General features: G+C 39.8%; 3 long non-coding RNA genes across 13 annotated transcripts; 1 reads left to right on the top strand and 2 right to left on the bottom strand.

The window, feature by feature from the left end:
- Window positions 1-2,941: 2,941 nt before the first annotated feature.
- Window positions 2,942-5,644, bottom strand: LOC129447159 (uncharacterized). Its single transcript, XR_012369479.1, has 2 exons — window positions 5,572-5,644; window positions 2,942-3,951 (listed from the first exon to the last, which is right to left on the bottom strand). It is a non-coding gene; the product is annotated as an uncharacterized lncRNA (long non-coding RNA).
- On the top strand, window positions 4,578-14,497 carry LOC141363881 (uncharacterized). Of its 10 annotated transcripts, XR_012369473.1 has the most exons (11): window positions 4,578-4,998; window positions 5,107-5,203; window positions 9,739-9,809; window positions 9,935-10,100; window positions 11,905-11,964; window positions 12,061-12,105; window positions 12,856-12,933; window positions 13,041-13,094; window positions 13,331-13,499; window positions 13,610-13,711; window positions 14,358-14,496. It is a non-coding gene; the product is annotated as an uncharacterized lncRNA (long non-coding RNA). The 10 variants fall into 10 exon arrangements; XR_012369478.1 differs by lacking the exon at window positions 9,739-9,809; XR_012369471.1 differs by having other exon boundaries at window positions 4,579-5,203; window positions 13,610-13,707; window positions 14,358-14,497.
- LOC141363882 (uncharacterized) lies at window positions 9,951-14,364 on the bottom strand. 2 transcript variants are annotated; one of them, XR_012369481.1, is made up of 7 exons: window positions 14,085-14,364; window positions 13,358-13,460; window positions 13,021-13,103; window positions 12,838-12,916; window positions 11,887-11,952; window positions 10,924-11,012; window positions 9,951-10,087 (listed from the first exon to the last, which is right to left on the bottom strand). It is a non-coding gene; the product is annotated as an uncharacterized lncRNA (long non-coding RNA). The 2 variants fall into 2 exon arrangements; XR_012369480.1 differs by lacking the exon at window positions 14,085-14,364 and having other exon boundaries at window positions 13,358-13,497.
- Window positions 14,498-60,948: the final 46,451 nt, after the last annotated feature.

Below are 60,948 nucleotides of genomic sequence, written 5' to 3'. Positions count from 1 at the left end.
CTGGCAAATTGCAGCAGAAATCCATCTTAGACCTGGTGGAGGAGGTGAAGGCTCTCCGGATCCAGAACGCTGAGAAAGATCGGCGCTTAAACCTCGGTCATATGCCAGAGCAGTGACCGCTGATAATGCGGGGGAGCCCCATGAGCAGGATGTCAGCTCCGTGGAGCAACAGGTGGTTACTTTTCTTCAATCCAAAGGGATTGAAATGGATCCTAATAACATCGAGGCATGCCACCCTCTTTCCCGGAGCAAAGACAGCGACAAATCAGCTATCATCATGAGATTGAATAACCGAAAGCACAAAACAGCATTGCTAAAACAAGGAAGGAAGCTAAAGGGATCCAACCAGGGGTGGAGCTATATTGACAGCTGCCCAGCTAACAGAAAAAAGTTCTAAGAACGTTCCCTGAAAGTTTTTAACGTTCCCAAAAACGTTCTGCCAACGTTAAAAGTGTCCAGTTTTCTTGACGTTCTAAGAACGTTTTTGTGTTGTCTTAACGTTAGAGGAATGTTACATTTTACCATTTTTAAACGTTATGACAATGTCATGTTTTAATGTTCACAGTCACACAATGTTTACAGTTTTTCTCAGTCGCTTTGGTACAATTCTCAGATCAGAATTGAAATTCTCAAAACTACTTGTTCATTTCTCACATCATTGTGTCACTTGTGCACATCAAAAAAGCAGTTTCTCATTTCTCTGAACAAGTTGCAAATGCTTTGGTACATCCATGCAAATGATTATGTACAATTCTCTGCTTTTTCCTACATTATCAGTTGCTTATGTCATGTTGATCAAAATGTATTATAATGGGTCTCTGTTGAATAGTCTCACTCCACACAACATTTAGGCATTAGTTCATAGTATAAGTCTTTACATGCAAAATGGTTGAACATGTTGTCAAAATACAGGGTATCATCAAACATATTTCTATACATTTCCATTAGACATTTTTTCTAAATATGTCCTGAATTGGTAAATTGCTCCCAGGTGAATCTTGACTTTCTCTAACAGACAGAAACATCCCCAGCCAGGGCCAGATTAACACTTTGTTATACCCTGGGCAACAATATTCAAGGGCCCCATCATCACGACCCCAGGATCACCATAATATGGTCATATACAGAATATATTACTGTATTATACAGTACATATACTCAATACTTAAAATTCTAACTGTCATCAGGTGTATTTTGATTTACAAATATTTAAATGCTCATACAAATGCACTACTATGTCCCCTATCAAAGACATTCACTCACATATGATGCTATGAAAACAAAACACATCAGCATCTGTATAATCTCTGGGCTGTGAACATAAACTGGCGGTGTAGAAAAGTCCAGGCTCATTTAGCTGAGTTGTCCTCGTCGTTGACGGAATCTGACTTAACAGAACTTTTTAATTAATACACATTTAAGATGACCATGGATTAACTCTAATTTGCATAGTCATTGATAGGGGTGGGACAAAAAATCGATTCTTAGATGAATCGCGATTCGGACGTGGGCCGATTCTGAATCGATTCACAAATGTCAAGAATCGATTCTTATATGTTATTTTACAAATAATAACGTGACGTTATCAGAACCAAAAGGCGGAACTCAACTGGCGGAGTGGTGATGCACACGGACGGATAACGTAAGAGAGCGCGCACTGTCTGCACGAGCACATAGCTGAGCTTACAAGAGCAGAAGAGAAAGAACACTTTAAATGCTTGTATGACTATACTGCATATATCTCTATTCTTTTTGAGGAGTTTTTAAAAAATCCTTGAGTACATGTCGAGTACTCCTTAAAATAGCGGAGATGCGGTTTATTGAAACAAACTCGAGAAAATTACAACAGTATCAGAAGCATACAAATCAGCGCTACGCTGCCTCTCTCCCTCTCTCGTTTGCTCGCTCACACACAGACACCGTGCGCGTCTCTCCTGCGTGAGACAAGAATGCGCATCCTTGTTAATTGTGGAAGTTAAAAACGACTGATCTGCAGTGGCCTGGCAAAACACATTTGAGACATAAGGCGCAGCAACTCAAAAAGACCTGCGTGTTTCACAATTACTCTAAAAGACCATAATGACAATTTCGCGCGTGGAGCAGCAGTTATGTGTGATCTACCGGCATTGCCTTTGCAATCGACGTATTGGACACCCCTGCCCAAAACCATCCGCTGACTGTTTAGATATAACATGAATATACCCAGATAGCACACGTACGTCTCAGATACGTCTTGTAAAGATCTTTACATCTGCTGACGATCGTCTTTAAATAATGCGTCTTCCATATCTCTACAAGACGTATTTAAGATCTTAAAAAAATTCTAAATCCTACCTGCCTGCAGTGCATCTCCGTTTGGTCTTGAATCCGATCAAACGCAGACGAATCAGCAAAGACCTCCAACTCATTTCATTTTTTAAATAAATGTCTTGTTTAATTGTTTTAAAAATATAGTTAACGGGTTTTTAAGGGTTGGCATTAATTTTGAAGCAAAAATATAATTAAATATAAAAGCCCATATCACGTATAACAAAAAAGCAATATAGACATTTTGCGTTTAGTCCAAAACGTTAAAAAGGCACTTAGATAAAGCACCATGCACAAGAAAAGGTGATCTCATACTCTTTCTGACTACAAAATATTAACAAATACAAAACACACAGGAACATCATTGCCAACAGCCACTGCCCCTCTGACTGTTGTATCAGTCTGAAATGAAAAAAGTTATACATTTAAATAAATAAAACAATTGCCAACAAGCTGATTATCTTAAGGTGACCCTGCTTTAATGCTTTCTGCAATTCCTGCTTAGTATAATTACTGGGTGTGACTCATATTAAGTGTGTTTGTCAACAGTTATATATCTAAGGTTGAAACTTTTAACTTTAATGTTTATATATAGATGAAGAAACCTCATAAAAAATTGAAAACACAATACACATTCATTTGACCAGGTTTAATCCAGCATCACAGCATGAATTATATTGACTAGATTGTTTACCAAATTTGAATAAAATGTTTAACCAAAAATACTGCAAAGCTATTGATCACATTCTCATTACATTACTTCACAAGACCCAAAGCTGATCAGGACACTTTAAGAGCATTGTAACGTAGAAACTGCTGAAAGAACCATGTAATACTGTGAATATAATGACAAACTGCTCCATAACACTTAGATGTGACTTTAATTACAATACAACATACTCTTACTCATACTCAGGGTTTTTAAGCTGTGGGTGAAGACCCACTTGTGGGTCGCACCGTAAGATAGCGAGTGTTGCATTGTAGTGATGGTTTGTCCAATTAATTATTAGCAATGGTTTTGATATACTATAAGATTACACATGTCTAAAGCCCATAATACACGGCACGATTTTTGGCTGTCCCAGATGAAAGATTACCAATCGTGAAACAATCGTGGAGATTTCTGTGATCGTGGCTCTTAATTGGTGGTCCTATCTCATACAGTGTGAGAGGTTTAAAGACGTCTGTTTTCCCAGTCCTGGGACCAAAGACACCTACGATAGTTTTATGACAGTGTAAGAAGTTCAGCATGATCAACGCACATCAACAACGTGTTTGCTTCTACGACCTGCATACCTGTATTTGTTTACCACTAGCGCATGCTGATGACGGATGTCGCAGCCTCAGATGCAATAGGTGTCTTCATCGACAGTCTACTGCTAAAGTTTAAACAATTCTTGTCACACAGTGTGATAAGGTCTATTGGATTGCAAAAATCCTGCTGTGTATCCTGGGCTTAATATGTTGTGAAATTAAAAGTTTGGAAACCCCTGCTTAACACAAAGTCTCATTTAAAGTTTATAAGAACTTTTGCAATAGATCGACACTAAACGAAACTGATGGCAGATAAGGTGTTGGGATGACAATGGGCCAGAGTTGAATCTGTGCATCTTAGCAGATCACAGGCAGGTTTCTCCTGAAGTGCTGCATTAAGAAAAGAAAGGAAAAAGATGTTAGAACATTTTTAAGGAAATTGAAATAATTCTCACAATCAATATTGGACTATAAACAATAAATTATTACCAATACAATAACATGCAAACAGACCTGTCAACCACCTAAATAATAGATACCATGCGGTAGGTTACCGGTTTTAAGGTATACCGAGGTTTTAAACAGTCAAGGTTACAAAACCACTAAAATGGTCTGTGATACCGTCTCCAAGGTATGAACTGTATTTATACAAAATTCATTTAATCATTAAGTCATGTGATTGATTTGATGTTTACATGTTATATACATTTTGAAAATATTATATATAATATAATTTAAAGGCTTTATTTTTACCTGGCATTTAAAAATAACAAATTTTAGTGTAGCAATGGCAATACAGCAAAACTGTAAAACCGTGGTATTTTTGCTAAAGGTAATCATACCGCCAGAATCTTATACCGGCCCATGCCTACTAAGCGGTTGTACCAAGTGTTAGAAACATCAAGATTCTCAAATTTTTAGGGCTAGCGCAATACCACAGTTTTGGCTATTCTTCATGTTCTCTAGGGCAGTTATTTTGCACCAGTGACGGAAACAGTGACCAAATAATTCATTACCTTATCTACATGTGAAGGAAGATTTTTGGCCTGCACTTTCACAGCTGATATTATAAAAATCAGCTTATGACATTAACATGTTTCAAGCGTTTTAATTTACTTTTATTTGTGAAGTTTATCTATCACATGTGGAGACATACGCACATACGAAACGGCAAAAAGACGCTAAAATCTGGGTTAAGAGCAAAAAACTACCTGCGCCAATCAGTTTTTGCCATTTATGGGCTTTACCCTATAAAAGAAAACCGTTTTATGCATTTAAATGACCTTACACGTTATCAGTTTATTAAGCGTTTAGACTATGTAGACACAATGTGCACTAAGATAAAAAAATTGGTTAACACGACCACTCGTGGTGGCTTCACTCAGAGGTTGGAGAAGACAACCGGTGGACTAAACATCAAGCCTCTGCACGATTCAGGTAAGTGGAATAAAATACATTGTAAATAAACATTATTAAAACAGATTGTAAAGTCATTCATTCAAAACTTGCTATGACCTAAGCCTAAATGACTTAATTTCTTTTTAGAATTAAGACAACCTTAGCAGGAGAGCCCCAGCAGTAACTTTCTCTCAAGCAGATGAACAATAAGTTGCTTTGTATGAACACCACCCTAACAATCAAGGTAAAAGAGCATTAAACATTAAAGGTATTGCAGAGAATTGAGGTTTTCCGGGTGGATCATCAAGACTATTGGTCCTCCTTGTTGTCAATCTGGAGTGTTGCGCAAAAAAAAGCGGAGACGGCGTTTCTTTTCTAAAATTCGAGAAAATCCTCCGCTAAACCTTTAAGTGGAACATTTATATAGCATGCTGCTTATAGCTAGTGAGAGAGATAATCTAATTGATCTACCATGCATATCCTTCAAATAACTTAACATAACAACTGAACATGTCATTTAATATGTACATCATTAATAATAATTGTAAATAATATTTAATATTTGTGAAGTTATATAATTGTGAATTCATATTTGCAATGTTTATACATTACCTGTTTTTAGGTAAACAGATTATCCATCAGTGGATGTCATGCAAAAAAATAGCCTCAAGGTCGGCTCTGTAATCTGCATGTTTCCAAGCACACGTTTACCAGGACACACTAATATTAAACAGAAAAAAACATAAATCAGTGTTAAACACAAACAAATTTTAGGTAAATTAAATAAGGTTTTAATTTTCAATCAATATAAAAGAAATAAACGCAATAAAAAACAATGTCAGTGACGTAATAAATGTGTAAATTTACACGCATCATTTATTAAGCATTATAAAAAACCCAGCAATATTATTAAACTTTGGTTATTTGTTATTATCCCTGCATTCAAATTGCAGGTTGGAGCAGGAAGTTAACCCTTCTGTCGCGCAAGCGCGAGCTGGTCACGAGCATAGACAGTGGTCGCGAGGCCATTCCTACGTCATGTGAGCGCCATTTTCATCATTTTACCGTTATTTCCTCAGGCACACTTCAACATTTTCTTCGCATTTAACATCATTATTAGCATGTAAATAATATAATTCGTAAACATAACGTTTATTTTCATTTATAATATGTTTTTTTTTTTTTTTGTAATTGTTGGCTTTAAGTTAATTTGTCTGTCAGTTTGTTCGTGTTGGTAAGTAACTTAACGTTATTAACGTTACGTCAGCCTTTTGTCATGTATGTGTTGTTAGAAACTGATAAAAATACGAATTAATTCACAGATATAAATAACTTTATAGCTAATACAACTGATAAAATATTAACTCAATTATCAAACCACTTCGCTATAAAACTTTAAGGCTTCTTGTGATTACAGGTCGTTTACATAACGTTAACTTACTCCAAGCAAGTCGGGCGGAAAGATTGATACATTTTATAACTCAAGTAACTTTAAGTTAAACAGGGGCTGGTCTAGGCTAACTTAGCTAATGTTTACCCCACAACCGCTGAGAAAAGCGGTTAACGTTACATGTTCAACGTGCCTTGCCTTTAGGATTTGCAGCTCGATTTTGGCTTGCATTGATAAACGTTACAAACAAACAAACAAACCAAAAAAATAATGATCATATACGACAATCAATCTGTAGATCCACTAACGTTACATGCATAACATAAAGTTGGTTACTTACCTCTAACGTTACTGATTAAACTCCTTCGTCAGCGTTGTAACTTCACATGTTGGTTTTGTTAAATCACAAGAGGCCAAAGATCGAGGTGAAAAAGAGAAATAAATCGTTCTGCGACGAGACACGTAAGCCACAGCCCAGCAAACACAGAACGTTCCCCTAACGTTAGTTTTTGGTTATATTTTGGTTATTTTTTTGGGAACCAAAAACTAACGTTCTGGGAACGTTATTTTTAGGTTTTATTTTTTGCAACCATAAACTAACGTTCCCATAACGTTGTAGGGTGGTTATTTTTAAATAACCTAAAAATAACTTATACAGAACGTTATTTTTTGGTTATTTTTTGGTTATTTTTTTGGAACCATAAAATAACGTTCCCATAACGTTGCAGGGTGGTTATTTTTAAAATAACCTAAAAATAACTTATACAGAACGTTATTTTTTGGTTATTTTTTGGTTCTTTTTTTGGAACCATAAAATAACGTTCCCATAACGTTGCAGGGTGGTTATTTTTAAAATAACCTAAAAATAACTTATACAGAACGTTATTTTTTGGTTCTTTTTTGGTTCTTTTTTTTTTGGAACCATAAAATAACGTTCCCATAACGTTGCAGGGTGGTTATTTTTAAAATAACCTAAAAATAACTTATACAGAACGTTATTTTTTGGTTCTTTTTTGGTTCTTTTTTTGGAACCATAAAATAACGTTCCCATAACGTTGCAGGGTGGTTATTTTTAAAATAACCTAAAAATAACTTATACAGAACGTTATTTTTTGGTTATTTTTTGGTTCTTTTTTTGGAACCATAAAATAACGTTCCCATAACGTTGCAGGGTGGTTATTTTTAAATAACCTAAAAATAACTTATACAGAACGTTATTTTTTGGTTATTTTTTGGTTTTCTGGAACCATAAAATAACCTAAAAATAACTTATACATAACGTTCTCTAATGGTTATATTTTGGTTATGTTTTTTTTTAGGAAATGAAGTGAATGCATAATTAAACCCATTATTCCTTTAGTGTGCACGTCTAATATGCGCGTGCTTGTCTGCACGAGCTTACCGCCTTCTTCACGAGTACCCGCTTTATCTTGTGCTCAGGAAAAGTCGTTAATTTAAAAAATAACGGTCCTTTCGTTTTTACCTCAGAGACTAACATTATTTTAGCGGTTCTTTTGTCTCTTTCTTGATTTAGTAACTTAAATATGTGAGAAGAAATATATATACGAGTGATTTCCAATCGATTTGAGGAGAATTTGAGGAGAATATAATGTTAGAAACTTTTTATTGTTGTAAAAACGGATAGCCGACTAACTGTGGTAAGATCTTTTAACCTAAAGTGACTGATTTATTTCTCATTGCGTTTTAACTTCAGAGTATATCATTCTAGCGATTTCTTTTTTGTTTCTTCATTAGTAGCTTAAATATGTGAAAACGAAAATATATTTTAATTATTTCCATGAAGAGAATATGAAGTTAGAAGCTTTTGATTATTGTAAAAACTGAGAGAGAGATGCTGATTGTTGTTACTTAATAATGGAGAGGCGGCTGCTGTAAAGTCTGTTAAACTAAAGAGAATTACATGTTTATATATTTTCAATAAATATCTGTTTTAACTCTTCTTTATTGTGTTGAAGTCACTATTATATATTTGATAAAATATAATGTTATCTAAATACATAATATGTGATGTGTTGAGGTATTTTTATATAAAATAACCTGTGTTATATAATGGTATAATATTTTAATAGACATTTTTTCCAGTAATAGCATAATTTAATTATTATAGATTTTGTATTAAATAAATTATTTTATTCCTCCTTATACGGAAATGTGTTTTACTTATTTTAGATAGATATGATAGATAAAAACCAACCAAAACACAGCATGGGATGTACTAATAGACGTGCCGTACTTTGGTAAGCCTTCACTTCTTCACTGAGGCTGGAGTCTTGCGCGCTCTGTCAGTGCGTGCACGGAGCCGCGGCAACGCGCCCTCGCGCCCTGGTGAGATCATTTTCACTCCATGTCAGCTGTGCATTTTCCGGGGTTTGTTTTTGGTTAGCCAGGAAAGTTTTCTTTACAGAAATAGAACGTTGTTTTTAGGTTATTTTAACGTTTTCCTAACGTTAGGAGAACGTTCTCCTAACGTTATTCTAACGTTCTCCTAACGTTATTCTAACGTTCTCCTAACGTTAGTTTTTGGTTCTCAAAACGTTCCCCTAACGTTAGTTTTTGGTTCCCATAACGTTATTTTCCAAGGTTTGTTTTTGGTTAGCACGGAAAGTTTTCTTTACAGAAATAGAACGTTATTTTTAGGTTTTTTTAACGTTCTCCTAACGTTATTCTAACGTTCTCCTAGCGTTATTCTAACGTTCTCCTAACGTTGGGAGAACGTTCTCCTAACGTTAGGAAAACGTTAAAATAACCTAAAAATAACGTTCTATTTCTGTAAAGAAAACTTTCCTGGCTAACCAAAAACAAACCTTGGAAAATAACGTTATGGGAACCAAAAACTAACGTTAGGGGAACGTTTTGAGAACCAAAAACTAACGTTAGGGGAACGTTTTGGGAACCAAAAATTGTTAGCTGGGAGGCTACTCCAGCCCAAAGATTAGTGCAGCCCTTGTGTCCGGGCGCTTCACGTGGCTTAGCGTTAACCAGCATGACGTCACAGTACCGCGTGATTACACTGTTTCGTGGGCTTTTGAATCACTCTCGCGGTACTTCGATGTCTGCGCATGTCTGCATGAAGTCAACCATCCATGCTTGTAACTGGGGTAGCGTTTGTGCGCTCAGTGATTTAGGGTGTAACAAAACAAGATTATTACATTAATTTAATATTATCAATTAGTATTGTAATAAACCTTTTTAAATGTTTGTAAATGATTAAGTGTCATTAACAAACTCTGAATTAAAACATCCATACGTAAATTTTCCTTAAATCATCAAAACATCCAAATTCAATGAAAAAAACAACAACAATGTATTTAAGATGAGACACATTCAGCATTTATAATTTTTTCTCTTTTTTTTTACTTTATTCAAAGTTTTCTACAGTAGTCTGTTAACAGTAGACCAAAGGTATGATGATCAATTTTAAATGCAATATGGTTGAAAGGTCAGTAAACAAACAACAAAAAGGAAATTTCTTAAAAGAATGTCTGTACATTTTTTGCTTTTGTTACATATTTCATACATCAAAATCCTTAAACGTTAATAATTATGTATTCCAACTTGTTGCAGCTTGACAAAAATGTAGCTTGAAGGAGAAGGGACAGCTGAGAAACAAAGTCCTGGTACGCAGACGACAATACTATAACACTGACAAGAGTATAATGATGATGGAGACGGAGACACAAGCCAGAGAAAGGGTGGACCAAACACCAGGCCAGAATTCTGCATGAGTCAGGTAAGCATAATGAGTTACAGCAGTGGTTCTCAACTCTGTTCATGGAGTCCCACTGCTCTATGAATTCTGTATGTCTCTTTGATCTGACAGACTGAGGCTGCGTCCAAATATCACTTTGTGCATCCCATCGTGCATCATGTTCTGGATGTAAAGCATGAGACTTTTAATTGTATGTTAACATTTCTACATTTCTGCATTATTGTTATGTATTTTGTGAAACATCTGCAACTGCAACATTGTGTTGTTTATTTAGGGACTACTGAATAAATAATACACTTTAATAAAGCTACATACTCAAAACCAAGAGCTTTTTTACAGGAGCAAAGAATTCTGCATCTAAAAGTTTGATATAAGCAAATGTTCATTTCAGAGTGTTCATTTTATTTACAGAAAAACTTAAAAATGGTAAATATAAATTTAAAGTAGTTAATAAAACACAAATACGTTTTGGTGCAAATTGCTGGCACTATCTGGATTTAAATTTTTACGCATGCTAAGTGTGTCCCATCGGATGTTAATTCTACATGCACGCTTGGGATCTTCACGCCCACTAAAATACTTAGGCCAAATACAAAAAAAACGTCATAGTAGTCTAGTGCAAAGACAACAAGTGTGAACATTTGGACACAGCCTCAGTTCAGTTCATGAAGATCTCTACTAATGAGCTGATGATTTGAATAAGGTGTGTTAAATAAGGAAGACATACAAAATGTGAATAGCAGAGGACCTCGAGGAACAATGTTTAGGAACAGTTACACTGTATAAAACATTAACTAAACAGACAAATTATTTGTCATAGCTTCAATAAACAAAAGAATGTCACCTGCATTTTAGTTTCCAGCATTTTTCCACAATGAAGCCAAACTGGAAGAAAATAAACTTCTGCTTTGCATCTGACATCAATTCAGAAACCTGCAAAAATAATCACAAGAGAATGAAGAATGTTTTAAATATACATAGAAGTAAGCTCTAAAGAGCGGCATGGTTTACAGTAAAATTATGGGGTACTCACACTATGCATACTGTATCATACCAAAGTATGTTTTACCTCCAAAGTTTGGTGTGACTAGTGTGAGCGCTCCGTACCTTACTACACTTGGTCTCTGCGACAGTCCAGTTTAGTTCATGGTAGGGGGGCAATATTTTGAAACATAAATATTTTCAAATTATTTGCGACCCTTACAAAGACACTAATTTCCCACAGCCAGCAACAGCACAATGTTTGTCTGACATCACAATCTTACTGTTTTTACAACTTTATGATTGTCAACAACTACTACTTTAGACTGAACACCAGTGGGCGGAGCCAACGATATAATGATGTGCTGTGTCTTTCTGTGGGGGAGGTCAAATGAAAATTAATCTAGCTAGTGACATCACTACTCCAGCCATTTTACATTCGTAAAACAAGAATGCCGTCTGCAATTCACTTATGTTTCCATGATTGCAAAAACTTTTATCGATGTACATATACAATTGTTTAAGTGTCATAATTAAAACATGCCTAAATTGGCAGTGGCCCTGTCGATACAAAACTCAAGTGCAAATCATGACACTAATATAAACTGTAGTTTTGGCAATTATTGTAACAGTTATCAGATATGAATTGTGTCTTATGTAAATATAAAAAGAGCAGGAAAAAAAAATGAATATAGTAAAAAAAATCTGATCTGTGCATTAAGATTTGCAATGTAAATGCAGTCTTATTGTGAGAAGAAAACTTGGTTATTGCTGGAATCATGAATGGTCTGAATAGGATTTGAGTTTGTTTACTTGTGAAACTTACCTGCTCCACCATTTACAGATCCAGTGGGTGCAGATCATCATACAGATGGTTCAAGTGTGGATCCACCTAATATTCAAGGTAAAAGAGCATTTGTTCACAGCATTATCTAAGAAAACATATCACTAGATATTACATATTAGATGTTAATGTCTGACTCTGATCCATACGAAACAGGTTTTCTGTCCTGGGACACTCGGCTAACCATCAAGAAAGAACACAGTAGGTTAACAAGAATCTGACCTCACGTTTTGATCAAAATTATGGCATTACATTACACATTTAAGGACTGTTATTCCTCTGTCTGATTTAAAAATACCCAAAAGTTCTTAAAAAGAAGCAGCCCTGGTTATTTTGGCTTGTTAAACATAAACTATATAGACATAACTATTGCGACGCCTCCTTCTAATAAACAGGTTTAAATACTTTACTTATTTCCATGAGCACAAATCTTAATGCTACAGCATATGATATTCTAGAAAAACCGTTTGATGCTAAATTTATAGCAAAGGGTTTTGGCAGGGCCCTTTTCAATACCAACTTAAGAATGACCCTACAAACAAAGTAAGGTTCAAACAGAAAATGAGTGATTCAGTCTGGTGTGGAAGAACTTTGACTGGTCTGAATAAAGCCCAGACCTTAACTTAACTTTAAGGTTTTTAGCCCAAAACTCATCACCTAAACCTATCAATGACTTGTACAAGAAGCTGTAGTCATTTCGGAACAGAAAAAGGCACTTACAAAACTGTTGCAACAAAAATGAAAAAACAAAACTCTTTGTAGTGGTATTATATGGTATAGCATTTATATTTGTTTTGATTGGAAACACTGGAATAAATAAACATGTTTATTAGAATGAGGCCTCCCAATACTTTTGTCTAGTGTATTTGCCACAGACAGGGTAATGCAAGCCATAGAGTGTGCTTCTTTGTAAATGTGACAAATGAAAATGACCTGATCCATCATTTCCAGCTCCAGTGGGCATCCTTTATCCATCCAGACCCTCATACAGATGGTTGGAGTTTTGATTCTCCTAAAGTACCATGCAAGGTAAAAGAGCATTTGTTGACATAATTAGGAAGAAAACATAAACGCATTGTTCATGGCATTTAAATATATAACACTGTTTAATACTACCTTTTCTGTTCAATCCATAGAGCACTCTTTTTCCCTCTTGAGACCATGGTGTGACCTGCAAGGTCGAATGGAGAGTAAGTTGCCTAAAAAAAATAAAAATAAATGTATTTAAAATCGTCATTAGCTAAACATCAACATGTCTGAGGCAGATGCAGGTCTGATAATCTGTCCAACATTCAAAACCTCACAGTAAATCTACAGTCTTGAGTACTGTTTTAAATCAATGTATACATATGCTCATTATGAATTTTAATAAAAAATACTAAATGTATATAAAAAGCCTCAATTCAATTATTTTTTGATATTGCAGCTGTAAACGAGACAATCTTGGAGTCACCTGCATTCACTGGTCCAGTTAGTCCAATTACAGATGGAGATTATAGAAGAGGATGATGTCTTTTCTCCAACATCTTTCTAGACTGATAAAAGATCTAGACAGGCTTGAACAAAAGTTAACAGAGGGGCTTATATAGAGAATGGTAAGAACCATTTTATCCATCAAACTTTTTACCAATTATTGTAAACATAAACAATATTATAGGGCTTAATTTGTTTTAAACATTACTTCAATGTACTGTATCTGTTTAAGGTGAGCAGCTACACATAAAAGAAGAACATGGAGAATCTGCCCAGAGGTGTTAACCAGCAATGCAGCTATACAACTAAATTGATGCAGGCGGAAACAATGTGTGTATGTTATGTCCAAATGTTGTTATGTTCAAATGTTTCACAATTTACTTAAACAGGTGGACCTTTCATTATTGCATTAGTCAAGTACAACTGAGTAGGTTAAGTTTACATATCAACGTCAATAAATATATATAAATAAATATCAGTCTTGACAGCAAACATAATAATGTTAAATAAAATAATAATTACAGCTTTACACGGGCTCAAACTATCAGTGAAATTAACTATCAAAAACCTAAAATAACCACAGACACGTGAATAAAATATCTAACGTGAACTAGCTAGTTACTGTATATACATTGCTTATTATCAACGAAATTTCTAGTTAACTGATCCCACACTCAGCATTATTAAAATGTATTATTACTACATACCTTAAACAGATGTTCCCTTAAATCGCCAGACCAGGACAGGTTTCTTTCTTGCCCTTCTTCTTTTGCATTGCGACGTCGATATAAGTGCATGGTGAAGCACGAATGTAACGCAAAGACGCTCATATTAATAATATACACGATACTGACGATTAATACGGATGATTTTATCTTTGTTTGACATTCTAATCAGAGTTATATTGAGGAAACAAAGAAAACATATGACATAGTTTGTAAAATTAATTTTTCCTTATTTTTTGTAATGGTTTCTTTTAGAATGCAGCTGCTGCAGAAGAAGAATCCGTCCGTCTACCACTGAAGGAGACGCGGAAATTCCTTCCAAGATGTTCTTTGCCCGAGGAAGCATTTGATTAATTTAAAGATATTGTGTTTCTTTGTATGTTATAGAAAAACGTTGTTTTTTTTTGCATACACTCGTGTAAATATGCATGTTATGAATGTTTTTCTTTTGTCTAATTTAAATAAATTTTACGCAATCAACTGCCTGTTTTATTGAAAATACTGTTTTAATTGTTGTTAATGATATATTGTAATAATATGTGTGTATAACTGTGTAGAAGATGTAGTTTAGAGCAATTTATTTTTAATGATCTTTAATCGTCTTTTAAAGCTCTCAGAAACATCTTAGAAAGAGCTTGATTAAAGCTCTTATAAAGATCTTTTAAAGATCTAAGAAACATCTTGGAAATATCTTAGAAACATCTGCTAACATCATTCTAAATATCAAGCGTCTTGAAAAGATCTTAAAAGCGTCTTCAAAACGGCTGGGCTCATACGTCTCAGATACGTAATTCATATGGGCAAACGACCTTTATAATACGTTTTCCAGACGGAATGGAAATCTGAGTGATTACCTCGCAGATACGTATCTGAGACGTACGTGTGCTATCTGGGTACTTCTGTAAAAATATGCACATAGTTTGTTATTCAGTCACTGGGTCCGCTGCATTATATAAATACAGTAATACTGCCAATCACTGTGTACTGTATAATGATGATGCTAGACGCTTAACGTTAGTCAGTTCGTGGAAGTTAATTCCGATTAACATATTTTTACTGGTTTTAATGTCTTACAACAGAAACAGGACATATATGTATATAATAATGACATTATTTATCTCATAGTTGCATTAAAGTACAGTATATAACAGTTCAGAGATTAGTAGCAAAAGCGCAAACATTAACCTGGCTTTGAGAGCAAATGTGACGTAATGACGTCACAGATATGCAAATTAGTACGTCAAGAATCGATTCTGAATCGAATCGGGACCCCAAGAATCGATTCTGAATCGATTCATGAGGGTCCAAGCGATTCCCACCCCTAGTCATTGATATAAAAAGCTTATTTTTTGCATATACAAGCATTGTCTAAAAATGAAAATAGGCTTTTACTTAGTTATTATTACAAGACCAGCATATAGCCTAATATTAGACACCCAAACCAAAGTGAAGAAAATGATCTTTAATTTGAAGTCTGAACTAAACATAAACGCAGACATGATTTCTCTCACAGAAGTTTAAGATCATATAGGCTACATCTTGAACGTAGATATACAAATGAACACAGGGAAAGTAAGTTTAACACTGTGAAGCACAAGCAAACATGCTGGAAGGCAGCTAAAACCATCAGGACATAAACACCGGCTTATTTTATTTTATTGGAGCCTTACCTCCAGATAAAGTAATAAACTGGATTGATGATTTAAATGTTGTTTACTTACGTGCGTTGTTAACTCTCCGGATTTTATGTTGTGCACTGCTTCACTCGTTCACTTTTCCACATGGTTGGTTTGTTTACAGTGTCGCGTGAGCAGCTACACTGCAGGTTCGACTTCATGTGGCGCTAAGCAGACCTCTTGATGATGTCAAAGTACCGCGAGAGCGATTCAAAGCAGATTTCTCCATGTGATAACTGGAATCGCTCTCGCGCTACTTTGCTGTCACTCGCCTGTGGGTTCTCTGCTCCCCAGTCACTTTCGCGCCGCTATAGTAATTTGATTTCATACGCCGATCAGATCGCGCAGATACCTGCGTATCACATAGACTACACCGCTGTTTATACTTTACATTTTCTGCGTTTCTGATGTCCTTTTCCTTTTTTAATTTCCGCTTCGCGCTCCCACTTAGCTTTTCCGTGTCTCGGTTTTTTCTGTTGAACCAACGCCTTGCGTCACGTAATGCTATGCGAACCTTTGACCCACCTCATGCGGACTGACCAATGAGGAGAGGGTCTTAACCTGAGGCCCTCTCTTCATTGGTCAGTCCGCATGAGACTCACCCGCTCTCAACTCACGTTCAAAGTAATAAGCGCAGCGTCTCTCTTTGCAGCGCAAAAGCCCATGTTTGTTTAATATAAAGCGGCGTGCGGGAGATTACCAGATACAGTATTTTGCTCGTACCCTTGCTGCCCTGGGCCCTTTCAAAGTCTTGGGCCCCTGGGCAATTGCCCAGTTGCCCGTATGGTTAATCCGGCCCTGTCCCCAGCAAGCAAAAACCGAGACGTTGAAATGACTGCTAACTATAGATCCAATATAGTCCGGCTATGAGTAACCCACTTCTACCCTAAATAACCTTGAATTTGGTTACATGCCATTTTTGCCAAAATAACTTGAAGATGTATGATATTCCAACATGTAAGCAAAGTGTGTTCAAGGTGTTTGCTTTTATTTCTTTTACATGTTCTAAAAGTATATGCATCATCTATTCTTGGGCTATATGGTTAGACATATTTTAGACATCTATCATGTTCACATTTCTACTTTTGTTTTTTTTCCCCTTTTTATGTTATGCAGTGCTTGCAGTGCTGTCTTTATCTTTCTTTATGGCAATGACATGGTCTTTCAACGAATTACAGTACAAACAGTAAAAGCGTAAATGTAAATTTTGTCAAGTCTCTTGCAATCAAACTCACACATAACTTAGACTAAGGTGTAACTTACCATTTACAATACTTGTCTTCAAAACTTTAGCCATAGTTTACATCAGAACATCACTTCAGAGTAAACTGTTATATTGACAACATGACTAAACAATTTGACTGTCTTATCCGTACACAATGAAACAAGGACTTGTCATTCTGATGGCACTGACATGTTCATTGACACAGATATTTACTTTTGAGAGATGAACTAAGTATTTTGAGTAAAAGAGTGGCTTTTGCAGGTTATCCATGATGTTTTGCTATTTGTACAAATTGTTTTGAGAAATACACTTACTGTTTTGCAAATTGTGAGTATGATTCGAGAAATGTACCAAAGCGACTGAGAAAAACTGTAAAACAACAACTGTTTATTATATTGACTTCTTTGATTGTTATGTAAATGATAGAGAAACATTGCATTTTATTATATTTATTTTTTATATTTATATTATTTTATTATATTTATTATATATTATATATTTATTATATATTATATATCTATTATATGTAAGTTTAGATGTTGATGTTTCGTTTCATTTTAAGTCACCATTATTGTGATTAGTGTTCGTTTTAGTTGGGCTCTTGAGCCTTGTCTTTTGCTTGCTAGTTTTATCCCTGGTTGTGTTAACTTTTTGTTAATACACCACATTTGTTATGAACATGTTAAGTTAGTAGTGTATTTCTGCGGTGTGGTGGTTGGTACATAATGGTAAAAAATCATTCCTAATTAATTTACTAATCAAAAGTTTATTTTCTGTCAATGATGTAAATGAGATCCAGCACTTTCACAGCAGTTTGTCATTAAGGAGTTTAAGAAACTTTGGACAAAAAATATCTGCTGTATAATTGGGACGCACAAACATCAAGAATCAGACTATGAATCTCAACCATGGTGACAAAGAAAATTGGAAAAAAAATCTTTATTTATCCATGCTGCAGTGCATGCTGGGAGTCTTGGATGAGATTTGTAATTTGTTGTTACCCAGCATGCATTGCAGCATGAAGTTTTTCATTTATTTGTCACCATTGTTCAGATTCGTGCTCTGATTCTTGTTGTTTGTACGTCCCAATTAAATAGCGGATATTTTTTGTCCAAAGTTTCTAAAACTCTTTAATGACAAACTGCTGTGAAAGTGCTGGATCTCATTTACATTATTGACAGAAAATAAACTTTTGATTAGTAAATTAATTAGGAATGATTTTTACCATTATGTACCAACCACCACACCACAGAATTACACTACTAACTTAACATGTTCATAACAAATGTGGTGTATTAACAAAAAGTCAACACAACCAGGGAAAAACCAGCAAGCAAAGGACAAGGCTCAAGAGCCCAACCAAAACGAACACCAATCACAACAATGGTGACTCAAAATGAAACAAAACATCAACATCCAAACCCACATACAATAGATATACAACATACAACAAACATATAATATACAATAAATACAACAAAACAACATAAATACAAAAAACAAACACAACAAAATGCAATGTTTCTCCATCACCCACACAACAATCAAAGAAGTCAATATAATAAACAGCTGTTGTTTTAAACATTGTGTGACTGTGAACATTAAAACATGACACTGTCATAACGTCCAAAAATGGCAAAATGCAACACTCCTCCAACGCTGAGACAACAAAAAAAACGCCCCCAGAACGTCAAGAAAACTGGACACCCCCAACGCTGGCAGAACGTTCCTGGGAACGCCAAAAACTCTCAGGGAACGTTCTTAGAACTTTTTTCTGTTAGCTGGGTGGCACGCCCAATCAGAAAAAAAATACTACTCTGTATAGTTAGACATGGATACTACTTTATGTGGTGTATTTTATATAGCATGTTATGTTATAAACAGTAAAATTATAAGTAAGCCTGATGATATATTCAAAAACTATTATAAAGTAGTTGATTGTTGCGTTACATTATGGTTCTAATGAGAAAAATATTCCCTAACAGCTTTTAGCCATGATCACTTGAGAACTTTTCTTGCAAGCAAGTGGAAAACGTATTTTGAATAACAACACGTTATAAATATGTACTGCGCGCTTTCCTCTCAATAACATAAAATGTAAACAGTGATGTGAGAAATGCACCAAAGCGACTGAGAAAAAGTGTAATAAGGAGCACTCCCCGTCTCATGTGTACTGAAGCTCATGCACTGATACTACAGTTTTTCTGTCGCTTTGGTGCATTTCTCACATCACTATTTACATTTGCACAACAGTTAGTTCAACCTCCACAACATTTAGTCATTTGTGCATATCATAGTAGCAGTTTCTCATTCCTTCGAACAAATTGCAAATGCTTTTGGACATGCATCAATTGCTTTCATACAATTCTCTGTTGTTTTATAATATTATTATTTGTTTATGTCATGTCAGTCAAAATTAACTGTACTTGTAATTGCTGAATAGTCATTACATATAAAACTAATAGTCTTAATTTCATTGTTTGAGTCAATACATACAAAAATGTTGAACTAGTTGTCAAAATAATTTTTTAAAATCTTCTTTCCCCCGAAATTGTCTCCTAAATTGAACAATTTTTGAAATTATGTGGCCAGACAGAGGAATGTCTGGATGTTGAAGAATGATTACAGTACTATGTGTGTTGTATGTTAGTTCCAATATGTACTGCAATATTGTTTACAGTTGTGCACAGCTCTACCCAAAGGGAGTTTATGTTTGTTGTAAATAAGGGTGTATTTTTTCTTTTGCACAATGCTGTGAACAAATACGAATTGCAAAGAGCAAATGCAGTAAAAATGTGAAACATACATACATATTCAGTGTCTTGTACTCAGTTACCTCACTAAATACAGTAATGTATTTACTGTATTTTTCAAATAGCTGTGCAAATAGAATATAGCGCTGTCTTGAGCATTTTCAGGTAATGTCACCAAGATCTGATTTTTTTTGCATTGGAAAACATTTATAAAGTAAACTGTCATAATGAAAACATGACTTTTGACTATCTTGTTCATAAACAATGCTGTCAGGACTTTTTATTTTGATGAAACTGACACTTTCATTGACTTGAATACTTGCTTTTGAGTAATGAACTATCCATTTTGAGCAAGTGACACGCTTTTGCAGGTTATCAACTAGGTTTTGCAATTTGTACTAATTGTTTTGAGAATTGCATTAACTGTTGTGATGTGAGAAATGCACCACAGCGACTTAGAAAAACTGTAACACACTGCTTCTATGAGCCTCATTGAGTGATTCAGTCATGTGTCTGTGAGAGCGCCCCCTGCTGACAGGCCTGAGTTCAGCAACAACAACTACATTTAGAACAGTGCAAAATCACAATACAGCATGTCACAAACCTTAAATTGTTCACACATAGAGATTATTACGAACACCCAAACAAAGTAATGAACAACATGTACCATGACATATTCATTTACATCTGGAGACAATAATGGTATAAATGAAAATATTGATAAACTGGAACTGAGAACATTTCAATACACTGACCATAATTTATTGGACTTGGAAAATGATATAGTTCCGGAAAATAATTTCTTCTCCAACATCAACAACTACTGCTGTTACTATACAGAAGATCAATTTGACCAGTCCATTAAAATGGATAATAAAATTTCAATAATCCAGTTTAATAGCAGAAGCCTGTATGCTAATTTCAATAACATCAAGGAATATTTGAAACAATTTACTAAACCATTCACAATAATAGGCATATCTGAAACGTGGATAAATGTTGATAAAGGTATGAATTTTGATTTGGAAGGGTATGAAGTCAATTACATAAATAGAAAGAATAAAAGTGGAGGATCAGTGGCTATATATGTGGATAAAACTTTGAATTATAAGGTGGCAGAAAGTATGACAACCATGAATTATAAGGTGGTAGAAAGTATGACAATAGATAGATAGATAGATAGATAGATAGATAGATAGATAGATAGATAGATAGATAGATAGATAGATCGGAAATGAAGCGATTCTGGGATAAACCATTCTCACACAGGGTCCCTGTTAAAGGGTTTTCAAGGTTGAATGTCAGGATATTGGAGGAGTTAGGATTATCAAACCCCCCTCCCGTGGAGCCGTCAGTGGCGAATCATTTAAATCCCAGCCGCAGAGCGGCTCTGTCCTCGGCTTCAACCTCTCTACCTGGTCGTACTGAGCGTTTAACAGCCTCAGTTTTTCAGAAGATCTACCATTCCTCAGCCCTGGCGGTGCGGGCTCTTAATGCCACTATCCTCATCACTGCTTATCAGGCAGAACTCATGGAGGAGTTAGGAAAGCAGATGGACGCCGGCACTGTTAACCCGAGTCTCTGGGAGGAGGTTTGTGTTATTTCAGATCTTAATCTGAGAACGTCTTGGGGTGCAGTCCAGAGCTGTGGCCGTAAGATGGGCCTGGCGGTGGCAGGGGAGCGAGATCTTTGGCTGGGACTGTCGGGACTGTCAGATAGAGAAAAGCTGGACTTCCTGGACGCCCCAGTTGAGCCCAAAGCCCTCTTCGGAGCTTCGGTTGCGGCTATGAGGCAACAGTGTGACTTAAAGAAACCTGAGGGGGAAGCTTTTCAAGCATGCCTTCCCCGGGGGCATACTGCTAGGGCCCCTCCGCCTGCTAGACCCAGTTTTGACGCCCCTTAGCGGGGTGACCAGGTAGCGTTTAGAGGTCACAGTCATAGACCTGCACAGCCTCAACAGGCAGAACCGCAGTCAAAGCCCGCTCCGCCGAGAGGAAAACCATCTTATGCGCGGCTGCGGCTAGACACCGGTCGGCTAACCCTCAGGGTGGCAAGAAACGACGGGCAACTTTCCCTCACAGGACGACGGGATGAACGGCAGCACTCACGGAGTCTCTGTCACGTTCCTCCCTTCAGAAAGGTTATTTTCTCCCCCTCCCACCAAGAGAAGGTGTGGGAATCGGGAATGGTTAAACGGAAAAAGTTTGTGTTCAACCAGTTCAAGCGTGAGTTCGGCACCAGTTCCAGCAGTGCCCCGCTTAAGAAATTCCCTTCCTCCACCCACGGGGTTGAAATGGAGGACAGAGGACAGGTTGCACAAACACAAGTGTGTTGAAGTTTAATAAAATCACTCCCTGTGCATCCAAGCAATGCGCCGAGGGCACAGCAATGTTCAAAAATAAAAATAAAAAGTCATATAAAAATAAAGACACAAATGAAAATAAATCTGTCTGTTTTGGAGCTGCAATCCCCAGCTCTCCCACATGCTTATGTGAAAGTAAGCATGACGGTACCGTTCGGGCTCTCTTTAGCACCGAGGGTGTTCAGCAAATGTGTCGAGGCAGCGCTCACGCCGCTAAGAGTAGCGGGTTTCAGAGTGACAGCTTATTTAGACGATTTACTCCTTTGTGCCCCGTCACGAGTACAGGCGGAGAGAGATATGGAAAAGCTTGTGTCTCATTTAGTGAAATTAGGCTTCAAAATAAACGAGGCAAAGAGCTGCTTAGTACCCACACAAGAGATAATTTACTTAGGGCTCAGACTAAATTCGCCCGGTATCTGGCTTTTCTATCGGAGGAACGAATCAAATCGATTCGCGGTTTCCTTGCCCTATTTCAGAAGGGGAACAAGGTTTCATTCAGACTGTATTTACGCCTCCTGGGGCTTATGGCCTCCACGATATCAGTCGTTCCGCTGGGATTGCTGCGAATGAGGGAGTTTCAGCACTGGATAGCGGTGCAGCGCTTGTGCCCGAAACGTCACCTCAACCGCAGGGTGGTGGTGTCGTCACAGTGCATGGGTGCCCTCCGTTACTGGAGACAACGCTCTTTTCTCGAGTCGGGAACCCCGTTAGGGACGGTCTCTCCGAGAAAAGTGGTGATGACGGTCGCGTCTCTGTGGAGTTGGGGTGCAGTGTACGAGGGCAGAACAATAAATGGGAAATGGTGAGCTGGTGAGCGAGAGTTTCAGCGCCCCCCTTGCGGTTCAGTCGGCGAATTGGCGCGCATGCGCAGTACACCCCTGGGTTTTGTCCACGATAAACAGGGGTTATCGGCTGCAGTTTGCTGTAAAACCACCACGTTTCAGCAAAATTCTAATGTCAACAGCAGAAGGGGCTTTGGCTCAGGTTTTAGAAGAGGAAATAAACTCTTTATTGAGCAAAAGAGCCATTCGGGTGGTTCCACCGGAGCACAGCCATCAGGGGTTTTACTCCCGGTATTTTGTCATCCCGAGACGAGGGGGGGATCTCCGTCCCATCTTAGATTTGCAGAGCCTTAACAAACACCTCAGGACGTACAAGTTCAAAATGCTCCCACTCAAAACACTGTGTCAATTTATTCGTCCAAACGACTGGTGTACATCAGTAGATCTGAAAGACGCTTACTTTCACATAAGCATTTACCCAGCGCACAGAAAATTTCTCAGGTTTGCCTACCAAGGCACAGCCTACGAGTTTTTGACGGTTCCGTTCGGGCTCTCTTTAGCACCGAGGGCAGAACAATAAATGGGAAATAGCCCGATACCCTCCAGAGCGCGCACATCAACTTTCTGGAACTATTAACAGTCTGGCACTAAAGCATTTTGTGCGGTTCCTAAGAAACCACTACGTTCTGATCAGATCAGACAACACAATGGCGGTGGCATACATAAATCGCCAGGGGGGAACTCTGTCTGCTTAGCTTCACAATCTTGCACAAAAGCTGATCGTTTGGGGGACAAAGCATTTTCGTTCACTACGGGCGACACATGTCCCAGGGATATTGAATGCGGGGGCGGACCTTCTGTCCAGAGGGAATCCCCTGTACGGGCAATGGACTCTCCACCCGGAAGTGGTGAGTCAGCTGTGGCAGAGGTTCGGCCGAGCTGCCGTAGATCTCTTCGCCTCGCACGAAAACACTCATTGCCCTCTATACTTCTCTCTACAAGAGACGGTGCACCTATGGGTGTGGATGCTCTAGCACACCCGTGGCCAAAAGCTCTGTTATACGCGTTCCCCCCACTGAGCCTGATTGTGCCAACTCTAAGAAGGATAAGAGAGCACGGACATTCGGTAATACTGATTGCCCCACGCTGGCCAGGCAGGATCTGGATGGCGGAGGTAATGCAGTTGCTATGCGCCAGCCGTGGCCTCTCCCGCTGAGCAGGGACCTTCTGTCACAAGCGCGAGGAGAGATTTTCCATCCTGCCCCAGACAAAATAGCTCGTTGGGCGTGGCACGTGAAAGGTTAAACTTAAGTGCCACCGGGTTGTCGCCGGCGGTTATTGAGACGATTCAGAGCGCACGGGCAGCGTCAACGCGCTCTGTGTATGATAGGAAATGGAACGTTTTTGAGCGCTGGTGTGCTCTCAGGAATACGGTTCCTTTTATTTGCTCGTTGGCAGAAGTGTTGTGTTTCCTGCAAGATCTTTTGGACAAGGGCAGATCTTTTTCTACGATAAAGGTATACCTAGCCACAATTTCGGCGTGTCATGTGGGTTTCGACCGGAATGCGGTTGGTCAGCACCCGCTAATAAGCAGGTTTATGAGAGGTGCAAGGCGTCTGAAAAGGGTTGTGAAGCCCCTGATTCCGCCGTGGGACCTATCCGTGGTTCTGAATGCATTATCTCAGCCCCCTTTTGAGCCTTTAGATGATATTGATTTAAAGTTCCTTTCGCTAAAGGTGGCTTTATTGTTGGCTCTCTCAACGGCAAAGCGTGTTAGTGAACTTCATGCTCTGTCTGTTCATAGCTCTTTTATGGTGTTTGCTACAGATCTCTCTAGAGTAACTTTAAAACGAATCCAGCGTTTATACCTAAAGTGAGCGAGTCAGCTCTCGCGTGTAAACAAGTGGATTTAATGGCTTTTCACCCCCCGCATTTTTCCTCACCAGAAGAAGAGCGACTTCATTGCTCACCTATTTATACTCACTCAGTTCTCGTGTTCTTTGTCAGATCGTTCCGGATGTCTAGCTGTTGGTGAGGTCTCGTGCTGTGTGTTCCTGTCTTCCGTGTTCCTGCTCTCGTGTTCGTGATCGTGTTTTGGATTTGGATTTGGATATCACACACTGGAGTTTCACTGTCTTCACGCTGGCCACCTCAACTGCCTGTGTCACCCGCTCAGCTGTTCGCATTGTTCATATCACTCTGTTTACAATAAAACTCTTAACTTGCATTTGCTTCCTCTCATGTTTCGTGACAGAACGATCTGACCAACTCATGGAAGCAGCGAGTTCAAATATTACATCCATGGAGGAGTTCTTCAATCGCAGCAACAGACGAATGGAGTCTCAAGAACGTAATCTTTGTGAGACTGGTCGTGCTGTTCAGGCGTTGGTGGCACAGGTATCGGAGCTCACCCAACAATTTCAACAACTTCAGATGCCCACTGCGCCGCCCACACCGCCTGTTCAACCCATACCACCGGATAACAACACGTCCTCGGAGCCCCGCCTACCGATTCCCGAATCTTACGCTGGTGAGCCGAATTTTTGTAGAGCATTTTTAACACGTTGCTCAATGCATTTTTCTTTGCAACCTAGAACCTTCAACAACGAACAGACCAAGGTGGCGTTTGTGTTAACCCTTTTGACGGGTAAGGCGGCGCTCTGGGGAACGGCGGTGTGGGAGAACCAGGATCCATGCTGCGCCTCATTCCAGACACTATCAGAAGAGATGAAGCGAGTCTTCGATCGGGCTCTCGCTGGTAGGGAAGCGGCTCGTCTACTGGCGGAGTTGAAGCAAGGAGAGAGGTCAGTTTCTGATTATTCGATTGAGTTCAGAACGCTTGCTGCTGAGTGTCAATGGAATGAGGAGGCGCAGTGGGACATGTTCCTGCATGGGTTGGCTGACCGCGTCCATCGGGAGATCTACACCACGGAGTTACCAACTACACTCAACGGACTCATTGAACTGGCCTTAAGAGTCGACTCCCGGTTGACTCGTATGAATCGCAGAGTCAAATCCAGCTCCGGTATCAGCAGAACGGAGGAAGTTCGAGTCACTGGTGGAGACGTGGTCAGCCCTGTCTACGATCCCGAGCCCATGCAGGTGGGTCGAGCCCGACTCTCCCGGGAGGAAAAGGAGCGGCGGAGGTCCCAGGGCCTTTGTTTATATTGCAGTGGAACTGGTCACTTTGCCTACAACTGTCCCGTAAAAGGTCCAGCCCGGTAGTAAATTCGAGGCTACTATCGGGCGGGGTCTCAGCCGAAAAGTCCTCATCTACATCTACGTTCCTCCCGGTGAGACTGAGGTGGTCAGCACGTCATCACGATTGTCGAGCACTGGTGGATTCAGGGGCAGAAGGTAATTTCATGGACCGTTCATTTGCTGTCAGACACCAGATTCCCTTCAGACCCCTTTCACGTCAAATTTCAGTTCATGCACTCAACGGACAAGATCTTCCCACCATTGTTTCTGTCACTGACAATATCACACTCATCACCTCGGGCAACCACACTGAAACTATTTCATTTTACATTATGGACACACCTCTGGCTCCTGTTGTACTCGGACATCCCTGGCTAACATTACACAACCCCAAAGTGGACTGGCAGACTAATTCAGTGTGTGCTTGGAGTGTAAAGTGTCATGAGTCTTGTCTTGTTTCTGCTTGTTTGTCTGTGCCTTTGTCTGTGTTTCAGGAGGAGGCAGTGGATTTATCTAACGTGCCCGCAGAGTACCATGACCTGAAGGAAGTGTTCAGTAAGTCGCGGGCTGCTTCTCTTCCTCTGCATCGTCCCTATGACTGTGCTATAGAATTAATGTCAGGTAAGTCTCCGCCTAAAGGCAAGTTATATTCGCTTTCGATTCCCGAAAGGGAGGCTATGGAGAAATACATTTCTGATTCTCTAGCAAACGGGTTCATCCGCCCTTCCTCTTCTCCAGCAGGGGCGGGGTTCTTTTTTGTGGGGAAGAAGGATGGTTCTCTGCGACCTTGTATTGATTACCGAGGGTTGAACAACATCACGGTTAAGAATACTTATCCTTTACCGTTGATGTCTTCAGCTTTTGAGAGGTTGCAGGGAGCATCCATTTTCACAAAATTGGATTTACGTAACGCTTATCATTTGGTCCGCATTAGGGAGGGGGATGAATGGAAAACTGCTTTCAACACCCCTCGTGGCCATTTTGAATATTTAGTGATGCCTTTCGGGCTATCTAATTCGCCGGCAGTTTTCCAAGCACTCGTCAATGATGTGTTGCGAGATATGGTTGACCAGTTCATATATGTCTACCTGGATGACATATTGATTTTTTCTTCATCTCTCCAGGAACATGTGCAACACGTCAGACGAGTGCTTCAGAGGTTGCTAGAGAATGGGCTTTTTGTCAAGGCGGAGAAATGCGAGTTTCATGCACAGTCCGTACCATTTTTGGGGTACATCATCTCTACTGAGGGAGTGCGTATGGATCCTGAAAGGGTTAAGGCTGTGGTAAATTGGCCAAGTCCAGATTCCCGTAAGGCCCTGCAAAGGTTTCTGGGGTTCGCCAATTTTTACCGGCGTTTTATTCGCAATTTCAGCCAACTAGCGGCACCTCTGACTGCCTTGACCTCTCCACGAACTACGTTCAGGTGGTCAGACGTAGCTGAAGCTGCGTTTGCCAAACTGAAAGGTTGCTTCGTTTCAGCCCCCATTCTTATTTCCCCTGATCCTTCACGTCAGTTCGTGGTCGAGGTCGATGCGTCAGAGGTGGGGGTAGGAGCAGTGTTATCCCAACGCTCTTCCTCAGATGACAAGATGCACCCTTGCGCGTTTTTTTCACATCGATTGTCCCCCGCGGAACGTAATTACGATATTGGTAATAGAGAGTTGCTGGCAGTCAAGTTAGCATTGGAAGAATGGCGCCACTGGTTAGAGGGTTCCGGGGTACCTTTTATTGTTTGGACCAATCTTAAGAACTTGGAATATATTAGAACTGCTAAAAGACTGAATTCCAGGCAGGCTCGGTGGGCACTTTTTTTTCGGTCGTTTTGATTTTTCTCTCTCGTATTGTCCGGGTTCCAAAAACATCAAGCCCGATTCTTTGTCACGCATTTTTGATCGTTCCGAACGCCTGTCTACTCCCGAGTGTATTTTACCAGAGAAGATAGTTATCTCTGCACTCGTATGGGAGGTCGAATCGTGGGTCAAAGCGGCTCTAGAAGGGGTACGCCTCCGGTCGGGTGTCCACCGAACCGTTTATTTGTGCCGGAGAGGTTAAGGTCCAATGTCATTCAGTGGGGTCATTGTTCCAATGTTGCTTGTCATCCCGGAGTAAGTCGAACCAGATTTTTGGTCAAGCAACGATTCTGGTGGCCACGTATGGCTCGGGACATTCACAGTTTTGTTTTGGCTTGTTCGGTTTGTGCCAGTGGTAAGACTTCCAATCGTCCTCCTGATGGGTTACTTCGACCGCTGCCTGTCCCTTCGAGACCCTGGTCCCATATCGCTCTAGATTTTGTTACCGCCTTTGTTTCATCCCCAGACCAATGGTCAAACCGAGAGAGCCAACCAAGATTTGGAGAGAGTGTTGCGATGTCTGGTTTCCAAGAATCCTTCATCCTGGAGTCAACAGCTCTCTATGGTGAAGTACGCCCACAATTCTTTACCGGTATCATCTACGGGCCTATCGCCGTTTCAGTGTAGTGTAGGTTACCAACCACCTGTTTTTCCCAGTCTGGAATCCGAAGTCACGGTCCCCTCTGCTCACGCATTTGTTCAGAGGTGTCGTCGTACCTGGACTAGAACCCGTGAGGTTTTACTCCAGGTGCAGGAGCGCATCAAGGCCAAAGCCGATCGCCACCGGTCTAGGCCTCCGAGATACGTCGTTGGTCAAAGAGTGTGGCTTTCTACCAAGAATATTCCTCTCCGATCCGTATCTAATAAGTTAGCTCCCAAATTCATTGGCCCGTTCAAGGTCACTAAAATCATTAATCCAGTGACTGTCCGCCTTAGTCTTCCTCCTGCGTACAGGAGAGTTCATCCCGCCTTTCATATTTCCAAGATTAAACCTGTGTTTTTGTCACGCCTTAATCCGCCTGCCCCGGTCCCCCCCCGCCTCGTCTCGTAGATGGGGAGACCACGTATTCGGTAAATCGTATTCTGGACTCTAGGCGGAGGGGACGCGGATTTCAGTACTTGGTGGATTGGGAAGGTTACGGTCCGGAGGAGAGAAGTTGGGTTCCTGCTCGGGACATATTGGATCACTCTCTTATCGAGGAATTCAATCGACAGGTAAAGGAGTCTGGGAACGCCAGGCGGCGTTCCTAGGAGGAGGGGTACTGTCACGGTTTATGAATACATTGTTTCCTTCTGATTCACATGGCTGTGTTGTGTAGTGGTGTCTGTGTGTGTGGGTGTGTTTGGCACTTACTTCCAGCGCACCTGATGATCATCACTCGCTCCAGCTGCAGCTCATCAACTCACCTATTTATACTCACTCAGTTCTCGTGTTCTTTGTCAGATCGTTCCGGATGTCTAGCTGTTGGTGAGGTCTCGTGCTGTGTGTTCCTGTCTTCCGTGTTCCTGCTCTCGTGTTCGTAATCGTGTTTTGGATTTGGATATCACACACTGGAGTTTCACTGTCTTCACGCTGGCCACCTCAACTGCCTGTGTCACCCGCTCAGCTGTTCGCATTGTTCATATCACTCTGTTTACAATAAAACTCTTAACTTGCATTTGCTTCCTCTCATGTTTCGTGACAACAAATGTTCAAATGAGCTAAAACTAAACATTTCTTAGGCAAGTTTGAAAGTAAATTTGTCATATTAATAAGATTAAAACATCAAAGCAAAAACAAAACACGAACATCAGGATAAAAATGAACGGTCATGAGCAGTTATTCAGATGCTTGCTTCTGTCCATTTGCTGGCCAAATTATAAGCTTATCATACCTTAAACTGGCTCTTTCACCTTTCTCTCTTACCTCATTCTGTCTTGAGTGTGTAAAATTTGGTCATAATATGGTACCTATTAGGAAGGTAGCTGCTCAATGACTTTAAGTTAAGTTGCATAATCACAGGTTGGTTGACAAGCCTGCTTCGGACAGCATATCTGCAATACGGGAGTTGTCTATATCCCATAGTGACATACCGAGCGAATGTTTGAAAGAGAACGTTAGGTTACTTACGTAACCCCGGTTCTCTGATAACATGAGTGAGGTATCTCACCACACCACCCTCCTTGCAGTAGCTACACGGAGAAGAGATATGCTGAGAATCAAGTAAGGTACCAGGGGCTGTGATATTTAAGGTGGGGAGGCAGGACTCCAGCATCACTGCCGTGATTGGTCTGTCAACTGACAGACGTGGTGTGATTGGTGCTTCCATGATCTGTCACGCCAGAGGCGTTTCCCATAGTGAGATACCTCACTCATGTTATCAGAGAACCGGGGTTGTTGAGAAAAAGTTGTTAGAGAACTATTTAAAATAATAGTTACAAAGGTTAAGATTGATAAGTTAAAATTTAGCAAGTTAACATTTAGATTAACAACATTTAGATTAACAGTTCATGTTACAGATTCATATGTGGTTAAAACATTGTGTCATTTTGATTTGTGAATGGACTTCATTACCCAGGATGCCTTGAGCAATGGTAAAGGTCACGTGATTCACGGGAAGGTTTGTGAATGGTTCTGGTGGATTCTAGAACGGCCATCTTGTGAACGATTGGCTGAACAAGCATCCGCTGTATTTACTTTCTCTTTCATTTTTGTTTTCATTAAACGTCTGAAACGAAGCAACGTCTCCCTTCGTTATTCTTAGTTTTCTAAGACGATAAATGTACAACATTTTTGGTGCCGAAACCCGGGAAGCAGAAGACTATGAGTGACGAAGAGCGACCGACCGGTGTGGAACAATATAAACGGTCCAAAAGAAAGCGTCGGACGATACGGAGTTCCACAACGAGACTGCTAAAACAGATCGACGTTGAATTATTAAAGGAAGACAAGGATATCGATCGTGTGCGGGACATGTTGGCCGTGTTGTCAGCAAAGGAGGAAAGTTTGCGCGAGCTGGACAGCATAGTGGAGGAACACACTTCGCTGGAGGACGTGGAGGCGGAGATTGAACTCGCAGAGGAATACAGAGACCGCGTCATCGAGATGAAGGCGCGGGCGCACCGAGTGATCCGAGAAAATGAAACTGTGAGTAACCCACGGCCTGTTCAGTCAAGTGATGGTAACGTTAGCGCAAATAAACCGACAGTAAGACTGTCCAAGCTACAAATTGAGAAGTTTAGCGGAGATGTTAGTGTATGGCAGGAATTTTGGAGCCAGTTTGAGACTGCTATTCATAGCAACAGTGCACTTTGCAAAAACGAAAAGTTTACTTACCTGAAAACTTATCTTACTGGAACAGCTGCAAAGGCAGTAGCAGGACTCACATTAACAGACAGTAACTATGATGCTGCAGTTGATATTCTCCAAAGCAGATTTGGAAGGAAAGATCTCATTGTAAATGCTCACATGTCAAAGCTTCTGAATCTCACTCCTGTAAAGAAATCCTCTGATGTCAGTGCATTAAGGCAGTTATATGATGACTGTGAAATTCAAATCAGAAGCCTGGAGTCATTGGGAGTGGTATCAGACACCTATGGTGGTATGTTGTGCCCAATATTACTCCAGATGATGCCAGACGACATGGCTTTTGAATACAGCCGTCACAGAGGGGATGGTGATGAATGGAATGTGCCTAATGTTTTGAAGTTCTTGCAGAAAGAGGTTCAGAGCCGAGAGAGAACTTTACAAATGATGAAATCATACAACCAGAGAGAAAACCAGTCTTCTAACAAAACATGCAGCAAATCATATTCAGCCAATGAGGTGAAATCAAAGAAACCAAGCATGCCATCTGCAGCTGCACTACACATTGCTGACCAGAAAATGCAAAACTGTCTGTTCTGTGATAGCACTGAACACAAATCTGAAAAATGTCCAGACCACCCGGTATCAGCACGCAAGGAAAAACTGAAGAAGCTTGGCAGGTGCTTTGTGTGTCTGGGGACCAAACACATCGCCAGGTTTTGCAGGTCAAAGTGCAGGTCATGTGCCATATGTGGAGGCAGGCATCATGTAGCCATTTGTGAGAAAAATGAAGCATCTCCACCTGCTGCAGCTGCCAACATTGACACTGTTATTTCCTCAGTAATTCCCCAAGTAGAGAAATGTAAACCTGATATTGAGAACACTGTGCTGCTACAAACTGCCAAGGCATGGGTCGTAGGACCCATCAGCAGGAAGATGGTCCACTGCTTGCTAGATGGAGTCAGGGGAGTTTTGTGCATGAGAATGTAGTGAAGGCGCTGCAGCTTCCTGTAACCAAACAAGGGACACTTACTCTTCACACATTTGGCTCCTCTGCTCCAACAACGGTGAGTCGCAACATAGTGAAGCTCAGTTTAGAGAATGTATGGGATAATCGGCAGGGAATTGAAATCGAGGCAGTTGTCACCCCCAAAGTGTGCACAGCGCTGATGAAAGTGCCAGGTGAACATATACAGATGGAAATGAAAAACCGAGGTCTTCAACTAGCAGACTGTGCTGGAGATGATAAACCTGAGCTTGCTGTGCTAATCGGCTCTGATTATTACTGGCAGATAGTATCAGGCAAAGTAGAGAGACTGACAAAGAGCCTAGTGGCATAGGAAAGCATTTTTGGATGGGCAGTGCAAGGTCCAGTAGCAGTGTCCAGCATGACAGAGACAACCTGCATGCATATTCAGCTTAGCGAGGATGCACAGATTGATAAACAGCTGCATGCATTCTGGGAGCTTGAGTCCCTGGGCATCACAAATGAGAAGCCTGAGAGCCCAGAGGATGTAGAAGCGTTGCAGTGGTTCGAGGAAACCTCCATCTTCAAGGATGGGCGTTACCAAGTGGAGTTGCCATGGCGACAACATCATCCTCCACTTAAAGACAATTACCGCAGCGCAAAAAAAGACTGGAGAGTTTGAAAAGGAAACTAGCAAAGATGTCACACTTTACAGCAGATACAATGAAGTTGTGGAGGACTACTTAAAACAAGGAATGGCTGAGGATGTGCCAAGGGAGCATGCATCACCACCAGGCAGTCAGATATATTACTTACCTCATCACGCTGTATTAAGAGAGGATAAGGCAACAACGAAACTACTGGTTGTGTTTGATGCATCATCCCATGAAAATGGAAGTCCCTCACTAAATGACTGTCTTTTTACAGGTCCCAATCTGAATCCAGATCTGATGAGTATATTGATCAAATTCAGACTGCATGAAATTGCATATATGGCAGATATCAAGAAAGCATTTCTGCAGATATCACTCTCAGAAAGAGATCGGGACGCTGTAAGATTTCTGTGGTTTAGTGGACCACCTACAGAGGAGAAGGATGTAACGCTGCGCTTGCTCAGAATGACGAGAGTGGTGTTTGGAGCTTCGTCAAGCCCATTCTTACTTGCAGCCATCATAAGGAAGCATTTAAGACAGTACAAGCTTGAACACCCACAAGTGGTAGAAGCCCTCAGCTCCTCACTCTATGTCGATGATTTCATTTCAAGTGCACGTGGGGTGACAGAAGCACATACAGTGACAACAACAGCCAGGAACATTATGTCTGCTGCAGGCATGGAGCTATGTAAATGGATGACAAACTCTCCTGAGCTCAAAGAAAAATGGCAGGAAAGCTTGATGGATTGCGCTGCTCATTCAGAGTCATACGTGTCTGTGCTGAAGGTGCTAGGTATGGTGTGGAGACCAGCCACTGATGATTTTGTGTTCGACCTCAGGGGGCTGCTTGATATTCTGAAAGAAAGAGAAAACACAAAACTAAGTGTTTTGCAGTCTTCTGCTCGCATTTCTGACCCTCTAGGATTCCTGACTCCTTTCACCATCAGGATTAAGTGCTTGTTTCAAGAGATGTGGGAGAGAGGGCTCAAGTGGGATGAGAAATTGCCACCTGATCTGACGAAGAAGTGGCAACAGTGGTGTTCCGAGCTCCCTCAACTGCATCAGCTCTCAATCCCACGATGGTACCAAACATACATACCACGGCAGGACAGTCGAGAGTTAAGGCTACATGTGTTCTGTGACTCGAGTGAAAGGGCGTACAGTGCAGTCGCTTATCTTCAAGGAGAAACAAAAGAAGGAGAAGTGACCGCAAGCCTGGTTGCATCCAAGTCCAGAGTGGCTCCACTCAAAAGGATGATACTGCCACGCCTAGAGCTAATGGGTGCTGTAATAGCAGCCAGGCTGGGGAACACCCTCATGAAAGCATTGCAACTAGACAAGACGCAACTCAGACTATGGACAGACTCAATGATAGTGCTGCATTGGATTTGTGGTTCTGCTCATAAGTGGAAACAGTTTGTAGCAAATAGAGTCACAGAAATCCAGTCTCTAACTGATCCACAGTCATGGTCTCACTGTAAAGGGAAAATGAATCCAGCTGATCTTCCCACTAGAGGTCTAACTGTGCAGGACCTGAAGCAGAGCACATTGTGGTGGAATGGTCCTTGTGTTCTGATGTCAACTGATCAGATAGAGAGCACTCAGGAAGATGTTCAAGAAGATGAGGTACAGTCTGAACTCAGATCCAAATACCAGATTGCTGTACAGCTTGTAAGCAAGACCAAGACTTCTTAAGCCCTGTTTTATGTCTGGAGAAGTACAGCAAACTAAAAACTGTGCTCCGGGTAACAGCCTGGATAAAAAGGTTTATCACCAACACCCGTTCAAGCATAAAACTCAGTGGTGAACTGACGGCAGAAGAGCTGAATGAAGCAAATAAAAACTGAATAAAGGTGATTCAGAGTTTCAGCTCTGAAATTGATCTGCTGAAAGCAGGGAAATTGGCCAACACCAACTCCAGAATCCGAGAGCTAAAACCATTTCTGGACGAGGATGAGCTGCTCAGTGTGGGAGGAAGGCTCCAGCATTCTGATCTCTCTTACAGAGAAAAGCACCCATGGATTTTGCCCAACAATCACCGATACACAGAAATGTTGGTGCAGTATGAACATGAGAAGATAATGCATGCAGGTGTACGAGACACTTTAGTGCAGACAAGAGAGAAGTATTGGATTTTGAGGGCACGACAGGTAGTGAAGAAGGTCGTGTCCAGATGTGTATTCTGCAAGAAATTCAAAGCAAAGGCTGGACAGCAGACTACCGCGCCACTGCCAAGAGATAGGATAACAGAGTCACCGCCATTTGAGATCACTGGTGTGGACTTCGCAGGGCCACTCTATGTCAAGACACAGAACGCTATGACAAAGGCGTATATAGCACTGTTTACTTGCGCTGTAACCAGAGCAGTGCACTTAGAGCTGGTGTCAGATATGTCCACAGAGAACTTTCTGTTAGCATTGAAAAGATTAATCTCAAGAAGAGGATTATGCAAGGTGTTTTATTCAGATAACGCCAATACGTTCAAGAGAGCTGATCAAGATTTGAAGGAGCTCTGGAAAGGCATTAAAGATCCACGGCTACAGGAGTTCTTCTCAGAGAAAGGCATCACCTGGCGGTTCATCGCTGAAAGAGCAGCCTGGTGGGGCGGATTCTGGGAGCGGCTGGTTAGGTCAGTCAAGGTTATTCTCAGAAAGGTGCTAGGCAGAGCTAAACTCATCTTTGAAGAAATGTGCACCATTCTGACTGAAGCTGAAGCCATAATAAACTCGAGGCCGCTCACTTATGTGCACAATGATGTGGATGAGCCAGAGCCACTCACACCTGCTCATTTCTTGGTGGGTCAGAGACTTACCTGCTTGCCTCCTAAGCCATGTGCAGCTGAGACTAACCATCAAACAGCGAACAAGGAGGAGATGAACAGAAGGTGGCGTTACAGACAAAGACTTATGAATAGCATTTGGAACCAATGGCGGAGAGAGTACTTGCTGAATTTGAAGTCGGCTCATCGCTGCGACATCCCACAATCTTCTTTGCTGAAAGTCGGAGATGTTGCGCTCATCGGTGAAGATAACACCCCAAGACAGAGCTGGAAGCTAGGAAGAATTGAGGAACTGTTTCCAGGTCGTGATGGCCTTGTGAGGTCATGTGCAGTTCGCACAAGTTCAGGGACTGTTCTGCGGAGACCCATCCAGCTTTTGTATCCTTTGGAAATCATATAAACTGTGGTTTATGGGGGGGAGGATGTTGAGAAAAAGTTGTTAGATAACTATTTAAAATAATAGTTACAAAGGTTAAGATTGATAAGTTAAAATTTAGCAAGTTAACATTTAGATTAACAACATTTAGATTAACAGTTCATGTTACAGATACATATGTGGTTAAAACATTGTGTTATTTTGATTTGTGAATGGACTTCATTACCCAGGATGCCTTGAGCAATGGTAAAGGTCACGTGATTCACAAGAAGGTTTGTGAATGGTTCTGGTGGATTCTAGAACGGCCATCTTGTGAACGATTTGCTGAACAAGCACCCGCTGTATTTACTTTCGCTTTCATTTTTGTTTTCATTAAACGTCTGAAACGAAGCAAGGTCTCCCTTCGTTATTCTTAGTTTTCTAAGACGATAAATGTACAACAGGGGTTACATAAGTAACCTAACGTTTTCTACTGTGATTTGCCATAAAATGTGATCTGATCCTCATCTAGGTCACAACAATAGACAAACACAATGTGCATAAGGTGACAACACACAAATAATTCTAGTTTCTTTTGTCTTTTTTGAGAACCCCATTAAACATTCATAGTACTGGAGGAAAATGTAAGTAAACCCTTTCAGTAGTTCTGACCCTACTGAAAAATCCAGCTAAGACCAGCATAAGCTGGTGAGCTGGTTTTAGCTGGTCTCCAGCTTGGTGTTAGCTGGTTTTGCTGGTGTAGGAAGCTGGTTTTGCTGGTGTAGCAAGCTGGTCTAGCTGTGTTTTGGTCACATTTTAAGCTGGTCTAGGTGGACTTAGCATGTCAGGCTGGAACACCAGCTGGCCCACCAGCATGACCAGCTTTGTCAGGCTGGGAGGACCAGCGCAAACCACCTCAAACCAGCTAAAATCCAGCTTCCAGCTTATGCTGGTTTTAGCTGGATTTTTCAGCAGGGGAATCCGACCTGCACATCGTTCAGAAGCAATTTTTGCTCATTCCCCTTTACAAAACCGTTTTAACTCAGACACATTTGTAGGATGTCTGGTGTGAACCGCTCTCTTGAGGTCATTCCACAGGTTAAGGTCTGGGCTTTGACTAGGCCACTCCAAATGGCTTTTTTTTCTTAAGCCAGTCTGTAGTGGATTTACTACAATGCTTAAGGTCATTGTCCTGTTGCATCAACTAACTTCTACTGAGCTTCAACTGGTGGACAGCCACCCTGACATTGGGAATTTTGATTTGGAAGGGTATGAAGTCAATTACATAAATAGAAAGAATAAAATTGGAAGATGAGTGGCTATATATGTGGATACTGGGAAAATATTTTTTGAATTGATGAAACAAAAGTTGAATTTTTTGGGAAAAATGTTATGGCGCAAAATGGGCACAGCTTACCAACATCAAAACATCATCCCAACATTGAAGTATGGTGGAGGGAACATCATGATTTGGGCTTGCTTTGCTGCCTCATGGCCTGGACCACTTGCCATCATCGAGGGTAAAATAAATTATTAAGTTAAAAAAAATCCTACAGGATACTGGGGATGATGTTTTGATGTTGGTAAGCTGTGCCCATTTTGCGCCATAACATTTTTCCCCCAAAAATTAAACTTTTGTTTCATCAATCCATAAAATATTTTCCCAGTGGCACTGAGGTTTGCCAAGGTGCTCTTTTGCAAACTTCAGGCTCACAGCAATGTTTTTCGGGAGAGCAGCGGCTTCCTCCGTGGTGTACTGTCATTCCCTAATGAATCGAGAATAATGGGAATCGAGAACTGGTTCACATTAAGGTAATGTGTTAATGTTAATGTGAGCGCCATTTCATTATGTAAACTTTTACTATACAGATAATCTCGGTTGTCATTGTCCATCAAATTGATGACGGCCAGAGTCTGGCTGGCTCTCACACTGGCTCAGAGGCGGCAAAAAGTATCTCTCGTGCACCTCTAGCTACTCCGTTTACAGAGGCAGGGAGGAATAAAACGACCGAGGTGAGGATAAACAAATTTCACCGAGCAGCAGAGGCGGACACTACTTAAGTATTTCTACTTAAAAGTACATTATCAAGTATTTGTATTTTATCAGTATTTTTTTTTTTTTTTTGATGACATACATTTCAAAGCGTATTATCATAATTTTAACTCCACTGCATTTCATAATTTCAAGCTTTGGTTTATATTTAATATTTAAGAACATTCAAAATCTAGTAATGTGTTTTACTTTTACTTAAGTAAAAAGTAAAATTCTATGCTTTAGAATGTTAGTGAACATCTTTTAGTAAAGTAAAGTAAAAGACAACACCAAGACAACACTCTGATAAAGCACAGATGCTTTGAAAATGAAACTAAAATACTTAAGTAGTGTCCACCTCTGCTGAGCAGTGACTAAGTTTGTGGTAAAGGGTTTGTATCTGTTTGCCACAGTAAATGCCTCTGCATTTCGGTAGGTTAATTTGCTGTATTTGCTGTATTTTGTCCAGCATCGTGTCTTTTCAAAAGAAAATAACAAATGCATGCATGACCAAAAGTTGCATGTTTTATGTCAGTCTAGTTCTGTTTTATTTATTCCTAGTCCTATCACATATTTACTAGTTGGGAAACACTGCCCTAGGTTATAGGTCCCTGGACTTTACTTTAAGAAGTAGCTCACCTACTTTTAAGTTTGTTCTGAGGTTGCTACACATCATTTGTGTATACTGTGTTCTGTGTCTTCTGAACAGATATTAAAGCGAGTTAATACAAACATATAAATTTGTGCTTATTCCCTCACCCAATGAGAATCGATAAGAGAATCGATAAGGAATCGGATCGATAAGCAACGTCGATAATGGAATCGTAATCGTTAAATTCTTATCAATTCCCATCCCTAACTGTCATAGACACCGTGCCTGTCCAAAGACTTGCGTATGGTAGACTCAGGAACAGAGCTGTCTGCCCGTTCCAATGAGGTCTTCAAGCCTTTAGATGTTACTCGTGGGTTTTCTTTACTTCATTGAGTATTCTGCATGGTGTTTTAGGAGTCATCTTGACTGTGCGCCCACTTCTAGGAAGGGTAGCTACAGTATTTAACTGTCTCTTATATAGACAATTTGTCTAAGTGTAGACTGATGGAGGTCTAAACATTTTGAGATTGTTTTGTATCCCTTTTCAGCCTTATGGAGTGCAACATCTTTATCTTTATAAGAGCATGGTTCAGAAGAGCTGATGCTTCTTAAGGACAGCAATCTTAATATGTGTGAGTGTCTTAATATCAATCAAAATTGCACTAAACCACACATTTAAACTCATTAGGGCCCGAGCACACCGGGGTGTGAGGACCCTATTGTTCTTCAAGGAGTTATTATTATTAGGGCCCGAGCACCGAGGAGCAGGCCAGAATGGCCTGCACCGAAAGGTGCAAAGCCCTATTGTTTTTGCTCGAATTTATTAGGGCCCGAGCACCGAGGAGCAGGCCAGAATGGCCTGCACCGAAAGGTGCGAAGCCCTATTGTTTTCCTTAGGATTATTATTATTTTTTTTTTTTTTTTTTTTTTTTACACTTTTGGCCACTTTGGGTGCCTTAACATACTCGAAAACTCTTGAAATTTGGCACACACGTCAGAGTCGTCGGCCATCAGGTCCGGGCAAAGGCTGGACCACGGGCGTGGCACGGGGGCTCTGTAGCGCCCCCTGTAATGCAAAAACAAACAGTAGTGCGCAGATCGGGCAAACATGTACGCACATTTACGAAAGTTGGTACACATATAGATCTCATCGACCCGAACAACTTTTGCCCTCTAACATTTTAGCTCCGCCCAACAGGAAGTCCGCCATTTTGGATTGTTTAAAAAATGCATGCGGTGAACTTTTGAATACTCCTCCTAGAGGATGCATGCGATTGAAACCAAAAGTGGTGATCATGATGTCGAGACATTGGACTTGCTAAATTGCGAAGGGATTTTTGATATCTCGAACGGTTCTGCCATGGCGAGCCGACAAAGTTGTGGCGAAATCAGAGAAACAGGAAGTGTCTAATATCTAAGGCAAAAAATGTCTTATTGTAATGACACGCGGGGTGTTTGTTCGTCTAAAGATTCCGATCGCATCGATGTGCCTATTGTGACTCCCGGGTATAGCGCCACCAGCAGGCGCCAGGAAGTGTTGCAGTCACAAAGCTGGATTTTTTTTGAAAGTTCCATGCAATGTTCATTTAAATACTCCTCCTAGGATTTTCATGCGATTGACACCAAAAGTGGTCAACATGATGCCGAGACATTGTAGATGATAAATTGCGAAGGGATTTTTGATATCTCAAACGCTGTTCCCATGGCAACGCGTCAAACTTTACTTTCATTTTAAAGGCATATTTAAGCCTTTCAGTTCCATACAGTTAACTTTTAAATACTCCTTCTAGGATTTTCATGCGATTTACACGAGAAGTGGTCAACATGATGCCGAGACATTGTAGATGATAAATTGCGAAGGGATTTTTGATATCTCAAACGCTGTTCCCATGGCAACCTGTCAAACTTTACTTTCATTTTAAAGGCATATTTAAGCCTTTCAGTTGCATACAGTTAACTTTTAAATACTCCTAGGATATTCATGCGATTGACACCAAACGTGGTCAACATGATGCCGAGACATTGTAGATGATAAATAGTGAAGGGATTTTTGATATCTCAAACGCTGTTCCCATGGCAACGCGTCAAACTTTTTACTTTCATTTTAAAGGCTTATTTAAGCCTGACAGTCGCATGCAATGTTCTTTTTAATACTCCTTCTAGGGAAATAATGCAATTCACACCAGAAGTTGTCAACATGATGCTGAGACATTGTAGACGCTAAATTGCGAAGGAATTTTTGACATCTCTAACGCTGTTCCCATGGCAACGTGTCAAACTTTACTTGTATGTCAGGCATATTTAAGGCTCTTGGTGTGCTTAGATTGACTTTAAATTTGGCACACACATCAGATTTGTCGGCTGTTAAGTGTTGACAAAAATGTCAGATAAAGGCGTGTCTATTTTGTGGCTCACTAGCGCCCCCGTTTGTCTAAAATGTGGGGTTTCTTTTACCTACAGTACCTAAATGGGTCAGTAGCAGCATGATATTTACCCACTTGATGCACATGCCCACCGTGCATCGTTTTCTCGGAGGCACCGTGTAGCGGTAAAAAAACGTGCGAGGGCCCGCCATCGCTGCTTGCAGCTATATTTATTATTTTTTTTTTTTTTTTTTCAACACTTTTGGGCATTTTGGGGGCCTTAACATACTCGAAAACTCTTGAAATTTGGCACAGACGTTAGAGTCGTCCGTGATCGCCGAAAGCCAAAGGCTGGAACACGGGCGTGGCACGGGGGCTCTGTAGCGCCCCCTGTAATGCAAAAACAAACAGGAGTGCACAGATCGGGCAAACATGTACGCACATTTACGAAAGTTGGTACACATATAGATCTCATCGACCCGAACAACTTTCGCCCTCTAACATTTTAGCTCCGCCCAACAGGAAGTCCGCCATTTTGGATTGTTTAAAAAATGCATGCGGTGAACTTTTGAATACTCCTCCTAGGGGATTCAAGCAAATGACACCGAATGTGGTGATCATGATGTCAAGACATTGGACTTGCTAAATTGCGAAGGGATTTTTGATATCTCGAACGGTGTTGCAATGGCGAAGCGGCAAAGTCATGGCGAAATCAGAGAAACAGGAAGTGTCTAATATCTAAGGCAAAAAATGTCTTATAGTGATGACACGCGGGGTGTTTGTTCGTCTGAAGATTCCGATCGCATCGATGTGCCTATTGTAAGTCTCGGGTATAGCGCCACCACCAGGCGCCAGGAAGTGTTGCAGTCACAAAGGTTGATTTTTTTGACAGTTCCATGTGATGTTCTTTTAAATACTCGTCCTAGAATGTTTATGCGATTGACACCAAAAGTGGTCAACATGATGCCAAGACATAGTAGATGATAAATTGCGAAGGTATTTTTGATATCTCAAACGTTGTTCCCATGACAACGCGTCAAACTTTACTTTCATTTTAAAGGCATATTTAAGCCCTTCAGTTGCATGCAGTGAACTTTTAAATACTCCTTCTAGGATATTCATGCGATTGACACCAAACGTGGTCAACATGATGCTGAGACATTGGAGATGATAAATAGTGAAGGGATTTTTGATATCTCAAACGCTGTTCCCATGGCAACGCATCAAAGTTTACTATTATTTCAGAAATATTTAAGGCTCTTGGTGTGCTTAGATTAACTTTAAATTTGGCACACACATCAGAGTTGTCAACTGTTAAGTGTTGACAAACAGGTCAGACATAGGTGTGCCTCTTAAGTCGCTCACTAGCGCCCCCGTTTGTCTAAAATGTGGGGTTTCTTTTACCTACAGTACCTAAATGGGTCAGTAGCAGCATGATATTTACCCACTTGATGCACTTGCCCACCGTGCATCGTTTTCTCGGAGGCACCGTGTAGCGGTAAACAAACGTGCGAGGGCCCGCCATCGCTGCTTGCAGCTATATTTATTATTATTTTCTTTTTCTTCTCCGACTTCAGCGGGACTTTAGAGGGCCTAAACATACTCGAAAACTCATGAAATTTTGCACAGATGTCAAGAGTGATGAAAATTTACATGTGGTGTAGGCTTTAGAATTAGGCGTGGGAAAATGGCTCTATAGCGCCACCTACAAATTTTCAACAAAGCAGCCCTCGAACTGTGTTTGACGTACAATTACGAAATTCGGTACGCTTCTGTAGCATGACAAGACCTACAAAAAGTATCTTGGAGCGAAGCCGTAAACCAAACAGGAAGTCAGCTATTCGGAGTTATTTTTGTGATTTGGGCGCAGTTTTTGTCATTTCCATGCGTCATACTTTAACTAACTCCTCCTACAGTTTTAGTCGGATCATCTTCATATTTGGTGAGTGTCATCTTAAGGCTTTTGTGATGCTAAATTGCGAAGGATTTGACTCTACGTAAAAATTTGTGTCGGTTCTGGCCCGACAAATTTGATGTTTTCCAATGAAACAGGAAGTTGCTGGAACTCATGCATACAATGTCCGATCTGTCCCAAATTTCACATGATTGCTAAGAGTCCTGACCTGAACACATCTACATAACAATTTTCATTTATAGCCATAGCACCACCAGCTGGCAACCTGAAGGAACATGTCTTAGCGCCACTTTCAAATATTGAATGAAGCAGCCCTTGGACTGTGTTTAACTTACATGTACGAATTTCGTTATGCTCATGTATTATTACAAGCCCCACAAAAAAGTCTCTTGGAGCAACGCCCTACACCAAACAGGAAGTCAGCTATTTTGAATTATTTCTCAGATTTTGGCTCAGTTTTTCTCATTTCCAGCAGTCATACTTTAACTAACTCCTCCTACAGTTTTCGTTGGATCATCATCATATTTGGCGAGTCTCATCTTAAGGCCTTTGTGATGCTAAATTGCAAAGGATTTGATTCTATATTAAAATTTGTGTCTGTTTCGGCCAGCCAAAGTTTGATGTTTCGCTATGAAACAGGTTGCTGGAACTCAGGCATACAGTGTCCGATCTGTCCCAAACTTCACATGATTGCTAAGAGTCCTGACCTGAACACATCTACATGTCAATAGTCACTTATAGTTATAGCGCCACCAGCTGGCAACAGGAAGTGACATGTTTACAATGATTATGCAATGTCTGATCTGTCCCAAACTTCACATGATTAATAAGAGTCCTGGACTGAACACATCTACATGTCAATAGTCACTTATGGTTATAGCGCCACCAGCTGGCAACAGGAAGTGACATGTTTACACTGATTATGCAATGTCCGATCTTTCCCTAACTTCACATGATTAATAAGAGTCCTGGACTGAACACATCTACATGTCAATAGTCACTTATGGTTATAGCGCCACCAGCTGGCAACAGGAAGTGACATGTTTACAATGATTATGCAATGTCTGATCTGTCCCAAACTTCACATGATTAATAAGAGTCCTGGACTGAACACATCTACATTTCAATAGTCACTTATGGTTATAGCGCCACTAGCTGGCAACAGGAAGTGACATATTTACACTGATTATGCAATGTCCGATCTTTCCCTAACTTCACATGATTAATAAGAGTCCTGGACTGAACACATCTACATGTCAATAGTCACTTATGGTTATAGCGCCACCAGCTGGCAACAGGAAGTGACATGTTTACAATGATTATGCAATGTCTGATCTGTCCCAAACTTCACATGCTTAATAAGAGTCCTGGACTGAACACATCTACATTTCAATAGTCACTTATGGTTATAGCGCCACTAGCTGGCAACAGGAAGTGACATGTTTACACTGATTATGCAATGTCTGATCTTTCCCTAACTTCACATGATTAATATAGTCCTGGACTGAACACATCTACATGTCAATAGTCACCAGTGTTGGGCAAGTTACTGAAAATTAGTAATTAGTTACAGTTACTAGTTACTTCTTTTAAAAGTAACTGAATTACTGTACCAGTTACTGTATATCAAAAGTAATTAGTTACTTAGAAAAGTAACTTTTAAGTTACTTTTATGTCTGCTTTTTAAATGTAAATATGAACAGTACTGAAAGGTCAAACAATAAAATGATATGGATGGGCTATTTTACACGTAAGACTCTAATATATCACAATACTGTAGGAGCCTATTTTGCTTTAGATTCAACCTTTGAATATTTTTGTTAGAAATTATCTTAATATGTAAACTTAGTTTATTTATGTATATCATTTAGACCATTTAGACAAATATTCTGCATGTTTACAAAAATATATAATGTGTTAAAATTGTGTATGTCTCTTTAAAAAATTGGAGACAATTGTGTCAACATGTCATATTTTCTAAAATAAATTATAATTTTTCTGATTTCATATTTATTGTAATAAGTTAGAAACGTCTCTGCTGTGTCCTGCTGACAGGCGCGATTGCGCATGCAGCAGATGAGGCAAATTATGGGTCCTCCGAAGGTTAGACCGTCTCATTTCAGTTCTCTTCGCAAACTTCTGAGCGCCTTGAAAGGCAGAGTGTTCACCTTTTATCGCATGCTTAGTAGGGTGCAGCCCTTGCATTGGAACACAGGGACTGCGCTCTTTGGTCATATTTCTGTTGGATTTAAATGATACACAGGATTAAAGGAAGATATTTAATCAGAAAACGGAGTAGGCTACGTGGATTGTTTTGTCGGACGGACACAGAGCGAGTGGATTGTTTTGTCAGACAGACACAGAGCGAGTGGATTGTTTGTTCGGATACGGAGAGACTGAAACTAAAACTAAAAGCGAGCTCACACATACTATGGAGTTTTAACACGGGTGTACAGCGCAGTGTGAATATTTTAGTGGAAACAACAATCGCGGATCGTTCTCTTCCATGAAGCCGATGTAAACATCTAAGAATATATGAACATTTCTTAGATTTATTACCTTTGTGGACTACAAATGCAAGTTGATGTCATACTGCGATTGCTTGGTGAAGATAATTTACAAACATGAGAACGGATGGATTATGACTTTTTTTAAACAAAGGTATGTTGTCCCGTTTAGATTTTTCATGTTCATTCTATATGCACTGTCAGCTATGATGAAGTGTAATTAATCATTGCGCCGCCAACTACGGTCCTGCGACGTCAGATATGTCTTGTCTATTTTTAACAAAATAGAGTAACGCAAGTAACAAACTCATTTAAATTTCAGTAATTGTAATTGCGTTACTTGATTTAAAAAAATACTTAATTACATGCTCGTTACTGCTAAAAGTAGTGGAGTTACAGTTACTTTGTAACGCGTTACTCCCATCACTGATAGTCACTTATGATGCCAATAGTCAGTTATGGTCATAGCGCCACCAGCTGGTAACAGGAAGTAACATGTTTACAATGATAATGCAATGTCGGATTTGTCCCAAACTTCACATGATTGATAAGAGTCCTGACACATCTACGTGCCAATATTTACATGTAGTCACTCATACTCACACACACTCGCTCACTCTCTCTCTCTCTCTCTCTCTCTCATGCTATCTTACACGATGCTACCTCGCTGTCATTTGTAATTAGCAACAGGAAATGTGGCACATTATACTACACTTTTAAATGGTCCACCTATGTTTACATGCTTAAATGCCTATTTACTACTGTTCCCTTTAATTCTTATGCCACGGCGTGGCGGTGTCAGGTGTGCGAGGGCCCTTCCATCACTGCTTGCAGTTTTAATTTTATTAATTGGACTCCAGTTTGCCAGCTTCTGACAAAAAAAGCTTTCAATAAAGTAATTAGTCCATGGGCTCACTTACATTTTCCTCCAGCACTGTGAATGTTTAATGGGTGTTTCCAAAAAAGACACAAGAAACTGGAATTATTTATGTCTTGTGAGCTTATGCACATCGTGTTTGTTTATTGTCGTGGCCTAGATGAGGATCAGATAACATTTTATGGCAAATCACTGTAGAAAACCAGTTCATTCCTAGGGGTTCACATACTTTTTCTTGCCACTGTAATTGCACGACAGGTAACATCTGATCACATTGTAAAGGTTTTATGTAACTGCATGACAGGTAAAGATTTAATATAACTGAAAGACAGGTAACATCTGATCACATTGTAAAGGTATAAAATAACTGCAAGACAGGTAACATCTGTTCACATTGTAAATGTTTAATATAACTGCATGACATGTAAATATCTGATCACATTGTAAAGGTTTAATGTAACTGCACGAGAGGATATCATCTGATAACATTGTAAATGTTTGATTTAACTGCACGATCTGTTCCCATTGTAGAGGCTTAATATAACTGCACGACAGGTAATATCTGATCACATTGTAAAGGTTTAAAATAACTTCATGACATGATATCATCTGATCACATTGTAAAGGTTTAAAATAACTTCCTTACAGGATATAATCTTATCACATTATAAAGGTTTTATGTAACTGCGTAAAGATTTAATAAAACTGCATGACAGGTAACATCTTATCACATTGTAAAGGTTTAATTAACTGCACGAGAGGTAACATCTGATCACATTGTAAAGGTTTTATGTAACTTCATAACAGGTAAAGGTTTAATATAAATGCATGACAGGTAACATCTTATCACATTGTAAAGGTTTAATTAACTGCACGAGAGGTAACATCTGATCACATTGTAAAGGTTTTATGTAACTGCATAACAGGTAAAGGTTTAATATAAATGCATGACAGGTAACATCTGATCACATTGTAAATGTTTGATGTAACTGCACGACAGGTAATATCTGATCACATTGTAAAGGTTGAATGTAACTGCATGACAGGATATCATCTGATCACATTGTAAAGGTTTTATGTAACTGCATGACAGGTAAAGTTTAAAATAACTGCATGACAGGTAACATCTGATCACATTGTAAATGTTTGATGTAACTGCATGACAGGTAATATCTGATCACATTGTAAAGGTTGAATGTAACTGCATGACAGGATATCATCTGATCACATTGTAAAGGTTTTATGTAACTGCATGACAGGTAACGGTTTAATATAACTGCACGACAGGTAACATCTGTTCACATTGTAAAGGTTTTATGTAACTGCATGACAGGATATCATCTGATCACATTGTAAAGGTTTAAAATAACTTCCTGACACCATACATGGAAAGAACCTATATGTGGATATATGTGCATATATGAAACCTATATGCAGTTTATATGCACATATATGCTGCATATATAAACCATATATGCACATATATAATAATATATATGCACATATATGAAACCTATATGCAGCTAATATGCACATATTTGCTGCACATATACAGCATATATGCCCATATATGATAATATATATGCTGCATATATGCAAAATTGAGGTGCATATATGTGCATATACAGGCCATATAGGTCTCCTGTATTGCTTCTTTATATCCACATATGAGTTATGTCTTATATAAAGCCGGATCTGGTCATTTTGTAGCTCATATCTCACTTTGGCAAATGTCATACATGCCCAGCTCATATTTTCTATTATCAAGGCAATAACTAAGAACTAACAAAAAAATGCAAGAAGTTATGTATGTGCAAACACATGAAATTTGTGTCACATGTAATTGGCATTTTATGGAATTTAATTACACTCTATGAAAGGATGTGTTAATCCTATTTAACACACTATGAGGCGGTTTCCCGGACAGGGATTAGACTAGTCCTAGACTAAAATAAATGTAAGGGTTGTCCAAACTGAAAACAACTTGCACTGACATATCTTAAAATACATCAGTGTCCTTTGTTTTGCCTCAAAATGCACACAAGTAATTTTTTTAGTAAGGCCCGTTTGTTAAAAGTAGTTATATTTCCTGAAAGAACCTATATGTGGAAATATGTGCATATATGAAACCTTTATGCAGCTTATATGCACATATATGCTGCATATATACAGCATATATGCACATATATAAAAATATATGCGCATATATGAAACATATATGCAGCTAATATGCACATATATACAGCACATATACAGGGTATATGCACATATATAATAATATATATGCGCATATATGATACATATATGCAGCTAATATGCACATATATGCAGCACATATACAGCATATATGCACATATATAATAATATATATGCACATATATGAAACCTATATGCACATATATGCTGCACATATACAGCATATTTGCCCATATATGATAATTGCAAAATTGAGGTGCATATATGTGCATATACAGGCCATATAGGTCTCCTCTATTGCTTCTTTATATCCACATATGAGCCCTATAAGTTATGTCTCCTATAAAGCAGGATCTGGTCATTTTGTAGCTCATATCTCACTTTGGCAAATATCATACATGCCCAGCTCATATTTTCTATTATAAAGGCAAGTACTAAGAACTAACAAAAAAAATGCAAGAACTTATGTATGTGCAAACACATGAAATTTGTGTCACGTGTAATTGGCATTTTATGGAATTTAACTACACTCTATGAAAGGATGTGTTAATCCTATTTAACACACTATGTGTCATTCCATCTTGATTTTGAGTTTAAATAAAGAAAAGGGACAAGATGTGTTAAAACAACACAAAGTGTGTTGTCACAAAAATAACACAGAGTTTTGTTAAGTTAAGGACAACACATTAGATGTGTTATTTTAATACATTCGTTTTAAGAGTGTTTGGCAATTACAGGGAGAAAAGTTATGATGTCTGCACGTTTAAAACATTTACAAGGTCTGTCTAGACAAAATGGTTTACAATTTAACAGCTACTGTTTCAAGTTCTTTAACGGCGACAGTAGTGCAGATGGTAGAGTGAGTTGTCTAATGATCGGAAGGTTGGGTGTTTGAATCCCAGCAGTGGTGCATGGGATTGCATTTTTTTTGTGATCAGAAGGTTGGATGTTTAAATCCTGGCTCCTGCAGGTGCAGACTGTCATTGGTTGGACCTTTATTTATGTTTAATTTATTAGCAGCTACAGATTTTAATAATTTTACCAATATAAAGGTTAACATATATGTGCATATATGTACATATAATATAGGAAAATGTCAAATTTTATATGTGTCACATATATGTAAAACCTATATCAAAAACTATATTGAAACATATATGTTTATATATGTTTTTTCCACATTGGAAAGTTTTAATGTAACTGCATGACAGGTATCATCTGATCACATTGTAAAGGTTTTATGTAACTGCACGACAATATATCATCTGATCACATTGAAAAGGTTTTATGTAACTGCATGACAGGTAAAGTTTAAAATAACTGCATGACAGGTAACATCTGATCACATTGTAAAGGTTTAATTAACTGCACAAAAGGTAACATCTGATCACATTGTAAAGGTTTTATGTAACTGCATGACAGGTAAAGGACCACCTGGTATCAGCACGCAAGGAAAAACTGAAGAAGCTTGGCAGGTGCTTTGTGTGTCTGGGGACCAAACACATCGCCAGGTTTTGCAGGTCAAAGTGCAGGTCATGTGCCATATGTGGAGGCAGGCATCATGTAGCCATTTGTGAGAAAAATGAAGCATCTCCACCTGCTGCAGCTGCCAACATTGACACTGTTATTTCCTCAGTAATTACCCAAGTAGAGAAATGTAAACCTGATATTGAGAACACTGTGCTGCTACAAACTGCCAAGGCATGGGTCGTAGGACCCATCAGCAGGAAGATGGTCCGCTGCTTGCTAGATGGAGGCAGGGGAGTTTTGTGCATGAGAATGTAGTGAAGGCGCTGCAGCTTCCTGTAACCAAACAAGGGACACTTACTCTTCACACATTTGGCTCCTCTGCTCCAACAACGGTGAGTCGCAACATAGTGAAGCTCAGTTTAGAGAATGTATGGGATAATCAGCAGGGAATTTAAATCGAGGCAGTTGTCACCCCCAAAGTGTGCACAGCGCTGATGAAAGTGCCAGGTGAACATATACAGATGGAAATGAAAAACCGAGGTCTTCAACTAGCAGACTGTGCTGGAGATGATAAACCTGAGCTTGCTGTGCTAATCGGCTCTGATTATTACTGGCAGATAGTATCAGGCAAAGTAGAGAGACTGACAAAGAGCCTAGTGGCATTGGAAAGCATTTTTGGATGGGCAGTGCAAGGTCCAGTAGCAGTGTCCAGCATGACAGAGACAACCTGCATGCATATTCAGCTTAGCGAGGATGCACAGATTGATAAACAGCTGCATGCATTCTGGGAGCTTGAGTCCCTGGGCATCACAAATGAGAAGCTTTACATTGTAAAGTTTTTATGTAACTTCATGACAGGATATATCGTCTGATCACATTGTAAAGGTTTAAAAAAAACTTTCTGACACCATATCATCTGATCACATTGTAAAGGTTGAATGTATCTGCATGACAGGATATCATCTGGTCACATTGTAAAGTTTTAGTGTAACTGCATAACATATAAAGGTTTAATGTAACTGCAAGACAGGTAACATCTGATCACATTGTAAAGATTTAATGTAACTGCACGAGAGAGGTAACGTCTTGGTTACGTATGTAACCCACGTTCCCTGAAGGAAGGGAACGGAGACGTCATGTCATGACCGACGAATTGGGAACTCGTTTAGAGAGACCAATCTGCTTCTTTTACTACTAAAATGCCAATTAATTTGGGATTGAAGTATTTGCATAATGTCAGCGCCGCCCCGCCAGGTGCAGGTGCAAATAGGGAAATTAGCTTCATTTCGCTGAGAAAGCCGGAAAGTGTGACCGGCCGTAAACAACAGGGAGCAGCCCTGTGACGATGGGACGTGACGTCTCCGTTCCCTTCCTTCAGGTCACGTCGTGACCGATGAATTGGGAATCCTTATCAAAACGCCACTGGGGCTGACCTCTTCCAGTGTCTGCATAAAGCCCTCCGGTTCCACTTTAGGAGATGGAGAATAGGTTTTAAGGCAGAAGGCCGGGACTAGATGTTCCTTTAACCCCACAGTAGTGCCAGCGCTTGGGAAGCGCCCTATCTGAGCGGAATAGGAACGCTGCGGAAGCCACTGCCCTGTTAAGGGCTGATGGTGGGCGAAAGTCAACCGTAGTTGAGGTAATAGACAGCCGTGGCTGTGTAAGCAAAGCAGTACTCTGCTGAGGGAAACATGGGCTAGTATAATTAACCCCACAGAAAAATACTCAGAAAGGAACCCGGTGGGACGCAATGTGGATGCCCGAGCCAAACACCTAGGTTCGCGAGGATCAGTGTTAATTTTAGCCGCAAATTCTGATTTAGTCTTAGTCTTAGTCTTACTTTAGTCATCTGAAATTTTTTAGTCTTAGTCTAGTTTTAGTCGACGGAATATCATAAGAGTTTTAGTCTAGTCTTAAGTTTTTTAGTCTGTTATGGAATGGTATTAAGGTTTGAATATGCAATACAGACACAGATTTAATGGTTGCTATAGAAAACACGTATTTTATTTTATTCTTAATGTCAAAAAAACTGACCGTGGCTTTTTCACAAAAGTTAATATCACATAAAATAAGCATAAGGCCCGCTCTACCTAAAAATACACATGGTCCCTGAAAAAGATATGCATTGTCCCTAAATGACATGCACACACAGATACACATGCACGCAGACACACAGACAGAGACACACACGCACTTACGCACGCACTTTGTCCAGTCATGTAAAACCACAACATCTACTATAATAGTAACGTTACACATTTCATTCAATTTGAGGACACTGAATATTTATACTCAGTATTAATTCAGACAACCCAATACAATCAATACAGTTCAGATGTGTATTCCTTTCGTTTCTATGTTATACCAAGTTTAGCGAAAACACGGTGGTTTATCTGATAAAATAACCTTAGCGTGTATGCTTACCTTCGCATGTATTTCTGGATGAGTCGTCTTCGTCAACGAAATTAGCACTGGCGAGGATGCAGCTAGTGAGAGGCTGACACCGGATGCTCCGCAATATCAGGCTGCCAGCGGAGGAAAGTCAATCAAACCATTACACATTTTGACTGGATAGCCTTTCATACTTACAGTTATCGTGTAGCGTCAGACGGAGGCTGCAAGCTGACATGCGAGCCTATTCTCAGTGATCTCCCAGATGAGGAGAGAACATGAGAGCAGACCGGCTCGACACGAACACTGTAAAACCTAATGAACGTGTTAGGTGTCGCCCAACCAGCAGCTGTGCAGATGTCTGTGCCGAAGATGAGGCAACACTTCTAGTGGAGTGAGCTCTCAATTTAAATGGACATGGGGTGCCCTGCAGATTATAAGCAAGGGCAATAGTGTCTATAATCCAATGAGACATCCTCTGTTTAGTGACAGCTTTCCCTCTCTGCTGACCACCATAACAAACAAAGAGTGAAATGCTCGAGACAGCAGGACGAAACTGAAAGGACGAATCGTTGATGGAGAATGCATGTAGATCCCCCTACCCTCTTAACGGAGGGCAATGCGAGAAGGGTCAGAGCTTTCATTTATAAAAACTTCAGACTCACAGACTGCAGAGGCTTAAATGGAAGTTCCTGCAGGGCTTTCAGCACCATGGCCAGGTCCCAAGGAGGTAGAGGGAGGGCGTGAAGGATGCAGCCTTCGTGCGCCTCTTAAAAATCGAATAATTCAATCGTGCTGGCCGACTGATCTGGCGTTTATTATAGAGTGATGTGCAGATACCGGAGCAACTTCAACTTTAATGGTGGAGGGTGACAGCTATGCTCCAACCGGTGCTGAAGGTATGACGAGTCCCAGATATACAGCCCACCGCTTGCGGCAGTTGGGGTGCTATCCACACCCCTGAAACTGCAAGCCCGTCGTACGTGGCTGCTCACCCCGCGCTGGGGACATCTGTGAGCTACCCCGGATTTCCACCAACTGCGGAACGGCCGCGGATCCGCTGCGGAACGGCGGCGGAGTCAATCAACTTCCATTTAAGTCAATGTGTCAAGTCACAGCTCCGGCCATCCGCAGCCCTCCGGCACAAATACGCAGAGCTTCTACTTTTGACGGATGCCGGACAGCTCCACAGGGCGGAGCCATGACTTTATCGCGTGATCATACCTGAATTTGCGAGAACTCCTGTTTTTTTTATTAAATCTTTGCAATACAAACATTACAAACACACAAATAAAGTCAATAATACAGAAACAACAAATAATACACTGGAACAGAGCCGGGGGGGTGGGGTCAAATAAATACATTAAAGATCTAAATAGATCTTTAATAAATTTAGAGCATAAATAAATGTTTTAGCAGCCTTCTTATTTTTTGAATTGTGGATGGATTTGATGTATTGCCCTGTCTATGCGAGATCTCGTGTTGTGATCTGGGCTGGTTTGTAAAAACGTCATAATTCAACGGCATAATGGTCAGAGACAGAACTAAGTATCGCGATCATCACGTGAATTTGCGAGGCCTCATCACTTCAACACGCAGCCGCTCTGCAACCAATACGAAACTGGTGGGTATTGACGGACGGCGGAGTGCGGAGCCGATCTGCAGTCGGTGGAAATCCGGCTCTACAGAATGCCAGGAGACCTTTCTCAGGGGCATATCTGCCCTCAAAAACGCTGGGTCTGACCACGGGGTGAAATTGAGACGACACGCAGGTTTAATGGTTACACGGTGAATGCCAGTGCGCCACGCTCTTCTCTGGACTCGATCGTGAAACCAACACTGAAGCACAATCCCATGCGCCAATGTTGGGATTCGAACACCCAACCTTCCGATCATTAGACAACTCACTCTATCATCTGCGCTACTGTCGCTGTTAAAGAACTTGGAACAGTAGCTGTTAAATTGTAAATCATTTTGTTATACATGTCCTAGACAGACCGTGTAAATGTTTTAAACGTGCAGACATCATAACTTTTCTCCCTGTAATTGCCATACACTCTTAAAAAGAATGTGTTAAAATAACACATCTAATGTGTTGTCCTTAACTTAACACAACTCTGTGTTATTTTTGTGACAACACACTTTGTGTTGTTTTAACACATCTTGTCCCTTTTCTTTATTTAAACTTAAAATCAAGATGGAATGACACATAGGGGCGGTTTAGCTTAAGCCAGGACTAGGCCTTAGTTTAATTAGGAAATATAACTAGTTTTAACAAACGGGCCTTACTAAAAACATTACTTTTGTGCATTTTGAGGCAAAACAAAGGGCACTGGTGTATTTTAAGATATGACAGTGCAAGTTGTTTTCAGTTTGGACATCCCTTACATTTATTTTAGTCTAGGACTAGTCTAATCCCTGTCCAGGAAACCGCCTCATAGTGTGTTAACTCTTTCACCACCAGCGTTTTTTAAAAAAAGTTGCCAGCCAGCGCCAGCCTTTTTCATGATTTTCAACAAAGTTTGATGCCTTCCAGAAAAAATTCTTCTTTAAATATATAAGCATACAATATATCAAATAAAACAACATACACTCTGCTTTCAAAAAAAAAAAAAACTTTCTTCCTACCTTCAGTGGTTCTTTTGTAATCAGCTTTTGTATATGGGTAGGTTTCTGCAAAAACACCACATTTTGAGCAAAAAGCAGAGATAATTCCATTTTTGTGACGGACATTTCATAGAGATCCCATTCAGAGCGATCTTTAAAACAGACACGGACATGCAGCCGCTTTCTATAGGGCAATACTTCCGGTTTTAAAAAGTTGCGGAAGGGCGCCACCTGGTGGATAATAGCGGTATTGCGGAAAGACGGAAAATCTCGTCATTGGCGGGGAATCGTTTTCTCTTAATTGACGAGATATCTCGTCAATGGCGGTGAAAGAGTTAAATAGGATTAACACATCCTTTCATAGAGTGTAGTTAAATTCCATAAAATGCCAATTACACGTGACACAAATTTCATGTGTTTGCACATACATAAGTTCTTGCATTTTTTTTGTTAGTTCTTAGTTATTGCCTTTATAATAGAAAATATGAGCTGGGCATGTATGACATTTGCCAAAGTGAGATATGAGCTACAAAATGACCAGATCCTGCTTTATAGGAGACATAACTTATAGGGCTCATATGTGGATATAAAGAAGCAATACAGGAGACCTATATGGCCTGTATATGCACATATATGCACCTCAATTTTGCATATATGCGGCATATATATTATCATATATGGGCATATATGGTGTATATGTGCAGCATATATGTGCATATTAGCTGCATATAGGTTTCATATATGTGCATATATGCTTGTATATGTGCTGCCTATATGTGCATATTAGCTGCATATATGTTTCATATATTCGCATATATATTTTTATATATGTGCATATATGCTATATATATATGCAGCATATATGTGCATATAAGCTGCATATAAGTTTCATATATGCACATATATCCATATATAGGTTCTTTCCATGTATGGTGTCAGGAAGTTATTTTAAACCATTAGGGGCTGGACACACCAAAACTTTTAAACGCGGCTGAAAACACCTGGAGGGTGCCGAATGCCAGCTGTTTTTCAACTGAGTGCCAGCTGAGTGCCAGCTTTCTTCAGCTGAGCGCTTTGGTAGCTCTGATACTTCAGCTGCGAGCCGGTTGGTTGCTGTGGTAATGTCCCGCCCCTCCTCCACTGTGATTGGGCGGCCGTGTGACAACTGACATTGACGAACGGAGCTTTTCTCCCAAAGTTGAATCTCTTTCAACTCTCTACGCTCAGCGCCGAGCGCGGAAAAAACCGCCGAGCGCCGGTTTTCAGCGCGGAAAAAACCCGCTAGCTGCTGGCTTATTTGAAAAACGCCCAGCTTCCATTGGAAACAATTGAAAACATGCGCCGGCCGCGGGTGTAAAAGCGTTGGTGTGCACGCCCCCTTACAATGTGATCAGATGATATCCTGTCATGCAGGTTTAAAATAACTGCAAGACAACATCTGATCACATGGTAAAGGTTTGATTTAACTGCACGATAGGTTACATCTGATCACATTATAAAGGTTTTATGTAACTGCATGACAGGTAAGGTTTAATATAACTGCATGACCCTATATGTGGATATATGTGCATATATGCATAACCTATATGCAGCTTATATGCACATATATGCTGCATATATTATACAGCATATATGCACATATATAAAAATATATATGCGCATATATGAAACATATATGCAGCTAATATGCACATATATGCAGCACATATACAGCATATATGCACATATATAAAAATATATATGCGCATATATGAAACATATATGCAGCTAATATGCACATATATGCAGCACATATACAGCATATATGCACATATATAATAATAATATATATGCACATATATGAAACCTATATGCAGCTAATATGCACATATATGCAGCTAATATGCACATATATGCTGCACATATACAACATATATGCTGCACATATACAGCATATATGCCCATATATGATAATATATATGCTGCATATATGCAAAATTGAGGTGCATATATGTGCATATACAGGCCATATAGGTCTCCTGTATTGCTTCTTTATATCCACATATTAGCCCTATAAGTTATGTCTCCTATAAAGCAGGATCTGGTCATTTTAGCTCATATCTCACTTTGGCAAATGTCATACATGCCCAGCTCATATTTTCTATTATCAAGGCAATAACTAAGAACTAACAAAAAAATGCAAGAACGTATGTATGTGCAAACACATGAAATTTGTGTCACATGTAACACACTATGTGTCATTCCATCTTGATTTTGAGTTTAAATAAAGAAAAGGGACAAGATGTGTTCAAACAACACAAAGTGTGTTGTCACAAAAATAACACAGAGTTGTGTTAAGTTAAGGACAACAAATTAGATGTGTTATTTTAACACATTCGTTTTAAGAGTGTATGGCAATTACAGGGAGAAAATTTATGATGTCTGCACGTTTAAAACATTTACAAGGCCTCTCTAGGACATGTATAACAAAATGGTTTACAATTTAACAGCTCCTGTTCAGGATCATTGACAGCGACAGTAGCGCAGATGGTAGAGCATGTTGTCTAATGATCAGAAGGTTGGGTGTTCAAATCCCAGCAGTGGCAGTTAGGATTGCATTTTTTTTGTGATCGGAAGGTTGGATGTTTGAATCCTGGCTCCTGCAGGTGCAGACTGTCATTGGTTGGACCTTTCTTTATGTTTAATTTATTAGCAGCTACAGATTTTAATAATTTTACCAATATATAGGTTAACATATATGTGCATATATTTGTATATATGTGCATATATGTACATATAATATAGGAAAACGGCCAATTTTATATATGTCACATATATGTAAAACGTATATCAAAACCTATATTGAAACATATATGTTTATATATGTTTTTTCCATGTGGGACAGGATATCATCTGATCACATTGTAAAGGTATTTTATGAAAAGTCACATTCCAGCTTGAAATGTTGATTTCTCACTCTAAACGGCTTTTCTGAGCTGGAAATGCCTTTAAACAGCCTGTTTCATCATAAGAATGCTCCTGTAAGCTTTTTATACAGATTTGGGCACTTTAGCATGAAAAGTCATATTCCAGCTTGAAATGTTGAAATCTCAATCTAAACTGCTTTTCTGAGCTGGAAATGCCTTTAAAAGGCTTGTTTCATCACAATTATGCTCCTGTAAGCTTTTTAAGCAGATTTGGGCACTTTTGCTTGAAAAGTCACATTCCAGCTTGAAATGTTAAACTCTCACTCTAAACTGCTTTTCTGAGCTGGAAATGCCTTTAAACGGCCTGTTTCATCACAAGAATGCTCCTGTAAGCTTTTTAAGCAGATTTGGGCACTTTTGCATGAAAAGTCATATTCCAGCTTGAAATGTTGAAATCTCACTCTAAACTGCTGTTCTGAGATGGAAATGCCTTTAAACGGCTTGTTTCATCACAAGGATGCTCCTGTAAGCTTTTTAAGCAGATTTGGGCACTTTTGCATGAAAAGTCACATTCCAGCTTGAAATGTTGAATTCTCACTCTGAACTGCTTTTCTGAGCTGGAAATGCCTTTAAACTGCCTGTTTCATCACAAGAATGCTCCTGTAAGCTTTTTAAGCAGATTTGGGCACTTTTGCATGAAAAGTCACATTCCAGCTTGAAATGTTGAATTCTCACTCTGAACTGCTTTTCTGAGCTGGAAATGCCTTTAAACTGCCTGTTTCATCACAAGAATGCTCCTGTAAGCTTTTTAAGCAGATTTGGGCACTTTTGCATGAAAAGTCACATTCCAGCTTGAAATGTTGATTTTTCACTCTAAACTGCTTTTCTGAGCTGGAAATGCCTTTAAACGGCCTGTAAGCTTTTTAAGCAGATTTGAGCACTTTTGCATGAAATGTCACATTCCAGCTTGAAATGTTGAAATCTCACTATAAACTGCTTTTCTGAGCTGGAAATGCCTTAATACGGACTGTTTCATCATTAGAATGCTCCTGTAAGATTTTTAAGCAGATTTGAGCACTTTTGCATGAAATGTCACATTCCAGCTTGAAATGTTGAAATCTCACTCTAAACTGCTTTTCTGAGCTGGAAATGCCTTAAAACGACCTGTTTCATCATAAGAATGCTCATGTAAGCTTTTTAAGCAGATTTGGGCATTTTTGCATGAAAAGTCACATTCCAGTTTGAAATGATGATTTTTCACTCCAAACTGCTTTTCTGAGCTGGAAATGCCTTAAAACGTCCTGTTTCATCATAAGAATGCTCCTGTAAGCATTTTAAGCAGAGTTGTGCACTTTTGCATGAAATGTCACATTCCAGCTTGAAATGTTGAAATCTCACTCTAAACTGCTTTTCTGAGCTGGAAATGTCTTAAAACGGCCTGTTTCATCAGAAGAATGCTCCTGTGAGCTTTTTAAGCAGATTTGGGCACTTTTGCATGAAAAGTCACATTTCAGCCTGAAACGTTGATTTTTCACTCTAAACTGCTTTTCTGAGCTGGAAATCACTTTAAACGGCTTGTTTCATCGTTAGAATGCTCCTGTAAGCATTTTAAGCAGAGTTGTGCACTTTTCCATGAAAAGTCACATTTCAGCCTGAAACGTTGATTTTTCACTCTAAACTGCTTTTCTGAGCTGGAAATCACTTTAAACGGCTTGTTTCATCGTTAGAATGCTCCTGTAAGCATTTTAAGCAGAGTTGTGCACTTTTGCATGAAAAGTCACATTTCAGCCTGAAACGTTGATTTTTCACTCTAAACTGCTTTTCTGAGCTGGAAATCACTTTAAACGGCTTGTTTCATCGTTAGAATGCTCCTGTAAGCATTTTAAGCAGAGTTGTGCACTTTTGCATGAAAAGTCACATTTCAGCCTGAAACATTGATTTTTCACTCTAAACTGCTTTTCTGAGCAGGAAATCACTTTAAACTGCTTGTTTCATCGTTAGAATGCTCCTGTAAGCATTTTAAAAGATAATATTAAGGAGATGTGTGAAATTGCAAAAACAATGTCAGACAATGTAATATGCTCTGGTCCCCTCCCCGCCTACCGGGGAGATGAAACACATAGTAGATTAGTGTCTCTCAATGGCTGGATGTCAAAGTGGTGCCCTCAGCATAATGTAGGGTTTATAGACAATTGGAAGCATTTCTGGGGTAGACCATTTCTCCTAACCCGAGATGGCCTTCATCCGACATCAGAAGGAAGTGCTATACTCACCAGAAATCTGATTAATATTCTTAATTCTGATATAGTATGACTATCCAGGGCCCAGGTCAGGAAACAGACGGATCAGCTTAACTGTCCGTCTGTTAGCTGGCATGATATGTCTAGATCACATATATCCCAGTACTTCGAGTCGATCTTACCAGAATATCAACACATTTCAACTGTATCTGTTCCCCGAACAAGCAAATACAGAGCACCGCTTGCCACATCACGTACAAATTTGACCAACATAAAATTAGAAAACAATACATTACAAGATGAACCTCGAATGTTAAAATTCGGCCTTCTTAACATTAGATCGCTTACCAATAAAGAACCTATTGTTAATGAAATAATTAATGACCAAAACTTAGATGCATTCTGTTTAACAGAAACCTGGCTTAAAGCAGACGACTACATTAGTTTAAACGAATCCACCCCACAAGACTATTATTATAAACACGAACCTAGGTTAAAGGGGAGAGGGGGTGGTGTAGCTACAATATACAACAAAAAAATCATTTGAACTAATGTTGTTAAATATGGAAATAACTGATCGTAACCACAAACAGCTCTCTTTTGCCTTGGCTACAATCTATAGACCTCCGGGCCACCATGCAGATTTCCTTAAAGAAATAGCAGATTTTCTGTCTGAGCTTGTAGTCACTGTAGATAAAGCTCTTATCGTTGGTGATTTTAATATTCATGTGGATAACCATAAAGATGCATTAGGACGTGCGTTTATGGATGTTCTAAATTCTCTCAATATTAGACAAAACGTGACAGGGCCAACGCATACTCGTAAGCACACATTAGACTTAATTCTGTCACTCGGGC

Source organism: Misgurnus anguillicaudatus, chromosome 5 (genome assembly GCF_027580225.2).
Source record: "Misgurnus anguillicaudatus chromosome 5, ASM2758022v2, whole genome shotgun sequence".
Taxonomy (NCBI): Eukaryota; Metazoa; Chordata; class Actinopteri; order Cypriniformes; family Cobitidae; genus Misgurnus; species Misgurnus anguillicaudatus.
The sequence above is the reverse complement of the archived record's forward strand: the minus strand, read 5'-3'. Positions and strand labels throughout refer to the sequence as shown.